The 71,732-nt window shown below is 42.5% G+C and overlaps 3 protein-coding genes and 1 pseudogene across 4 annotated transcripts; 1 reads left to right on the top strand and 3 right to left on the bottom strand.

Moving 5' to 3' along the window:
• Positions 1-28,411: 28,411 nt before the first annotated feature.
• LOC109872082 (ranBP-type and C3HC4-type zinc finger-containing protein 1) lies at positions 28,412-33,226 on the top strand. The gene is made up of 9 exons (XM_020463184.2): positions 28,412-29,155; positions 29,589-29,763; positions 29,898-29,993; positions 30,102-30,243; positions 30,327-30,417; positions 30,521-30,806; positions 30,888-31,006; positions 31,190-31,300; positions 31,404-33,226. The coding sequence occupies exons 1-9, from the start codon at positions 28,898-28,900 to the stop codon at positions 31,446-31,448; spliced, it is 1,323 nt and encodes a 440-aa protein (XP_020318773.1). The 5' UTR covers positions 28,412-28,897; the 3' UTR covers positions 31,449-33,226.
• A 4,139-nt stretch (positions 33,227-37,365) lies between these two features.
• Positions 37,366-40,032, bottom strand: LOC109871527 (glycosylphosphatidylinositol anchor attachment 1 protein-like; annotated as a pseudogene).
• Positions 40,033-40,291: 259 nt separating this feature from the next.
• Positions 40,292-42,051, bottom strand: exosc4 (exosome component 4). Its single transcript, XM_020463470.2, has 3 exons — positions 41,712-42,051; positions 41,046-41,252; positions 40,292-40,792 (listed from the first exon to the last, which is right to left on the bottom strand). Exons 1-3 carry the CDS (start codon positions 41,880-41,882, stop codon positions 40,433-40,435), a joined length of 738 nt encoding a protein of 245 aa, XP_020319059.1. The 5' UTR covers positions 41,883-42,051; the 3' UTR covers positions 40,292-40,432.
• A 2,618-nt stretch (positions 42,052-44,669) lies between these two features.
• Positions 44,670-57,876, bottom strand: LOC109871709 (cAMP-dependent protein kinase catalytic subunit beta-like). 2 transcript variants are annotated; one of them, XM_020462672.2, is made up of 11 exons: positions 57,150-57,476; positions 53,857-53,865; positions 52,973-53,034; positions 52,574-52,702; positions 50,778-50,876; positions 50,438-50,520; positions 49,145-49,271; positions 47,809-47,904; positions 47,528-47,650; positions 47,101-47,265; positions 44,670-46,370 (listed from the first exon to the last, which is right to left on the bottom strand). In XM_020462672.2, exons 1-11 carry the CDS (start codon positions 57,193-57,195, stop codon positions 46,245-46,247), a joined length of 1,065 nt encoding a protein of 354 aa, XP_020318261.1. In that variant the 5' UTR covers positions 57,196-57,476; the 3' UTR covers positions 44,670-46,244. The 2 variants fall into 2 exon arrangements, with proteins under 2 accessions (XP_020318261.1, XP_020318262.1); XM_020462673.2 differs by lacking the exon at positions 53,857-53,865 and having other exon boundaries at positions 57,150-57,876.
• Between the last annotated feature and the right edge of the window lie 13,856 nt (positions 57,877-71,732).

Genomic DNA, 71,732 nt, shown 5'->3' with positions numbered 1-71,732 from the left:
TGTGTGTGTGTGTGTGTGTGTGTGTGTGTGTGTGTGTGTGTGTGTGTGTGTGTGTGTGTGTGTGTGTGTGTGTGTGTGTGTGTGTGTGTGTGTGTGTGTGTGTGTGTGTGTGTGCGTGCGTGCGTGCGCGTGTGTGTGTATAGCGTAGCCTGTTTAAGAGAGACAGCTGTCGACTGCTGTCAGCGGATGTGGGCTCCGTTATAACAGTCTGCTAGATATATGGCAGGGAGTATTCATGGTCAAAGTCGGTGTTAGTGAGTGGTGGAGGTGATTGAGCTCGTAGTGATATTAGTGTTTAAAGATGGTGGTGCTGGTGCAGTAAGGGTGAGAAGCCATGGAGTGAAATGCTCTTTGGTTGTGTACAGATCTCTCTGCTCAGGTGGACCAACCTTCTCTATTGCATCTCATCGTTACATCTTACCCTGTTTAGATATTTGTATTTTTCTGGGAGGGCCGATACGAGGCTCTGTCAAATTTTTCCGCACAATGATATGTTCCAAGGGACATTTTCCACACCGCATCAGCAAAAAGTGGTGTCAGCCCTAGCTGCTATTTCTCATCCCTATCAAATTAAAAAGGGTCTATCATTTGGGACAGCCAGACGAGTTACCTTAGTACATGTTCCTTTTGTACAGTACGTGCCCTCCCTTACTACCCTCCTGACCCCTTCTCATTTGATCGGCCCCCCTTTTCTAAAAGTCATTCATATAATTTAAAGGATGGTAGGAAATGTAATGAGCTGTTAGGATCACAAAGCAACGGAATGCAGTTCAGATGTCAAGTGGATTGAATGTAAACAGTATAGGTTATTTATCTAACCTCATATACATTGAGTGTATAAAAATATTAGGAATGCCTTCCTAAAATTGAGTTGCACCCCCTTTTTCCCTCAGAACAGCCTCAAATCGTCAGGGTATGGACTCTACAAGGTGTTGAAGGCGTTCCACAGGGATGCTGGCCCATGTTGACTCCAACGCTTACCACAGTTGTGTCAAGTTGGCTGGATGTCCTTTGAGTGGTGGACCATTCTTGATACACACGGGAAACTGTTGGATGTTAAAAACCCACACACACTCAAATCAGTGCACCTGGCACCTACTACCATCCCCCATTCAAAGGCACTTGAATCTTTTGTCTTGCCCATTCACCCTCTGAATGGCACACATACAACATCCATGTCTCAATTGTCTCAAGGCTTAATAATCCTTCTTTAACCTGTCTCCTCTCGCTAATCTACACGGATAGAAGTGGATTTAACAAGTGACATCAATAAGGGATCATAGCTTGGATTTACCTGGTCAGTATACCTGGTCATGGAAAGAGCAGGTGTTCCTAATGCTTTGTACACTCAGTGTAGATGGATTGTTTTATTTAGGCGCATAAATCAGAATCAGCATACTGATACCTTAAATTATTTTTAATTAAAAAGAAGAACTGAATACATCAACTTGAAAGATGATTGTACAAGTAGACTCTGATAGATGTCAAAAGAGATAGGTAAGTGAATAAATACTCTGACCCTTCTCTTCAAAAATGATGTGTTTTTCAGATGGGAAGTCCTTGGCATGGTGGGTTAAGTGAGAGTTCATATTAAAGGGGTCGGTATTGGTGACAAGAGAAGTTGACATGTCCTGGCTCACTAGGAGCTGATGGAGTGCGTGTGCATCATTCCCGGGACCAGGAGCCGTTTTCAACACTCCCCGCTCAGTCTCATGGTGTCACCGCCGACTCGACACTGTCCTGTATGTCTGTCGTCTCACCTGACACACAGGCAAGAAGAACCATCAGTTCAAGGCTAACTTCTCTCCAGCTTTTCCAATGACATTGTCACCCAGGCCTGTTAAAGATGCTCCCCTGTATCGATGTCAAGTGGAAATCTGACTCCTGCTGACTCCAAAAAGTTGTTTTTGGTAAGGGGGTTGAAATTGTATTTGTCACCTTAGTGGCCAAGTGGAACAAATCTCTGATGTGTACTTGTGTTGGGAGACCCTATTTATTTGAGATTACAGAGAATACCTTTGGATGACAGAGAAGACCTTAAATCGGTTTGAAATTTGCATAGTTGACTAATTTGCCTTTAAAGGGATACTTTGGGATTTTGGCAACTCATTTTCCCTTTTATCTACTTCTCCAGAGTCAGATGGACTTGTGGATAACATTTCTATGTCTCTGCGTCCAGTATGAAGGAAATTAGAGGTAGTTTCATGAGCCAATACTAACTACCATTAGGGTAATGACTGGAAGTCTATACAGTAAGTATCTCCTAGCATGCTAGCAGTTCCACAAGTTCATCTGACTATGGGGATGTAGATAAAGGGCATCATTGACAAAATCCTTAAGTGCCCCTTTAAAGGTACTGTATCTAGGTCAAATAGGGGAGAGGCCTTGTGCTGTGATGTTGCTTTATCTGTTTTTTTAAACCAGGTCTGCTGTTCATTTGAGCAATATGAGATGGAAGGGAGTTCCATGCAATAATGGCCATATATAATACTGTACCGCTTTCTTGAATTTGTTCTGGATTTGGGGACTATAATTTAATCTGTTACTGTTTTCATGTTCTGTAAACCAAAGGTCTATATTGAGCAGAAGGCTCTGGACATCATAGCCTTCCTGCAGGCTCCAGTTAGCTGCCCAGGTGGATGCGGCCCGTCCTGGCCAATCAGCACCAGGCAGAGACCCTCCTTGGGACATCAGGCCTTAGGAGGAGCATGTGAAGGAGGACCTTCAGAGGTCCGACATCCTCTATGTCTACGCAAAGCAGGTGAGCTAAATGATTCAATAGAAAAAAAAGTATAACTAGTCGCATAGCTATTGTATTATCCAGGTACATAGAAAACAACTGTACACTAAATTGAAATTCCAGCACACTGATGATCTTGATGCTCCACAATGGTTCAACCATAACATTAGAATACATTGTATTCTATTGATTCATCTGCAGTCAGTGGACATGGAAGTTTTATGTTGTACTTCTGCACTGCTCCTGAACTGGAATGACACAGACATATAGATGTCAAATTATGTTGTCATGATGTTGTCAAATGATGTGGTGACATCCTGTCTGGTTGCCTTCAGAGCAGCTGCCCAGAAAGAATGACCCAAGCAGTCTGTCTCTCAGCCCATGGGAATGGATAGCAGAATAAACCTGTGAATAGTTGAGTTGTGTTTCAGAGGTCTATGGTGGTATGGTGAATGTGCTGTTGTGTCCAGAGAAGTAACTTTCTCTTTGCTCTGATTCTAAGAGATGCAGTCAGATCCAGCCAAGTACCACAGTGCGTTCTAGCACGTACAGTATCCTCTTTCAATATGCCATGCATTAGCTGAATCAGGCCAGGCCAAGCGGCTGGCGCTAATTAGGTTCAAGTCCTCACACAGTGACTGTATCAGTGATGTCAATGTGGTGTCAGCCTGCTAGGCGCTATGGTGCCAACTGCGCTTTATTGGTGCTTTGGAAGCATGGGCTGATTGTTGTCACTGTCATCTTCCTGGAATCATTGAATAACCAGAATACCTTTGTCAGACACTTAGGAAATTAGTAGATTCTTTGGAGTGGTCATTAGGGCTGGGAATTGCCAGGGATCTCACAAGACAATATTATTATGATACTTAGGTGCCGATGTGATATGTATTGCGATTCTCACAATTCTATACATGTATTGCGATTCGATACTGCGATTTTATGGCGATTTGATGTTCCAAACATATTGCTCACTATATGTCTGCTGCAGAGAGACGAGAGCGCAAGAGAACATTTGTTTTGATCAGTCATGGAATAAAAGTGCTGAATTTTTTTTTGCTAGCTCACTATTGAAAAAGAAGATGGAGAAAAGGCTATAGGATGAAAATACCAGAGTTTTGGTGCAGATACAGCCGACTAGCGCAAGCTAACACTACCTACCAAAAATATTAATGATATATATATATATATACACACACACACAGTACCAGTCAAAAGTTTGGACACACATACTCATTCAAAGGTTTTTCTTTATTTTTACTATTTTCTAATAATAGTGAAGATGGCAAAACTATGAAATAACACATATGGAATCATGTAGTAACAAAAAAGTTTTTAAAAAATCTAAATATATTTTAATTGTTAAATTCTTCAAAGTAGCGACCCATGTGTACACTCTTTGAATTCTCTCAACCAGCTTCACCTGGAATGCTTTTCCAACAGTCTTGAAGGAGTTCCCACATATGCTGAGCACTTGTTGGCTGCTTTTCCTTCACTCTGCGGTCCAACTCATCCAAAACCATCTCAATTGGTTTGAGGTCGGGTGATTGTGGAGGCCAGGTCATCTGATGCAGCACTCCATCACTCTCCTTCTTGGTCAAATTGCCCTTACACAGCCTGGGGGTGTGTTGGGTCAATGTCCTGTTGAAAAACTGACTATAGTCCCACTAAGCGCAATTCCGATAGGATGGCGAATCGCTGCAGAATGCAGTGGGCCTTGAATTCTAAATAAATCACAGACAGTGTCACCAGCAAAGCACCCCCATGCCATCACACCTCCTCCTCCATGCTTCATGGTGGGAACCACATATGCGGAGATCATCCGTTCACCTACTCTGCATCTCACAAAGACACAGCAGTTGAAACCAAAAATCTCATATTTGGACTCATCAGACCAAAGGACAGATTTCCACCATTCTAATGTCCATTGCTTGAGTTTCTTGGCCTAAAGCAGGTCTCTTCTTATTATTGGTGTCCTTTAATAGTGTTTTCTTTAACTAGGCAAGTCAGTTACGAACAAATTCTTATTTAAAATGACAGCCAAGGAACAACTGCCTTGTTCAGGGGCAGAACAACAGATTTTTACCTTGTCAGCTTGGGGATTCAATCTAGCAACCTTTCGGTTACTGGCCCAGCGCTCTAACCACAATGCTACCTGCCACCCCCACTGTACATGCTAGAACGCACTGTTCCTTGACTGGATCTGACTGCATCTCTTAGAATCAGAGCAAAGGAAAGTTACTTCTGTGGACCCAACAGCACATTCACCATACCACCGGTTTCTTTTCTGCAATTCGACTGATTCACGCAGTCTCCTCTGAACAGTTGATGTTGCGATGTGTCTGTTACTTGAACTCCGTGAAGCATTTATTTGGGATACAATTTCTGAGGCTGGTAACTCTAATGAACTTATCTTCTGCAGCAGAGGTAACTCTGGGTCTTCCTTTCCTGTGGCGGTCCTCATGAGAGGCTGTTGCGAAAGCACTTGAAGAAACTTTCAAAGTTCTTGAAATGTTCCGGATTGACTGAGCTTCATGTCTTCAAATTATGATATACTGTCATTTCTCTTTGCTTATTTGAGCTGTTCTTGCCATAATATGGACTTGGTCTTTTACCAAATCGGGCTATCTTCTATATACCACCCCAACCTTGTCACAACACAACTGATTGGCTCAAAAGCATTAAGAAGGAAATAAATTTGTTAATTGCACACTTGTTAATTGAAATGCATTCCAGGTGACTAACTCATGAAGCTGGTTGAGAGAATGCCAAGAGTGTGCAAAGCTGTCATCAAGGCAAAGGGTGGAGACTTTGAAGAATCTCAAATATAACATGTATTTTGATTTGTTTAACACTTTTTTGGTTGCTACATGATTCAATGTGTTATTTCATCATTTTGATGTCTTCACTATTATTCTACAATGTAGAAAATAGTGAAAATAAAGAAAAACCCTTGAATGACTAGGTGTGTCCAAACTTTTGATTGGTACTGTATATAAAATCATTTTTACAAATTGATACTTGGAATTAAGGTATTGATACAATATCAACCAAAATAATTATCACGGCCGTCGAAGTGACAAAATGCAACGTGGTGAGCGTACATTTTCCTTTTATTTTAAATGTCACCAACAAAACAACAAACAAAGAAACAACCGTGAAGCTCACAGGGCTATTGTGCCACTAACAAAAGTAAACTACCCATACTGAAAGGAGGGAAAAAAGGGCTACCTATGTATGATTCCCAATCAGAGACAACGATAGACAGCTGTCCCTGATTGAAAACCATACCCGGCCAAAACATAGAAATAAAGAAACATAGAAAACAAAACATAGAATGCCCACCCCACATCACACCCTGACCTAACCAAATAGATAAATTAAACGTCTCTCTAAGGTCAGGGCATGACAATAATATTGTGATATGTAACTGGATCGATTTTTCCCCCCATCACTAGTAGTGGTCATAGGCTATAGTATATGGTATCCGCCATTACACTTATATTATATGCATTAGTGTCTGAAAAGGGAACGTGAGGGGACTTGATCCTTTTAAAAGCTCTGGTTCTCAGCTTTACTTTTTCTGTCAACCTCAGTTGAGGATGGATATGGGGTCGGATGACCATTCCGAGTGTCTGTTCTCAATATTCCTAGTATTTTATTTCTCAGTGCATAACACCCTGTCATGATGTCACTTAGTAAGTCAATCCAACACTACAAACAAGGCATACAACAAGAAAGGATCATTGAGTTTTGGAGGGAATCCTGATGACAGAGGGATGCCCCTGGCTGCCATGCAAGTGTTTTCCAGCTGGCATGGGAGTGCCCTATCCAAAAGCCCTATCCAAAATAGCTGTGTCAACACACTAATGCCTTATGATTTGGGCTTGGATATGGAGGGGTGGGGAGGCGGGGGAGTCATCCATCTTGGACAGATGGGAGAGAGGGGCACCCTGAGTGACAAATGAGACCGCGTTGGTCCAGATTAGAGGATGGCTGTCTCATAATGGGATTTTGTCACGGCATGGGGCCGACTGAAGGCAGGGGATAGACCCTCACTTGCCTGCAGGGCTGGGGTCAATTCCAATGACATTCCAGTGAATTCGGGAAGTACAGGTAACTGACAAAGTAAAGGAAACACTGGAGTAAATGAGAGATACAAAGTATTTTGAAAGCAGGTGCTTCCACACAGGTGTGGTTCCTGAGTTAATTAAGCAATTAACATCCCATCATGCTTAGGCTCATGTACAGTATAACAATGCCCAATTGCCCATCAGTTTGTCTACCATGGCCATAAGAAGAGATCTCAGTGTCTTTGAAAGAGAGGTCTCAAAGGCACATAGGGGGTTTTAAAGTGTGTGTGTGTGTGTGTCTCAGTCACCAGATCTCAACCCAATTGAACACTTATGGGAGATTCTGGAGCAGCAATTGATACAGCGTTTTCCACCAGAATCAGCAAAACACCAAATGATGGGATTTCTTGTGGAAGAATGGTTTCGCATCCCTGTACATTGAAATTCCAATTATCTTTAATGCTTCGAAATTGAAGTTGTAATTTGGCTTACTTTCTGAACTGACTGGAATTGAAATGGACCCCAACCCTGCTAGCCTGATCCCAGACCTGTTTTGTGTTGTCTTGCCAACTTATATGGTCATTGTTACACCATAACATGTTGATAAGGCAGGAAAAACAGACCAGGGACTAGGCTAGAACGTCACCACAACGGTGGGTTCATTAGGCTGGGGGTGCTGGGGTACTGACTGAGGTCCTCAAAAGAATCCAGATCTTAAGTTAGCCTATGGAGTTAAAAGAGCTAGACTTTCCTCGGAAGAGGACGGCTAGCTCTTTTTACTCCAGTATTTAAATATCTTAGCTTAACAACAGGAACACAAACGTAGCCTAGACCCAGCTCTGCAGCAGCTCGACTTTTATCTCACAACTTGCAAGACAATGCAGGAAGGACGTTTTTACCATCTATAGCCCTAATGGTAAATGTAGTGTATTTAATGTTTTGTCATGACAGAAACATGGCTGAAATTCATTCGTCATGGCATGTAGACCTACGTAGATCACTATTCTCTTATGTGAACACAATCGGATACTGCTCTATTAAGTGTTGTTAGTGTGAAGGATATTTTAATGAAGCTATTTTTTTAAATATGAAACTAAAAATAAGCGACTTTGGTCAACCAAGCTTTTGTCTGGATTTGTTTCGCCGTTTGGCATTTATTGGGATGACTCATTTGCCGAAGGCAGCTCTGCAGAGTAGTCATTAGCTGACATAGCAACAAAAACATACAATCTGATTTTAAACCTAACCTTAGCCGCAATGCTAACCTTATGCCTAACCCTAACCTTGAATTAAGAAGAAAAAGTGCATTTTTGTTTTCATAGATTTTTCCCGATATTACTCCAATTTTGACTTTGCCGCTGGCAGATCTAGTAGAAATCGCTTTGCCTCCAAGACAAGATTCATCCCAATAAACACTAACCTACATTTGTTTCTAAGCCCTCTACAGTTAGCCAGCAACCTCTGTTTATTGCTCTTTGCCTTGGAAAGCCGCCAGTGAAGCTCTGGACAATTTAGGCCTCATGTCACAATGAGTACAGGCTATCTCTGTGTTTCAGATGGATGAAAAATGGGTGTGGATTGAAGGGGGATGGATGGAAAACAGCAGGGACAGCTTGGCAACACACACCCCTCTCACATGGATCACAAGGGAACAAACCTGGGTTCAAACAGTAATTGTTTTCTCTCAGATACTTTGACAGCCGGTAGAGTTTGTATTTTTAGAACTATTCCATTGGCTTCATTGCGCCAGGAAAACTCCAATAATGCGCTGCTTTCAAAGAAAAGGAATACTATTTCAACCAAGGTCCACTACGCCAGGGAGAAACATAAGACTAAAAGACATTAACATTCCTTCCACTGGCCCTTTAATGAGATTCAGCTGTTGGTCAGTCGGGGGCAGGGCAGAGATTTACTGTCCCCTGCATCTCTATGGGGCTTTCCAGGGGTGATGAAATTTCCCCTCAGCTTGACTAACGAAACGGATATGTGTGTGATGACGTCGGGAATTGGCCTAGGGGGTTTGGTGTCACAAAAAAAATGGTGATGACATGCCACCTTGACAATGATCTGTCCAAGGATATAGAATAATTTTGCTATTTGATTTGGAATTGTAAGACCCCTTGACGTACGTGGATATACAATGAGCTCAAAAGGTATTGGGACATGTGTGGTTGTTGTTTTGGCTCTGTACTCCAGCACTTTGGATTTGAAATGATACAAATGACTATGATGTTGAAGTGCAGACTGTCAGCTTTAATTTGAGGGTATTTTTATCCATATTGGGTGACCATGTAGAAATTACTGCAATTTTTGTACATATTCCCACCGTTTAAAGAGAAAAAAAAGTACATGTATATTAAAGTAGTCAAAAGTTAAGTATTTGGTCCCATTTTTGGTCCCATATTCATACGTAGCATGCAATGATCAAGCTTGTGACTACACGTTTGTTGGATGCATTTGCTGTTTGGTTTGGTTGTTTCAGATTATTTTATGCCCAATAGAAATAAATGGTAAATAATGTATTGTGATTTAGGAGTCACTTTTATTGTAAATAAGAATAGAATATGTTTCTAAACACTTCTACATTAATGTGAATGCTACCATGATTATGGATAGTACTTATTGAATCGTGAATAATGATGAGTGAGAAAGTTACAGAGGCATTAATACTTTGACATAATGCTAACCTCCCCTGTTAATGTAATGGTGTCACGCCCTGACCAAACCAAAATAGAGACATAAAAAGGATCTCCAAGGTCAGGGCGTGAGTTGGGGTTGGCATTCTATGTTTTCTATTTCTGTGTGTTTGGCCGGGTGTGGTTCTCAATCAGAGGCAGCTGTCTATCGTTGTCTCTGATTGAGAACCATACTTAGGTAGCCTTTTCCCACCGGTGTTTTGTGGGTAGTTGTTTTCTGTTTTTGTGGCTGCACCAGACAGAACTGTTTCGTTCGTTCTCTTTATTGTTTCAGTGTTCAGTTTAAATAAAATCATGAACACTTACCATCTTGGTCCTCTCCTTCCAACAGCCGTTATAGAACTACCCACCACCAAAGGACCAAGCAGCATGGAAGAGAGGACTGGACATGGGAGGACATTCTGGACGGCAAGGGATCCTACACATGGGAGGAGATCCTGGCTGGAAGGGATCGCCTCCCATGGGAACAGGTGGAGGCAGCAGGAGAAAGGAACCAGTGGTATGAGGGAAGTCAGGTTGGAGACCTGAGCCCACTCCCCGTGCTTACCGGGGCGAGCATGTCACTTGTCAGGCCCCGTGCTATGGGGTGATGTGCACTGTGTCTCGGCCGAGCATTCACAGGCCGGTGTGCTCGGTGTCAGCATCCCGCATTTGCCGGGTGGAAGCTGGCATCCAGCCAGAACGGGTGGGGCCAGCTCTGCGCTCGAGACCGCCAGTGCGCCTCCATGGCCCAGTGTGTCCGGTGCCTTGCCAAGGCGGAGGCTGCCTGTATGTCTCCCCAACCTGGTGAGTCCTGTCTGGAGCTGCGAGAGTCGCCCTCCTGTCTGGGGCTGCCAGAGTCGCCCTCCTGTTCGGGGTCGGCGGCGAGGGTTCCCGCTCCAGAGGCGCCATCTAAGTGGGCCAAGCTTAAGGTGGAGTGGGGTCCACATCCCGCACCAGAGCCGCCACTGCGGATAGATGCCCACCCAGGCCCTCCGCAATAGGGTTAGGTTTTGCGGCCGGAGTCCACACCTTTGGGGGGGAGTTACTGTCACGCCCTGACCTTAGATCCTTTTTATGTGTCTATTTTGGTTTGGTCAGGGCGTGAGTTGGGGTGGGCATTCTATGTTTTTGTGTTCTGTGTTGTCTATTTCTGTGTGTTTGGCCGGGTGTGGTTCTCAATCAGAGGCAGCTGTCTATCGTTGTCTCTGATTGAGAACCATACTTAGGTAGCCTTTTCCCACCGGTGTTTTGTGGGTAGTTGTTTTCTGTTTTTGTGTCTGCACCAGACAGAACTGTTTCGGTTTCGTTCTTTCTCTTTGTTATTTTTGTTATTTCAGTGTTCAGTTTAAATAAAATCATGAACACGTACCAAGCTGCATCTTGGTCCTCTCCTTCCAACAGCCGTTACAACTGGTGAGAAATAAGCATGTCTTGGGGGTATGATATTTGTGCGTCTAACTTTCTCACTCATCATTATTCACGATTCATTCAGGATTATCCGTAATCATGGTAGCAACCACATTAATGTAAGCGTATAAGATGAGGATGTGCTTTTAAAAAGGCAAGGGGAAATGGAGAACGTCTCACTTTTGCTGACACAAGCCAAGTACTACTGTAGTTATACTTTACCAAATTGACTCAACAAACATGATCTAGCATATTTATATATTTGGTATCATCCCAGGAAACACTTACTTTGGCCTGTGGCAGCTCATACTTTGGCCTGTGGCAGCTCATACTGACTCATAATTTTTGTCATTCTCTGCCACGACCACTCTGCATGTGTGGAAGCTGGATCTGATCAGAGGGAAGAACACGGGTGAAAAATATGCAGCAATACAGGTGAAGTAACCTGGTAGGCCCAGATCTGTTTGTGCTGTATAGCCAGTTCCCAACAGCCTTAGTTCTCTATACAGGCCTGGGGCGACTAGGCTACAGGTGAAAGAGTGTTTGTTTTACTCCACTGACGAGTGCAGCATTTGGTCTTACAGTGCCACATGCTGGCAGGGCAGAAAGAGTATCAGTGTTATGCCCTAGTTTGGGGATGGCTAAGGAGTATGTAAGAGAAAGCTTCTCAGGGAACATTATGGGAGCCGTTTTTGGCAGGGTTTCATAGAGCAGCAGGATAGACTATATATAAAAGGTGTTCAATGTTTCTGTCATACCCCGGCCCTATTTACGTATTGGATGCCTATTATGATACTAGCTATCTTTGATAGAATCATACAGCCAGTTGCATGGCCTATTGTATGCTGGACTCACGTAATGCAGTGTGCAGCCGTCATGACCCAGTTACCAGCGATGAGCGTACCTCTGCAGGTGGGGAAGAACGACTCCAGAGAAACCTAAGAATAAATGCCAAACCCATACATGTGTCTAAACAGTAACATAATTGTGTGCATGTGTGCGTGTGAGTCTATATTAATAAACCAGGAATGTAAAGTATGCATTATGTGCTCTCGTCGGGTAAGTTACAAATCGAAAAACAGGCGGGTCCCTAATCAGCAATTCAGGTCATATAAAGGGACCTGTAGGTCAAAATATGTGGTATAATTAGTTCATAACTGGAGACATTTGTGAAATTATGCTAAAATACTGTGTGTCTACGTATGTCTCCAAAACCATATGTTACAACAATTTGTCTATTTACAGTATGACACTTTTTATTGTAAACTATTTGTATTAACTCATTAACAACGCAATCAATGTAAGCTTACCATTACGCTGTACTCTTATTCATACTGTAATTCCCAGTCTTACCTGCCATGGCCAGCTGTAGAGCTGAGCTTCTTCCCCGGTCACAACCCTGCCACAACCTGAGACTAATGGATACATACAGAGATAATGACTGGCAGTGTAAGTGGTCTCTCAAAAACAGTATCACAAAATAGCGTCCGCTCAGGTTCATTTCGGGTAGTGAGAAAATCCACATATGCCCTATTTTATGAGCTGCAATTCATGTTTTGTAAACCACCTAGGATTCAATCATTTCAGTGACCCTTTTTTTCCACTTTTCTGTCATAGCTTTTAGAATAAACGATTGAAAAGGATCATTCTAATGCACACTCACGTGCTAGCACCAAAACAAATGCCAGTTCCATAATTTCTCAATTCTCCTTCACCCCAAGGTCATATTGTATGAGCTCATAGACCACTATATACCCAGGACAACCTCTTATCACTAGCCCTGCCTGGGATCAGACCACCCACTCTCCACCTGCTGATCAGTTTGTGACAGGTGGCATTGAAAAACGATTGACATCATACTGTAATTTTCTAACTGTTATAATAATTGCATTTAGGCATTTATGGATTTAAAGACAATTGTGATGTATTATTCATTAATCATGAACTATTGTGCACAAGTAGTAGTTATAGAGGTCTTCTGGAGGAACTTGTCTGGTCAAATAAATCCATTTAGTTAATAAATACAAACTGTACTTTAAAAGTACCTATTTTTTTTCATCTAAAAAAGGGCAGGTTAACAGGTTTTTTTTGTCATGGAGACAGCTCTGCAGAATGGTCACTAGCTGGCTCAGCCACAAAATCATAAAATCTGATTTGAAATCTAACCCTAAACTTAACCACACTGCTAATCCTAATGCCCACGCCTAACCTTAAACCTTTTTTTTCCATAATTTTTTACTACATAGACAATTTTGCAGCTGACTTAAGCGGGAGTCAAGACTCATGACAATAAATGTCAACATGCAAAAAAAAAAAATCCCTACAGCATCAATACTTGTGGAGTGGTACCTTATCGCTCCACGGCAGAAGGTGTCAGTGTATACACTGTCATTCATTATTTTGTGTTGTCACTACGGAAGTGCGAGATATGGCACTATTGAAAGGAGTGACTTCTAGGTTAGAGTTAAGTGTGGAGGTGGCGCAATGGAAGTTGAAGATATCTGGTAATGTGACGCCTGCCATTTGGTGTGTCTGCTGTGTCGCAGACCCGGTGGGGAGCGTGGTGAAACAGAGGAGTCACTGTCAGTCCTTTTGACTCAATATCTGACTAAGTCATGTTAAACAGTGCATTCGGAAAGTATTCAGACACCTTTTTCCACATTTTGTCAAGTTACAGCCTTGTTCTAAAATTGAATTTTAAAAAAATCCTCATCCATCTACACACAATACCGCATAAAGACAAAGCAGAAACAGCTTACATTTTTTTTTGCACTGAAATATGACATTTACATGAGTATTCAGACCCTGTACTTTGTTGAAGCACCTTTGGCAACGATTACAGCCTCAAGTCTTCTTGGGTATGAACGCTACCAGCTTGGCACACCTGTATTTGAAGAGTTTTCCCCCAGTTTTGCAGATCCTCTCAAACTCTGTCAGGCTGGATGGGGAGCGTCGCTGCACAGCTATTTTCAGGTCTCTCCAGAGATGTTCAGACTTGTCCTGAAGCCAGTCCTGCTTTGTCTTGGCTGTGTGCTTAGGGTCGTTGTCCTATTGGAAGGTGAACCTTCGCCCCAGTCTGAGGTCCTGACCAAACTGAATCAGGTTTTCATCAAGGATCTTTCTGTACTTTGCTCTGTTCATCTTTCCCTCGATCCTGATTAGTCTCCCAGTCCCTGCCACTGAAAAACATCACCTTTGCCGACGGTTCCGAGCAAGAACTCTCTCTCCAGGTCTGAAGCAATGAAAAGCTAATTAACCTATTGAACGATAAGCATGGCTGGTCAAATGCATTTTCGGCAGGGAACCGATTAACCATCCCTGTATTCTATGCGTTCTTTGTGTGTGTGTGTGTGTGTGTGTGTGCTTGTGTATTTACCCATTCCGGTCTTGTTCCAGGGGAGAGGAGCAGTTCCCCAGTCCGTAAGAACTTTCTTCGGTGCAATTGAGTCCAACGGTAACATGTTCATCAGAGACTCCTCAGCAGCCCACCCCCTCGCCCTATTGCTGCTAATCGACTGTGACATCACAGAGAGGTACAATTCAATTACCACAACAACAGTACAACTTTATGGTTCCTGAGTGGCATTAGAAACTATTGGTACTGTAGAGAAATCACCATTCACCAACTACTGCACATACACTTGCAGTGACACTTAACATATGTCGTTGAGGGCCTCAGTAGCTTTATCAATACCAATGTCAATTGAGAGTGGAATTATACAGTTAAATTCCACATTGGTAAAAAGGGTGCAAGCAGCCAGTCGAATAGCCAGTGTTCAATGTACATAGGGCAGAAGTCTCTAAGGTGCCGCCTCTAAGATAGAGTCGCGGGTTGTAGCGGGCTAGTGTTTTAGGTGCCGGGTACCAGGCGGAGGCCGGCTAGTGATGGCTTTTTAACTATAGATGGAAGCAGGGTGAAAAGCAGGGTGAAAAGGCTGTGGCTCAGGTGGCTGAGGTGGCTGAGGTCCTTGATGATTTCCTTGGCCTTCCTGTGACATAGGGTGCTGTAGATGCCCTGTAGGGCAGGCACCCCCTGACCGCACCCCCCTCTGGAGAGCCCTGTGGTTGCGGGCAGTGCAGTTGCTGTACCAGGAGGTGATACAGCCCGACAGAATGCTCTCTATGGTGCATCTGTAGAAGTTTATGAGGGTCTTAGGGGCCAAACCAATTTTAATCCCGCCTCCAGAGGTTGAATACGTGCTGTTAATTGGTATCTCTGTTAATTGGGGGCGCGGCTCTGTTATATCCTGCAGTGTGTGTGACGTTTGGCATGGCATTCTTTTATGTTTTTAATTTGAACACTTTGTTTGTAAACAATCTACCAACCATGGATTCACAGTGGTGGGGTGTTGGACTGGTCTTGTTGATCATGTACATACCCACTACAAACGGACTAAATTATAAAAACAATTATAATTCAGTTCTTACTACAATGCAACTCAAACACAAACGCGATGGATATCCCAATGGCCCATCCAATCCGTGATTGTCTGCGAGTGGACTACAAACCCAAATGCAAATGTGGGAAACGCGGGGGAATCAGACAAAGACTTAAAAACTGTAAGAACAAACTTCCCTTACCCACCACCTTGCTGATTAATGCCAGGTCACTGAGGGGGAAAGCGGATGAGCTGTCACAAATATCGGGAGGCCTGTTTGCTGGCATTTACTGAGACTCGGCTGGATGACAGAGTCCCGGACTGAGAAGTGGAGCCGGCCGGCTTCACTCTGGTCAGAGCTGACCGTGATCTGACAGTCACAGGGAAACTATACGGTGAGGGCGTGCGTCTGCCTGCTTGTCAGGGACCAGTGGTGTAAATGTATCCTGATAAGAGAGAGACTCTGTACCCCCGACATTGAACTGCTTTCTGTGTCACTGCGACCCTACTATCTGCCCCGTGAGTTCCCCCAATTGTTTGTTACTGTTGTGTACATTCAACCTTAAGCTAATATAACAAAGGCATCAGAGATTGTTTATAATCTGCCACAGAAACTGGAATCCATCTCCCCTGACGCACCCACATTTATTTTAGGGGATTTTAACAACTGTACCTTGCACAAAGTCCTGTGCACATACCACCAGTATGTGAAATGTCACACTAGGAAAGATAGGACTCTTGACTTGTGCTCTGGGACAATACCAAATGTGTTTCTGCCACCACCAGACCTCCCCTGGGGACAACAGACCACAATGTGGTCTACCTCAGGCCAACCTACTGTCGGCTCCTGGAGAGGGAGAAACCCACATTTTAAAACTGTTCAGATCTGGAAGGACCACAGTATCACTTGTCTCCTGGGGTGTTTTAACTACTGTGGGAGGTATTTGGTCTCCAGGGGTGTGTTGACTGTATTGTGGGAGATATTTGGTCTCCAGGGGTGTGTTGACTGTACTGTGTGGGAGGTATCTGGTCTCCAGGGGTGTGTTGACTGTACTGTGTGGGAGGTATTTTGTCTCCGGGGCTGTTTTGACGGTACTATGTGGGAGGTATTTGAGGAAAGCAGCTCTGATCTTGATGAACTCACAGATGTTGTTTCAGACTATATAAACTGTGTTGAGTCTGTGTTGAGTCAGTTGTGCCTATTAAAACCTGTCAAATCTTCCCTAAAAATGGGTATCAAAACATCTAAAATCACTACTTGATAGGAAGAAGGCAGTTTATGCTGAGGGTGATAGACAGGCTTTAAGAGATGTACAACGTGAGATCAAAAGATAGATACTGGTGGACAAGGAGGCATACAAGCAAAGGGTGGAGAGGACCGTCTCCTCAGGAAACGCAAGGGTGACCTGGCAAGGGATTAAATCCATGGCTAGCGCCCCCCACATAGGCAAGGGGGAAAACAGTGCTGACCTTGGGAGATATGAGGGCCAGAACATGGCTAATGAACTGAATGTTTTCTTCTCAAGATTTGAATCAGACAACTTTCTGTCTGAGGTAAAACAACTGGAAGCATCATTACAAATGTTTGAGAGAGTTGTTGTCCAACAGTCTGATGTTTAAAAGTTGTTCAGCGGATGTAACTCATACAAAAGCCCAGGACCAGACAAAATAAGTGGACATGTGTTAAAGCACTGTGCTGAACAATTGGCTGGTGTTTTTACAGTCGTTTGCCAATCATCACTCAACCAGCAACACATGCCAGTATTGTGGAAAAACTCAATAATTATACCAATTCCTAAAGCATCTAATCCCTCTGTGCTGAATGACTACCGCCCTGTCGCCTTGACATCCTTAGTAATGAAATGCCTTGAGAAACTTGTGAAAAGTCACATTCTCAGCGTCAAAGCTGGGACCGAGAGACTGAAAAACAGCTTCTATCTCAAGGCCATCAGACTGTTAAAAAGCCATCACTAACACAGAGAGGCTGCTGTCAACATAGACTCAAATCTCTGGCCACTTAAATAAATGGACTTAATAAAGGTATCATAAGTCACTTTAAATATCACCACTATAATAATGTTTACATAGAGGTATCACTAATAACAGCACTTTAAAATAATGTTTACGTATCCTACATTACTCATATGTATATGCTGTATTCTACACAATCTACTGCAACTTGCCTATGCCGCACGCCATCGCTCATCCATATATTTATATGTACATATTCTTATTGTCACGGTCGTCGTATGAATGAGACCAAGGCGCAGCGTGAATAGAGTTCCACATATTTTTAATGAACTGAAACTCAACAAAAGAACCAATCAACCAAACGAAACGTGAAGCTACTAGTGTGCACACAGGCACCTGACTGTAGACAAGATCCCACAACAGAAAGTGGGGAAAAAGGGCTGCCTAAATATGATCCCCAATCGAAGACAACGATAAACAGCTGTCTCTGATTGGGAACCATATCAGGCCAACATAGATGTACAAAACCCCTAGACATACAAAAACTTAGAGTACCCACCCTAGTCACACCCTGACCTAAACCAAAATATATAGAAAAATAGAAAACAGAGATTTCTAAGGTCAGGGCGTGACACTTATTCATCCCTTTACATTTGTGTGTATACGGTTGTTGTTTTGAATTTGTTAGATTACTTGTTAGATATTACTGCATAGTCAGAACTAGAAGCACAAGCATTTCGCTACACTTGGATTAACATCTGCTAGCCATGTGTATGTGACAAATAAAATTGGATTTGATTTGGTTACAGCTATCATTGAAAGTAAGTATATATTTGACAAAACTGGGAGTTAAGTAACTGGCTTCTGTTCAAGGTTTTAACTTGTGTTTGAGCTTTATCAAGCCAGGTATTGGGGTATTCTCTCAAGCAGAAACGCTCAAGGAGAGATTTTCATTGTCTATCATATTCTTCCTCTGTGTCACAGATGTAACCTAATCTATGAAGTTGGCTGACTAGTAAATCAATTTTTAGGGGGAGAGGTTGATAAAAATACTAAACTGACACCTGATAGTTATCTGTGGGTTTTCTGTCAACTGTAGTACTTAGAGATTGTCCCTTCTTTGTAACAAGCACATTTTAGAAATGTATAGAGTTAATGTTCTTTTCCGTAGTGAAGGAAATTGAAATTGATGTGTTTAATTTAATTTCGGAAAACAATTGCAATTGCAAAAGCAATTGTCTATATAGTGGGTCCAATATTTAACATAATCTTTATAAGGATTATTTTCATAAATAAAATTCTAATTTCCCCATGACGAGATTTGCATAGTTCGGAGCTAATGGGTATGCCATTGCTTTTCTAAAGGTCTTGTAAATTTAAAATGCTAACCTGCCGCCTCATTCTCACTCACTCTCATTTCACCTTTGTTCATTTTTCCTGCTACCTGTCATCACAAACATCATCAATCTTTATTCACACTATCTTCTTTCCAGACACAAATAAATAATACAAAAAAGGCTTTTAAAATCCATGGGAATTAAGCAAGAAAGCAATATTGCAGTAGTGAATGGAGACCAACACAACCATTTCAGGTCTATAAATAAGTAAAACAGTATAAGGTCAGTTACTGCAGGAAATTTGAGACAGTGACATCCTGCCCTAAGGGCACAGTCTGGTGGAAAAGTCTAGGTTTATGTATTTTTGTTTCTTTCTTTGCTGGATCTGTAGTGAAGTCATAGCCCAAAGGGCGCCAGATGGCAATAGAGATTGCATCATCTGTGGATCTGTTTGGGCAGTATGCAAATTAGAGTGGGTCTTGCGTTTCTGGGATAATGGTGTTGATGTGAACCATTACCAGTCTTTCGAAGCACTTCATGGCTACGGATGTGAGTGCTACGGGTCTGTAGTCATCTAGGCAGGTTGCCTTCGTGTTTTTGGGCACAGGGACTATGGTGGTCTACTTGAAACATGTTGGTATTAGTCTCAATCAGGGACATGAAATGTCAGTGAAAACACCTGCCAGTTGGTCAGCACATACCCGGAGCACACGTCCTGGTAATCCATCTGGCCCCGTGGCCTTGTGAATGTTGACCTGTTTAAAGGTCTTACTCACGTCAGCTACGGAGAGCGTGATCACACAGTCGTCCTGAACTGCTGATGCTCTCATGCATGTCTCAGTGTTGCTTGCCTCGAAGCGAGCATAGCTTGTCTGGTTGGCTCGTGTCACTGGGCAGCTCGCGTCTGTGCTTCCCTTTGTAGTCTGTAATAGTTTGAAAGCCATGCCACATAAGACGAGCGTCGGAGCCAGTGTAATACGATTCAATCTTAGCCCTGTATTGATGCTTTGCCTGTTTGATGGTTTGTCGAAGGGCATAGCAGGATTTCTTATAAGTTTCCAGGTTAGAGTCCCGCACCTTGAAGGCGGCAGCTCTACCCTTTAGCTCAGTGCGAATGTTGCCTGTAATCCATGGCTTCTGGTTGGTGTATGTATGTACAGTCACTGTGGAGATGACGTCCTCGATGCACTCATTGATAAAGCCAGTGACTGATGTGGTGTACTCCTCAATTCCATCGGAAGAATCCCGGAACATGTTCCAGTCTCTGATAGCAAAAAAGTCCTATAGTTTAGCATCTGCTTCATCTGACCACTTTTTTATAGAGTGGGTCACTGGTGCTTCCTGCTTTAATTTGTGCTTGTAAGCAGGAATCAGGAGGATAGAATTGTGGTCAGATATCCGAAATGGAGGGCGAGGTGATCTCAATGAACAGGAATGATGAAGTACGCATCATTCCGGTTGAGCATGGTGAACCATTGGCCGCTTGAGATTGCTTGCAACACCCATGTTGGCGAGAGCATCTTCAACTTGACCTCCTTTAAACATTTGTTGAGGCCTCACAGGTCCAGGATCGGCCAGAAGCTGCAGTCCTTTTTCGGAACTATGAAATACGTAGAGTAGAACCTACTTAGCCATTCTAGCATTCTACCTTCCTGATTATGTCCTTATTCAGCCAGAGCACCTCCTTCCTCACCTCATCTGCCACGAGGTGACCCAGATGCCCAATTAGGGTGGTGGTCAGCATCGGAACTGGAATTTGTATCCCTCCAGGAGTGTGTCCAGTACCCAGGGAGAATCCACCTGCCTCTGCCAGTTTGTACTTTGGGCCTGGGAGAGATGGCCAAAAATGACCGCCAGCATCGCAGGAGGACATCCTTCTAAGCCCCGTGCTGCTGCTTGTAAGGGTGGTCACGATGCCTGTACTTGGGCTGTCAAGTGTAAAATGCTGGTTCCCATTTCCCTTCCCCTTCTGTCTTGGCAGGGGAGGAGGGGCACCAATATGTTGCTGGAGCGCCCTCGAGACATTCTGCCCATTCTGCCCGGCGGTAAGGCGCAAAGTTGCTGAGAACTCCTGCAAAGTCTCCCTGTCTTTGCGCAGTTTTGTAGTCTGCTGTATGATGTTGTCAACCCCTGGCCAAAAGGTGGAATCTGGTGTGAAGGGGAGCACCAAGAATATTTTCTGAACCGGAGGTGGCAGTTTAGACTGTGTCAGCCAGAGATGGTGGCATGAAGTCCCCACTGAAGCCTGAAGTCTGGAGCATAGTGAGCAGCCTTGAAACCTCTGTAGCCTCTTTAAGAAGCTTTCCACCAGCCCCTGGGAGGCAAGTGATCAGCAGGGCCGAGTCAGGATTGCAGCATTAAAGCCGCATTTACGAGGTTCACCATAATGGGGAGGGTCACCAAAGTACTTTGCAGCCATTTATCGCTTACTCTTTCAGGTCCTGGTTTGAGTCGAGGCACCTTGCAAACGATCTTCTTGTCAGGGAGGATAATGGCAGCCACCATGTCATCCATTACTGGATAGTGATCTAGCCCCAAGGTATCCATTAGGAGAGTCCATGGCCTGGTCTGGTTGTCGCAACAGAAGCACACTTCAATCTTGCTACACTATTCACCTAATGGATGCAGATACCTTGGGGCTCCACTATGTAATATTACTATGCGTCTATAGTATACACTGTGCAATACTGTAATAGTTCAAATACTACCGACCGACAGTACCAGCCTTAGTCTCATACAATATCTGAAGGAAAGGAGACATGAATGGGGTGTGAACTGCCTGACCATGGGGGAGGGGCAGAGGACACAAACTCACACACGTTTACCACAATTCTAGCTTATACGTGTGGGTCGGCTGTAACTCACGCCACGTTTGTAGCTTATTCTACTATACGTGGGGGTGTTGGCAGGATGTAAGGAGTGTGCTTAGTCCTGCAGTGGTCTACTCTCGTTAAACGAGTTACTGCATAGCTCGTTCACCGTGGAACACGCAAGAGTCTAAGTAAGATGGCTGCGTCCTGTGTGAGATAAGAGTGGCACGCCTAACGACATGTGAATCACTCTCCGGGGAGAGCTGCAAGCCCACCAGAGCAAAACATACACAGACTCCCGATCTTGCAAAGGTAGGCGCCCTCCCTGAACCCAAAGGCTAATTGGGAGGGTTCTGGTAGATAAACAAGACATAGACAACTAGGACAAACCCTCAGTGCCGCAATACTGGTCTACCAAACCAAGTATCGCCCAGGTTGGAATACGAGATGGCACAAGCCAAACCAAGTGGGGCGACAGCAGAGCAGCCAGATGGAGAGGCTCGCTAGCTGCTCCAGGCTATTGAATAGCTGTGCTTATAAACTCTAACATAGAGCTCTTACCAAGCGAATCCTCTCTGGAATGAACCAAGAAAAATAAGAGGTGGGAGTGGTACGGCGGCAGCTTTTTAACGGAGGTTAGCCGCAGCACTACCTGGTACACGAGACGAATCTGAAATTCTTACTCGGAACGTATCCTGCCGAGTGGAAGGATACCATATTGGAGTTATCCAATATAGTGCAACATAACCCTGATCACACTTGTAGGCGATGTCATGGCTATGCTGGCAAGCTAAGCTCATTGGGTCTAACAGTCGTCTCGCTTAGAACTGTGCATGTGCAGGCCATCAAATCAAAGGCGCTACTTCCAAATAAAGGCCCCGCAGGAGGCCTTTTGCCTTTTCATAAGCCATTGTTGTAAATAGGATAGGCAACTGAGTTGCCTAGTTAAATAAAGGTTAAGTAAAATAAATACAGTTGAAGTCAGAAGTTTACATACAGTTAGGTTGGAGTCATTAAAACTCGTTTTTCAACCAGTCCACAAATGTCTTGATAACAAACTATAGTTTTGGCAAGTCTGTTAGGACATCTACTTTGTGCATGACACAAGTCATTTTTACAACAATTGTTTACAGACAGATTATTTCACTCATAGTTCCCTGTATCACAATTCCAGTGGGTCAGAAGTGTACATACACTAAGTTTACTGTGCCTTTAAACAGCTTGGAAAATTCCAGAAATGATGTCATGGCTTTAAAAGCTTCTGATAGGATAATTGACATTATTTTAGTCAATTGGAAGTGTACATGTGGATATATTTCAAGGACTACCTTCAAACTCAGTGACGCTTTGCTTGAAATCATGGTAAAATGAAAAGAAATCAGCCAAGACCTCAGAAAAAAATTGTAGACCTCCACAAGTCTGGTTCATCCTTGGAAGCAATTTCCAAACGCCTGAAGGAACCACGTTCATCTGTACAAACAATGGGGCTCAAGTATAAACACCATGGGACCACGCAGCTGCCATACCGCTCAGGAAGGCGACGCGTTCTGTCTCCTAGAAATGAACACACTTTGGTGTGAAAAGTGCAAATCAAACCCAGAACAACAGCAATGGACCTTGTGAAGACGCTGGAGGAAACAGGTACAAAAGTATATCCACGCTAAAATGAGCCCTATATCGACATAACATGAAAGGTCGCTCAGCAAGGAAGGAAGCCACTGCTCAAAAAACGCCATAAAAAAGACCGACTACGGTTTGCAACTGCACATTTGGGTCAAAGATCATACTTTTTGGAGAAATGTCCTCTGGTCTGATGAAACAAAAATAGATCTGTTTGTCCATAATGACCATCATTATGTTTGGAGGAAAAAGGGGGAGGCTTGCAAGCCGAAGAACACCATCCCAACCGTGAAGCACGGGGGTGGCAGCATCATGTTGTGGGGGTGCTTTGCTGCAGGAGGGACTGGTGCACTTCACAAAATAAATGACATGAGCAAGGAAAAGTATGTGGATATATTGAAGCAACATCTCAAGACATCAGTCAGGAATTTAAAGCTTGGTCGCAATTAGGTCTTCCAAATGGACAATGACCCCAAGCATACTTCCAAAGTTGTGGCAAAATGGCTTAATAAGGACAACAAAGTCAAGGTATTGGAGTGGCCATCACAAAGCCCTGACCTCAATCCTATAGAAAAGTTGTGGGCAGAACTGATAAAGCATGTGCGAGCAAGGTGGCCTACAAGCCTGACCCAATCACATCAGCTCTGTCAGGAGGAATTGGCCAAAATTCACCCAACTTATTGTGGGAAGCTTTTGGAAGGCTACCTGAAACATTTGACCCAAGTTAAACAATTGAAAGACAATGCTACCAAATACTAATTGAGTGTATGTAAACTTGTGACCCACTGGGATTGTGATGAAAGAAATAAAAGATGAAAGAAATAATTCTCTCTACTATTATTCTGACATTTCACATTCTTAAAATAAAGTGGTGATCCTAACTGACCTAAGAATGGGTATTTTTACTATGATTAAATGTTGGTAATTATGAAAAACTGAGTTTAAATGTATTTGGCTATGGTGTATGTTAACTTCCGACTTCAACTATATATATATATATATATATTTAGGAATGTAGTGAAGTAAAAAATAAATAATAAAACAAATACATTTGCTTTATTATTTATTTCACTACATTCATAAAAAAAAATGTACTTCTTACTCCACACACTTTCCTTGACACCCAAAAGTACTCGTTACATTTTGAATGCTTAGCAGGACAGGAAATGGTCCAATTTATGCACCTATCAAGAAAACATCCCAGGTCTACCCTATTGCCTCTGATCTGATGGACACACTAAACACAAATGCTTCATTTGTAAGTTATGTCTGCGTGTTGGAGTGTGCCCATGGCTATCTATAAAGAAATACAAAATAAGAACTGTGCCATCTGGTTTGCTTAATATAAGACATTTTAAATTATTTATACTTTTACTTTTATACTTAAGTATATTTAAAATCAAATACTTTCAGACTTTTACTCAAGTAGTAGTTACCTGGTTGAATTTCTGGTCTTTTTCTATCAAGGTATCTTTACTTTTACTCAAGTATGACAATTGGGTACTTTTTCCACCACTGCCAAACATATTAAATAACACATATTGTATATCTAGTAAGCTAGATTTACTAGCAAACAGTGAGGATTAACAATAATACAACAATTTACCATTTTAAATCTCTAAAACTGAAGTTTGTTTTACTATCAAAAATATTTGCCTTAGCGTGCCTGATAGACACCTAGGCAGACATGTTCTGGTCACTGTGCAAAAGTTGAAGGTTATGCCATATTTATTTCTATTAAGGCGAAATATTGTTGTAAATGTAGTCTCTATGACTTTTGATGTTATGTTGGCACAGTTCAACTGTTGTTCAAACTACAATAGAGTCATTTATTTAATTTGTTTGTCTTAGACAATACCGTGGTGCCTGGCTTCTTCCTGGGGTGGATTCTAGACACAAACAGAATGACTTTGCCTGTGTCTCATTGCAGCAGAACCGTAACCCGTGAACTGAATCCCACTCGAGGGATGAGACTTTATGCTGGACTTCAAGCAGATGACTCATGAGGAGCTGAATGGCAGTTTGATCATAACAACACTCCTCCCACAGCTTTACACGTATTCCCTGATCATACTGTATGTTTCTTTGTGAATAGTAATTTCGTTCATGACCACCAGCTCTCTTAGCTACAGATTGTTACACCAGAGAATGTGATTTAACCAAAAATGTTGGTATCCCATTCCTCAAAATTACAGGATAAATACTGTTTGCTGTAGCACAGAGAATTTTCTATCAACCTTAGCGATGCCATCTTCGTCCTCGATTCGGGGAAACAGGAGTCTCGTAAAATGTCCGTGTCCAGTTGCAGGGGGTCAGTTTCAATTTGGAAAATGCTCCATTACTCTTTTTGCTCCACTTAATAAAAAAAAATTGAAAGGTTTTATTTAACTGCTCCATTTAAGTAATCCAACAATGTGTACAATGCCATCTTGTTATTTCAAGTCTTCTCTCATTGTTCGAGACAGGTATGTCATCAGTGGCGCAGCAGTCTGAGGCACTGCATCTCAGCGCTAGGAGGTGCCATTACAGACCCCAGTTCGATTCCAGGCTGTATCACAACCAGCTGTGAGTGGGAGTCCCATAGGGCGGCACAAAATTGGCCCAGTGTTGTCTGGGGTAGGCCGTCATTGTAAATAAGAATTTGTTCTTAACTGACTTGCCTAGAAATAAAATTTAAATCATGACACAGCACTTTGGGGTGGACACCCACCAGTCTTGATCAATGAGAGAAGACTTGAAATAGACAAGATATTGGTAAATGACATTATCTGTTGTAACAATCTGTAGCTACAGTTCTCTGCACTTGTGTGTCTCTATACATGAGACACAGTGAAGTGTATTACACTGTTCATACAACAAATGTATGTTTCATTTACCATATAACATTGTTGTTAAATACCCAGTTCTCTAGAGTTAGCATTAAATAGTGTACACTCCCCTGTATTTTAGATTTGGACAAATAAACATTCTTCAGATATCATAATGTCTAACATTTGTTTGATACTCTAGAGCCCTGTACAGGTTAAAGAAATATATTCTGTGAATCCATAAAGACAGACAAATTTCGAAGATTGATAGAAAAGGTCCATATTTATTTGATGGTGGTTCTACACGGTCTTATGCTGAGCAATACTGGCTTTGTTTACACAGGCAGCCCAATTCTGATCTTTTTCCCACTAATTGGTCTTAATCACATCAGATATTTTTTCAGAACCGATCTAATTGGTCAAAATACCAATTAGTCAAAAAAAAAAACAGAATTTGGCTGCTTGTGTAAACTCAGCGATAGTCCTTTATCCGGCTTCGGTACACTGGCAATGATGTTTGGCATGGTGGGCTGGGGAAGCTGAGACTCTTTGTGCTTATGTCGAATGGTCTTGTCCTGTCTGCGGTGAACGGCCAGCTGGATAAGACTCTACCGAATGCGGTGTAGGTCTTCTTAACCACCAACTTTTTGGACCTCTTGCAGAAGATTTGCTGGTACTGCATGTCTCCTGGAAAGAAATGGTTGTGGTGTTAGTATTTTACACATTTTGTGGAAGGGACGTAGGGCAACACATCTTTGTTGGTAAAGCTGTCAACCAAATGGGACTAGCTAGCGTATTGTTTAGGGACAAGGACAATGGGAGTGGCTTTTGAGAGGAAAGATCAGTCAACAAAGTGAATGGGCTGGGTGGCTGAAGGTGTGAAAAGTCTTAGGAGTGCAGTTCTTACACAGGCACCACAGTAATTGTCGTGTATGTTAGATTGAGGATAAATGGCACCTCAATCGCTCTCATATACAACAACACATTTACTGTCTAAGCCAACATTTACTAACCCAGCGTTTCTCAAACTCAGTCCTGGGGACCCCAAGGGGTCCACATTTTGGTTTTATGTCCTAGCTGATTCAAATAATCAAAGCTTGATGAAGAGTTCATTATTTGAATCAGCTGTGTAGTGCTAGGGCAAAAACCAAAACGTGCACCCCTTGGGGTACCCAAGTTTGGGAAATGCTGGTCTAAGCACAATCCCAAAAAACTTGCCTCAGTTAAAAGTACTGTCTTTAAACCTCCCCCAGCCCATTGACTTAGAACTTAGACAGATCATTCTTGTCAATAGTAGCCCTTTGCAGGGGCTTTTTGTAGACATGTCTTTTTATTGTGTTTTGAGAATCTGCAGAGAGAAGAATGAGGTGGTACTGTCATTACTGTTGGAGTCTTGATTTTATACCTTTCGGTGTCCCCTGCTGGTTTCTATCCCACAATCTTGTGCTCCATATTCGCAATGTGTGCCCGCTCCCTCATGCTTTTGTACCCAAAATGCTGCCGCTTTGGGGTATTTTTCAGCAGGTTGTGTGGAATGACTCCAGATAACCTGAGTATTAAATTGATACATTGTCTGAAAGGTGCTCTGTGGTCCTACAGAAGTTCTGAGATTGCTGGATGTTGTTCGTTTGAAGTACACAATGCCATCGTCCAAGTTTGTGAGCATGCCCCATCTACCTTAGTGGGCAGTATCTGCATTTGCTATTAATGCCGGACTTTGTGGTTCATTATGAGCAGACGAATATACAGGAAGTCAAAACTTCATGATTCTACCAGTGAAATGAAAATGTGCTAGTTCTAGCTTGCGGTTTGGATAATGTTTAAGATAAAAATTTAATGTTTTTAATATAGTAATGACTATATGCCGTGGCAGAGCAAGGGTGAAATTCCCCTTTAAGCTTGAAAAGCTGGTGAATGGCAAGTTGAATGGTTGCTTCCTGGGCTTAAGGAGAATCGCCATATTCCATGTGTCCTGTAAAGCCATATTCTGGTTCAGATCGTAGTCAGATATGACTGTATTGCGCAGCAGAGCATGAGCAAATGGCTCAGCTTCAAAATGTTAGTGATCAATTTAGTGATACCCGAGCCCTGCCCGTACCTTAGTCATGGATTAAAAACAGGCCTTACCCACCCCTAACATGAAGTTTAATGTCGGGTAGCAGAACTCTACTTTGCAGCATGAATGGAGATTATTTTATGTACAAACCAGTCCATGGGGGATATGAGCACAGATAGAACAATGAGACAGCTATTTCACCAGATGTATAAATGTGAAGCATCCACTTGGCGTTTCCCCTCACTACCAAATATGGTTGTGAGAGGAAGCCCACTGGCCAGCAGTGGGAGAAGATAGAACGAGATGGATTTTGGCCGACATTCACCCAAAATTTGTCATCGATGAAACATTTGATCTCAATACAGTTTTCTGTTCTCAAAACTAGAATATGTTATGAACAGAGTGGACTAAGTTTTGTAGACTTTACCCTTTGCAAAACCTTTTTTAAATGCCATTGTTTGTTCTGCCCACTATGACTAATTTGTTCCCGTTGGAAACGGCAGGCTGTGGTCCATCTTGTGTATAGCCAGTTGCATAGATACCATTTGGACGGTAAGATGAAACGACTCAATATCGCTAGTGAACGCGTTATTATTGTATTAGACTCACTTTAAGTATAATTGATAGTTTTCCTCCTCATTATCAATAATATACTTATTTGTCATTGAATATATTATTATAATACCGAATACAGCATTCTTTAACGTTGCATTAATTAACACGGTGTGCAAAAGCTGTTGTTTCTTTCCATCTCGATCTCGGACCATGTTTATTAAGACCAGTTTCCATCGGAGGTAAATAAAGAACGAACCAAGCTACTTCCTGTTTTGATTTTTTTTTTTTGGAGGGGCTGTTTCGTTTCGCTATAGTAGCTAGGAGAGATACAAGCCAGATATCTGCAATGAAACGCTATCACTTTACTAACATGTAGGCTGTTAAAAAACAAGACTGATACAACTAGTGATACCGACATAACTACCGTTGTGCTTTGGAGGTTCCAACTGTTTTTGTGCTTGTGGGATATGGCACTGAGTTCTGGCGGTTGGGGTAAACCGCCTGTGCCAGCCCCGTCCCAGTCTGTACATGGCGGGCCCGCGCTGGCTAACTGCAATACCGTTTTGATGTCGGTACGGGTGTCGGTTTGCCATTCGGGTATTCGACCGCTTTGCCTCCCTGGAGCTGGCGATGAGGCTCTCCGTCTCCAACTTAGCATGGACCCCAGCAAAGCTGGAGAGTTTCGGCTAGCACTGAGGGACATTAGCGGAAGCGGCCGTAGTGTGGTAAGATACAGTAGATCTAGACGTTACAGAGCAGTGTATCTCGACCCCTGATATAATGCCATGCAATACATTTCATGCGTTAACATGAGAAATTGCACGCGTTTGTTTGTTTGAGCAATATTTGTTTACAGAAAATACAGTAGTCACTGAATTGGAATCTTGTTTAATCAAATACTACAGTAATCCCATTGGTGGGAACCGATGTCTTGTGGTGATTACAGTTTACTTATCTGTCCTTGTGTTTGTCTGTACAAGGGAAGACAACATTTTCTTTATGGAAGATTATTCCAGCATGTAAACAACTAAACATCAAAGTTAGCACATTGCCACTGGGGTTACAGTTTGTCCCTCTAAGGTGAAGTAGGTCCATATCCACGAAGTCCACAAAGATTAGAGATCTAAGCAAATTATTCTCTTTATTTCTTTCTCCCAGTTCATTGCGGAGTTTGACCTGCGCTCTGTGCAGTATGAGGTCAAGTCCCCATGCCTTCACGAGATGCGCTTGGCCACGCCCCCTCATGACTGTATCCGCTTCAACTTCCGCTGTGACCTGGAGGCTGAGCAGTGGGCCACTGTGGTGATGTCATCACTAAGAGAGGCACACAGAGGTCAGAGGGCATGGCAGTCTTTTTCCTCTTGTCTGCTTGCTTAGATGCATTCATGTCATTGTGTATTAGAAGAGTGTCTTCCTAGTATACCATACTATGGCTAGCACAATTGACCACTCTCTCCCTCACTGTAGTTGCTGTAAATAGTTCCCCACATCCTATGGATGACCGACAGCAGCACGCAGCAGCAGCTCTAGAACAGCGCAGCACAGCCTCCTTACCACTCACTGGTGAGTACCCTCACCACACGATTCCCCCACTCTCTCTATCTACCACATTTGCAAGACTACACAGGGTACATTTTTCTGTGTGCGAGTGAACATGTTCTCTCTCTGAAGAGGAGCTGTGCTTGGAGCTTGCCCGGGCGATCGAGGCAGGTGACAGCCAGGGTGCTGCTCAGCACGCGTCTGCTCTAGCTCGTCAGAAGGCAGTGCTCACTATCCAACTGTCTGAGAAGAGTTACGCCGAAGGAGAGATAAGGTGAGAAATAACAGGCAGTAGCTTGGGAGTAGTCCGAAAGAACATGGATAATTTGTGCTAATGAAGTTTCATGTCTCTTGCAGTTTGTCTGTGGCAGTGGAAGACATCTCCTCTTCCTGTTGCGTCACAGTGAAAGTCTTTCCCCACATGACTGTCGCAGCACTCAAGCAGCAGGTCAGATACATTTCTGTCTCTGTTTGCAAGAATACTTGGGCTACATTCGGCAAATGAAACTGTCCACAAATCTTTCTCTCCCTCTGTCATTGCTCTCTTTCAGGTGTTTTTGGAGTATGGCTTTCACCCTCGTGTGCAGCGCTGGGTGATTGGACAATGCCTGTGCACAGAGCCTAGGTCCCTGGCCTCGTATGGGGTCCAGAGGGATGGGGATACGGCCTACCTGTACTTGGTCTCAGCCCGCCATGCCCGCCTCACCCGCCAGCTATTCCAGCAGGACCAGGAGGGTGCCCACCTCACCCCACCTCCGCCTACCAGCAACGGGCCTCTTTCCCAGGACTGGAGGGGCTACAGCACCCTGCCCTCCAGGCTTAGCCACAACACCCAAGGTAAGTTTACCTCTTGGCATGCACTTGCGCACATGCTCACGCATGACTGAACTCCTTTTTCATTGTTGTGCTTGGCTGTAGGGAGCACCGGAAGTGGGGCCGAGAGGTTGGGTACAAGCGAGATCCGAGACGCCCTCAACCTGGAGACGCTGCATCTTAAAGATAAACCTGATAAGCCCAGCAAAGCCAGTAAAACACAGGTCATCCCCGATGTTTAAATTTGTGATTGACAGTTTTTACGCAAGATGATCGAGTTGAGCGCCTACTCTTCCTTTACTTGATAGTTCCATGTAGCTGGTATACCGCTGAACATCACTGGTTGTGATACACTAATAGAAAGTTCCTACTCTCACACACATCCTATCTGTCCTTCTGATCTGCAGACCGAATGGGCGTGTCCCTCCTGCACCTTCATCAACAAGCCTACCCGACCAGGCTGTGAGATCTGCAGTACAGCCAGACCTGACTCACGCAAGCACAGCCGCATACAACAGGTACTGTATCTATGGCATGCCTACAGACAGATGGCACACATCACCGTTTATTCTCCCTTTAGTAAACTACAGTATTTTCTTTATTCTCATCTGTGTGATAAAGGAGAAAGGAAGAAGAGAGGAGCAGATCAGTGCATTGAGCAGTTAACTGCCTCAACCGTAACCTATACAATAATCTGGAAGACTGATCACTCACACACCAACTTAGAGCTACAAACCCACCACCACTACTGACATACTATGATGACAAACCTCTGGACGCTGCAGCACAGACATGGAACTCCACTTGCTGAGGCTCACAAAAGGAACTACCTGTATAGTCAATGAGCTGGCTTTTGACTCTGTGGACATGAGTCAGCATCCTTTGCCTTGTGGCAGACTTTACCATTTATTTATTTTACATAAGGGATGGGGGGGGGGGTGGACTAGTCCAATATTTATTTTAGAGGGGTGGGTGGTGCTTCTCTCATCCCTCTACCTGATATATCTCAGAAGAGATAATATTATATATATTTGAAGTTGGCCAACTGTGAAAGTTGATACTTTAAAAGCTGAAAAAAGCTGTTTTTAAATCCAGGGCCTGTATTCAAACAGTCTCAGAGTAGGAGTGCTGGCTGACCCAACCCCCCAAAAAATATTGGTCGACCGAAAGTAGTCTGTTCTTTCGACCAATCGATTGGTAAAAAAAATAAAAAATCCATATATAGACACACCCTATGTGTTTTAATAAAATCAACTATTTTCACTGAGCTTGTCTGCTGCTTTTAATGGCGCTGCCAGGTAGCCTTGGTCGACTTCTATGCGTAATCAGGTGCATGTCTTTACTCAATATTGAGTGCTCCAAACAAAAAGACTGAATAAATTGACAACTAAAAAATGGAATGAAATAAACCTGAACTAGTTTCTCACAAGTGGTTGTGCGCTCTGCAAACAGTGTCCACTTTGACAACGAGAACAGTAAAAGACTAATAATAATGAATGCATTCACAGAAACTACCGTAAATAAATTAACGGTAAATGTACTACTGGTGATATGGGTGTGCCATCCTCGCGGCCTCCAATGGATCTGTACATTGAGACAGGCGTGAATCAGACAGGTCTTGTGTGCCATAAAAAATACATTTGACTGCTCGACTAAAATCCTGGTCGCCCAAACAATCGACCAGTTGACTAAATGGGGTGAGCCCTATTAGGATCAGATTAGATCATAATTAAATCAACATGGGGGACCTGATCCTAGATCAGCACTCCTACTCTGAGACAATGAGGGGATTTAATAAATGCCCCCGGTGAACCGGGTAAGAGTTGATTGCGTTCGTGTTGGAACCGAGCGTGAGCCAGGTGCCCTGCTTTTGACGGTGAAGTCAGCTCAAAGCAACCATGATGTAGGTTAAGCAGGTGGGGTAATGAGTAGGCTTCTGTGTTTTCACATGCAAACATGATTGCGTGGATAAAAAACACTGACAATGAAAACTAGTTCAATTCGAACTGGTATTTTATGTAAAAGATATTTCTGAACGATGCCTTGTTGACAACATGAACGAGCGGTGCAGATTGCTGTTTGATTTGAGATTGGCGCTTCTCACCGCTTTTGCCTGTTCATGGTTCAGCTTAATCAGGCACCCTCAGTGTGAATACAGGCCCAGGTCTTGTCTGTCATTGGTTGGTGCCATATTATTTTATAGGAGAGGAATTGCTTGCTAGGAGGCTGTGGAAGTGACAGGGTTTTAAAGTGCTTTTATTTTTATAACATTGTATTTAGTGTTTAACAGAATGTTTGGCAATGTTAATGTTGACGTGTAATGCGTTTCACCTACTTTCCAATAAGTTTCTGTCTGGACTGTGATAGTGAATGTTTTGTTTTGTCAGAAACATGACTGTATAAAATGGTGTTAACTGAATAAACGTAAGTTAATCAAGTTTGAATTAAGTTTTTATTTGAGCATTTATAAATGAGTTAAAATACTTTTTTTTCTAAACATTTGAAAGTAAAGACAATTCTTAGTTCATACAGTAGATTATGAACTAATTATGAACAATTATGGATGTTTTCTGGAGGGCTTTATTTACCATGAGGTTGGCAGTAGGATGGTGCTGCCTCCTCAACATAATTTTTTGTCCCTTCCAATGTCAGTGGTACTGTTGTTCAGTTTGATCAACTAGCAGAATATTCACTAACATAACCAAGAAACATCCAAAACAGTTGCAGGTATGTATTTGGGTATGATAAACCAAAACAATCCCATGCACACAAGCCTGAACCCAATACAACCTTATAGTTGTAATTCTGCCACACAAGCCCAACCTAATGCACTTAACCACTCCCGGGCATGTCAATCCTTGGTGAAAGGTCAGACCTGAGCACACCTCAGTTCATTCCATAAATGCAGGTCTAGAACCCATTTCATACTTCAGGATAGGTGGTTCCCATAAAGACAGGTCTGGGACCAGTTACCTGTTACTTCCAGAAGAGGATGTTCCAGAGCAAGAGCCAGCAGGGGTAGATCGGCAGAGCCAGGAGCGGATAGACCAATGAGTCGTAGAGGGCGTGGTCCAGAATGCCCTATGAGATGACGGACAGAAAGAGCATCCAACCGTCTTGCAGGGAGACGCAGTAGAGCAGAGTACAGCCGGGCTCAGCAGCACCATGATGGCTGTAGACGGAGAGAGGGTAAAGACAATACTACAGAACTCTGGTAGGGAAGCTTAACAGTGGAGCACCATGACTGTAGACAGCACTCCGTCAGTGAAGGGGGGAGTGAAACATTACATGTACACAATATCCTCGCACTCAAGGAACAGTGGAACTAACACTGCATTGTTCCCTTAGGGCTCGATTCAATCCGTAGCACAGAAGACCTGCACTACAGCGCAATATAAATGTAAAGGCAATGTTCGCAGAGACTGAGTTCACGGTAAACACTGCATATGTCGGCCCAATCGGAAAATAACCTTTCAATTTCAATAGCGCTACAACGCTGATCTACAGAGCTACGGATTGAATCAAGCCCTTAGACATTAAACTAGAGTGCAACATCAATGAGAAGACACATACTGAGAAGTACTACTTCTATAAGAAGCACAGGGAGAAACTTGTGGGTGAGAGTATTACTTGGGTGTGTGTGGTGTGATGAAAATTGTGATGGGCACCAGAGACAGCCACGATGAAGCCCAGGGAGAAGTTGATTAGGGCAGTGCAGCCCAGTAAAACGGCCAGGTATAGTAGAGCTACCAGCTTCAGCATCCTCCAGCTCTGCTCTGTGACCTGTCCTTGCCTAGAGGGAGAGAGTAGACAAAAGCCCTGTTTATACTTGGTGCTAACATTATCAATAAAGTGTAATCCGATCTGGATGGTCAAACCATTGAAATAATCATTATACCGGCCACTAAAATCATTGACAGGTAGCACAATACTGACTTATGGCATCAGTAACTGTCTTAAGATAAAGAAATTCATTTTTATTTTTAAACAATATATGTCAAATGTGCATACAGGGAGGCACCAGCTAATCTGATGAAAATGCAGACACAATGGAGGGATATGGGATCCATTTTAATACCATGTGTAGAAGAGTGAAATGAAAATGTAAGTGTTATCGTCGAACCACAACGCAATTTGGAACATATTTCACCCATTTTTCATGCGGCTGACACGTGGTAATGTTAAATAACGGTATTGTTTTTTTTGGCATTGTGTTAATTAGTAATACGTTCAACTTTTACTGGTACGGCGTACCCCCACTATTTATTTTGCTGGATCGGTTTAGGCAGAGATTAGTGGCCGATAACGAGACGTGACCAGACAGCAGTGGACGCATAAATTCAGACTACATGTGATTAGGTTACACATCTAGTTGTTTAGTAACCGCTGCGCCACTGAGAATGCCCTTCTATATTTCATTCTATGATTACACCTAGGCTATTAAAAATTGCGTGCACACAGGGAGTCCCGTACCAGTAAGAAATTAAATCTACTTTCACCCCTGGACGCAACAAACCTTGATCAGATAGTGATTAGATCATATCACAATACTCATGTTAGAGCAAGGTGTCACTGAGGCTGGAGTTACAAAAAGGGACATGGTGAAAGGAAATAATTTACAGCAGCCACAGTATCTTCAAGGTGTGTGTGATAATTGGGGAAAACCTGGCATAGATGCATATTTTTAGTGTGTGAGATAAGATAGCTATGCAGGTTGTGCAGTTTTTTTTCAACAAGCACATTGAGTAGCCAGACATAGAAAGAGTAGCCAGCCACACAGCGAAATTATTGAATACTTTGAGTATACCTTCCAGATTGGAAAAAATTGAAAATGTTCAGTGTATTGTTTGTTTTTGGGGATATTGTCTGGGCCTATATGATTAGGAGTATTTTCTAAGTAAGAGAACATTAAACATTTTTTTTACATTTAACCTGTCTTCACTTGAGATGAAAGTATATTTCTGCAAGATATGTTGCCACAATGTTTGTTCTTCAAATTAAAACAGAAATGGAAGTAAATAGCCCAAATAGTTTTTTTATTTTATTAAAGGTTACATTTAAAATCAAACAAATTGTGTGATGAGCACTTTTACAAATGGAAAAATTGGTCTCTCAAATAAATAGAATAGATGCACAATTAAGATCTGGGTCCATACATGTTAAGAGAAGAGAAAACGACAAATTTGTGTTAAATTCGTGTTTGCAACTCTGTGAATTGCAGTATGTCATTTATTCAAACAAACAAAAAATACTTTAACATCTGACCCACAGATTAATTTAAGAATCTTGTAAGAGTCTGCTGACTTCAACAGGCTTCAAGCTTCCTTTTAAAGAGGCCTTTTCTTAGCTATCTGCACTGCAGGTATGATTGAAGAATGAAGGAAGTATTAATCATGGGCTTTGATACACAGAAAGCAGCAGTTGACTACTCCATTGTCAACACGTTGATTAAATCAGTAGACCTGTATCAATATCTTTGAAAATACCATAGAAGTATCATTTAGCTTTTTCAATCTGTTTTCTTGTATCATATTTTGGACCAGTGTGAGAGTGTCGCTCCACTAGCCTACCTATTGTTCCTGCAGATAATAGCCAAAAAGTCTACCAGTGTGCAACTGATGAGTCAATCACTTTAACATCACTGTCTGGCAAGTCCTGATGGACTTCATATCAAAAATACAAATGAGAACTTTAGTTTACTTGTCCCAATGTGATATCATAGACATAACTACATTGTATGATTTGTGAATGTAAAGGATATGAGATCGCCTTTATTCAGTCAGTTCCAAACCATTTATAAACCAGTCAAGCTTGCTGTTCCTCAATCAAATCAGAGTAAGCCTATGCGCCAGCACATCGTGGCTGTATACGAATTGCAACGGAAAATAAATGAATGTGCCAGAAAACAATAGGCTGTGTAGATGACAATAGCAGTGAGGACCACAGTTTCAGTCTCGGACACAGGAAAGTGTTGCACAGCCATCTGCTGAGAGAGGATGGGGAGGGTGTACAGAGCTACCCCTGTCATATGACTGATCACTACTGGAGTCAGTATAGTGTCGTGGAAATTTCCTGTATTTACCAAATCATGAGAGCAAACCACACACAAGTCAGAGTTATCATAAAGTCCATCTTTAATTATATGAGCTCCAATCACAACCCTGTGACTCTCAGATCAATTCAGTGTCTATAAATTACTTCTCTGAGATTCCTTACACATTGCAACTGAGATCCTTTATAGCAAAGACACACATAGCCAGACAGCATTGGCTATAAATTATCGTTCAGCTTTGTCTCCTAAACTATGTTCTCATCTCGCTCTCAGGACCATAAAACAAATCCTCATGAACAGGCATATATCAAATACACCCCTCCTGGACAAGATCACAGAGACACAGTGACTGGCACACAGACATTGTGGAGCCAAGAGATAATTGGTTTAAAAGATATGTTTACATATGAAGACAAGCTTGACCCCTCCCCTCTCTGCGGCCCAAGTAACTGACCCCATGACAGAGAACAGATAACTGCAACCGGCCAACAGTATTATCCAAAAATAGACATACCTGATGAGAAGTAACTCACAAGCATATAATGAATATAAAACATCTTATCTATGTTACCCAACTAATTCTGATTATTCCCCAACAATAGACAGGATCCCTGAGCTGGAGGACAGAGAAAGTATTCCAACCCATCCTCCCCTCTTAGCCAATTCCAACCATCCTCCCCTCTTGTCCAGGTCTCCCTTTGGAAAAAGGTAATCTGACATCAATTGGACTACCTGGTTAAATAATGGTTCAATAAAACTAGAATCCTCAAGGTCCCAGAGGTCGATAGACACATGCAGCAGCATGATGACAGCCAGGTGGCCGAAGGCGGGCATGTAATAACCACTGGAGGCAAAGCGAAAGAGTGAGGGCATGAGAAGAAGGACTGGTGCAGATGTTCCAGGAGGTTGTTCAGCTTCCGGTATATCCCCTCCAGGAGCCTGAGGATGAGGGAGACACACAGGTTTATTTGCATGGAATTTTAAGAGTGAAAATGTCACCATAGAAAATACAAAAATGTTAACTGTTTTCTGATCATCTGAATTGAAGCTTGGACATCAGTAGCTGACCTGCCGATGGTGGTGGTGTCGGTCTTGTACTGTCTGAAGGTGTTGATGCCCCTGACGGTAGCAGTCTCTATATGGTATCTAAGGAATGGGCCGTGGTTCCCCCAGGGCCGCCCGCTGGCCTGCTTCAACACCGTCATGGTCTGGGCCGCATGGATGTAGCCCAACGTACTGTCCCAGTCATTCCTCTGTAGCTGGGCAGTCGGATAATTAAACGTGTTACTACTGGCTCGTCCTTACCTGACACAAATACAGAGGAAGGGACAAGCTGAAATGTTTGTGGTGTGCTATTATTAGACTTTAAAAAAAAATCAAAGTACCTCTGCAAGTATATCAAATAAATTACTCACTGAAGTATGCTGGCATTTGGATTTCCTCCTTACCTTGCCCTGGATGGTACACAGGTACACTATCTTCTGGCAGAAGGCTTAGAAGAGGTTGGCCAGGTCCAGGTTTGGCAGCTGGCCATTGAGCCCCTCCAGAACCAGGTGCAGACTGGTGATGATGTCAATGCACTGCTCCAGAGACAGTGCTGCCTGGATGGAGCCACCTCTCCCCTGAAGCAGAGACCAGTCACCACCTGGGGGACCCAGAGTGAGGCACGGTGGCAGGTTTGGGGTTGATGGTACAGAGACATTTAGAATACATACAGAGTCCATAATGGTGTCTCTACGACTGGTGCATTACAGGGTTACATCATTACAGAGATGCAGGTACTGACCATTGGTGTTGGTGTGGTGGTATCCCTCGAGCCAGGCCTGCATGCCGATCAGGTCATGTTCATTCATCAGAAAGGTATCCTTAGCCCAGTGGATCTGACCTGAGAAGAGACCGAATCATTGACTGATTAATTAAAGGAGGTAGGAGTGTATGCTTGTGTGGTGCTTCTCCAATGGTCTGTGTAAGTAGTATGCTTACTCCTGAAGTACTGGGCAAGGCCCAGCCTGGTTGTCGTTGTTTCCCTCACCACAGGGGGCGCCCAGCACCAGGGCGTCAGTATGAGGGGCTCTGGGGGCCCGCAGGATCCCATAAATGTTAGTGCCATGCACCATCTGACCGAGACTGACAGACAAAGAGAGAAAAGGATGAGTGAGAGAAAGAGAAGAAAATAAAGCCTGAGAGGAAAGAATGCGTCTGTGTGAAAGTGTGCGTGCACTGGGATCAAATTAAATGCATGTTTAGACATCTTTGTCTTAGCACACACTCGCATATCTCTCTTTGTTTTCATCAGGGAAGGGAAGTTTGCAGGTGAAGCTCTGAGTAAACACTTCCAGCCCTTGAGACTGCATAGTATACACCAGCCAATCCACTGGCATCCCACTACAGAGAAGAGAGGAGAGAAATGCAAGAAGGAATATTATGGGAGAGGACAGGGGGATTATATCATTCTTACAGCTGGAATTGTGATAGGTAAATTAAGCACTGAATGTTAAAATTGGGGTTAGTGATAGGAAGGGCAGATCATTTTTCCTGACACTAGTGATATGCTATAGGAAGAAGGCTTATCAGGCTGACTCACCCTACTTTTATAGGGGAACAATTTAAATGATACCCTACAAAGTGGATTGGGTACATCAAGAGGATGCCCAGTTCCATTCCATTCCCCAACGGATCCTCCCTCGGGATTCTACAAGGATTCACCAAATTGGTGCATTGAAACAGGTGAGGTCGGTCAGGGCTCACTTTTGGTTTGGGTCAGTAAGCAGTCCCATATTGTTGCCTTGTACCACTCACACTGGCTCAGCTGGACCCTAGGAAAATAAGACTCACACAATAATATTCAATAATGTTGCGTTAGCTTTAGCGCTCAACATCGTTAACCTAGCTAGCTAACGTACCTGCTAACCCAATATTGATTGGGAAGGTGTGTTAGCTAGCGTCATAGAACCAGCTACGTTGAACGCGCAAATACCTAAACGGTGTTTATTTTCAACCAAACAATGCGTCTTAATACCTTTACAAATGTGTAGTTGTAAGCCACAGCCTACCTCTCGGGCACAGTAAGGGTAACACCCAAGATGACAAGTGCAGATAGGCCATAATGCGCAACATGTTTTTCCTAGTTTCTTACCGGACTATTGTGTGACGGACCAACTCAACTCTCGCTTTAGCAAAAAACACACATTACGTTTATATTTTGTTCAGTATACATAAAATATAGATCACAGTATTGCCATTTATGACTGGCTCTCCCTGATGTTTTGGAAGATGACCGTAACAAAGTTTCACAGAAATCTATTTCAAAAACACACGGTTCAGGTGATGCTACAAATCATTAGTTTTATTTTTGCTGATTGATTTACCTGATGTAGACCCTTATCTATGGCTCTCTGTCAACCAATCATCTCAGTCAAGTTTATGGATCATTCAAAACACAGACAGAACACATCAATGGGTTTAGATTTCATTTTTTAATAAAGCATTTCATACAAAAGCATAACACGATTGTACAATTAAAAAAAGTTTACTCCATCTGCTCCTCTACCTCCCCTGCCTTTCACGCAGACCAATCTACCCCAAAGTCCAAGCTACATCACTCTCCAGTCAGCGCAGACACCTCCTGTAGATGCTGCCTCACCACCTCGTCCAACACTTTGCTGACGCCCTTACAGGCCGTCATTGCCGCCTCCATCAGTGTCTCTAGGTGGTCCTGGTGGAGTCGGGCGTCCATCTGTAGCAGGGCAATGTGCCCGCCACGAGGCAACAATGCCAGGGCCAGTGATGTGCCCCCTCCACTCTCTTCAGCATGGCACAGGTCTGCCAATGGGGTCTCATCCACAAAGCCTGCAGTGCAGGCACACACATAGTCACGCATGGGGATGCCCGCATCAACTACTGCCAGAGTAGCGGCGTTCACACACGCGCTGTAGTTCCCTCCATCTGACTGCAAGATCTGAGAGGGAAGAGGGAGTGTGAAATGTTTCAAATCAAGTTGGGTTGTTTTTTTAAACCCCATGTTTCAGGGTTCAAATTGATGAAGAAATCTCTATACCCGAGAACATGAAACTAACCAAACAAAACTTATAATTGGTTCCAAATCCCAAAGACAGGATATACAGCCACTTTAATGTCACCATTTTATGAATAGCATCATACTCCACCACAACCCATTTTATAGTTCATTCATATCTGAAATAGTGTGGTACCTTGACATAAATGTCTATTTGAGAGCGTGGGTACAGATTAGTCAACACTGCTGCCTCGAAAGTCTGCTTGAGGTGAAGGCTCATCTCTGTGGACTTGCGGTCCCCGTGGGGTCTTCTCTTCCGCTCAGCTGTACTGAAGGTAGCCATGCTGTATTGGCAATTGATGACAGCACGGTCATGGAGGGTCTTGCTGCGGGAGCCTCGCACCTGGAGAACAGAGTACATTTGATTTTAAATGCGCTCCTCTCGAACCCCCTAACTGCAGTCTCACTGATTCTTCAGGTATTGCGCCAACTGTTCCTTCTCAATCACTGCATTGGTGGCAGCAGTAATACACCCTCACGTTACCTTAGGCCATAGGTGGGAAAGTGTAGTCTCCCTGTGTATACTACCACATCTACTAAGAGGTCTGGACCCGAGGCACAGGTGGAAGTGTGCAGGGTGGCTAGTTTAGCTCTCTAGACTAGAACCAGGGGGCTGAACACATTAACGTTAGCTATCTTGGAAAAATTACAAGTTGGATAAACAAACTGATCTGAAATGCTAGCCGAGCTGAAGCAATTTCCATAGCTAATTAATCTCAGTTGTATGTTAGCTAGCGTGTTATCTATGTAACGTTAGCTAACAAGGTATCTTGCTAACACGCTATTTTAGCAAGAAACTTACTTCATGAGGACCATACACAACTGCCAGCGCTTTGGTATTTCCCTGTTCTATGTACGCGGACCCGTCAGCTTGGGCAAATACACCCATACGAGCTTGTACTTTCCGCAGTTCAGCAGCTTTTCTTCCATCAAGACGATATCCTTGATCTGACAATAACTCCAGGCCTGCCATATTTCAACGTTTGAACTGGCGATTTTTTTTTTTAACTACGCACGTGTGTTATACACTACATTACCCACACGCCCACTGGAGTAGATACGGTGGCTTTAGGCAACCGAAATAGTGATGTACAGTTCGCGAACGAATCTTTTCACTGACTCGATTTTTCGTTTTTCTGAGTGACTCATTCATTTCAGTCGTTCGTTTGACCTACTAGTGCTGGTTGTAATGAGACAAACAGCAGGATTAATAGACGCTCCTACGGCTCTGCGGCCCCAGAGATATGCTCCAACCACTAAATGTCTGTCATATGAGCGCAGTAAAATAGATCATGAAATAAGCATAGAGAAGAGCAATACATGTTTAGAACGGATAATTATTCACATGATGCAAGAATGAGTGCAATTAATTGATTATTGAATGTTATGGACACAGCTTTGTACAACCAAAACATGCACAGCCTCTGCTCAAATTACTCGAACTCGAGAACGATTCGTTTGGGACTGTGCTTATCACCCTCACAACAAGCATTGCATTCCGCCAAGAGTTGTTCACAATATAGTTTTGTTGCGCCACAACTAGACCTCGTTTCAAATGTATCAATAAATAACATTATGTGTATGCCTAGGAATAAACACATGTACATTGTTTAAAGCACACGTTTACAAGTCTTGTCACAAATGATAGCTCCAATATACCCCCTATGGTCATCGACTCGAGTTTTCAGTTCATCTTTCGCTGATAGGGGGGTCCTGCATGCTCTGAGTATTACTGAATCAAATGAACGAAATGAGTCGAAAGATTCGTTCTTCTGACTGAACGAGTCGAACAGATCCAAGTCAGTAATAAGAGCCGAACTTCCCATCACTAACCTATAACTAAACCAAATACCGTGTGGCGACCTATCCAAATACATTTAAAGTAGTGATTAACTTTTTATTAACCAAATCTCTGTTTGATGTAAATTGCATGGAAATATAACAATTTTCCATTCACTCTTTTACGAGCATACGCGTGCTTTCTCATTTGTCGTATCACCACAAGCTCGTACTCATAAGTATCGCTTGAGTCCAACAAAATGGAATAAGGTTGTGGATAAAGTAATACACCATTTCATGTGTACAACCTCTATAGACCTGCATCACTGTACAGAGAGAATTTCTATTTTCATTTTTTTGTGTTTATCCATGGCCCTCTAGCCGAATATGTACTTGTAGCCCTTTCCTGCAGTCAAAATACCCAGTGTCCTCATGGGTGTAATGTCATTATTTTTCATAATTAATAAACATCATGTACAATTTTTTTTTAACAGAAAATTGTGTTTGTTATAATTCGTATGTGCTGTATATAAAGTATCATATTTGGATGCAAACTCAAATTGGAATACGTTTGAACTCTGTATCTGATATGGCACAAGTCTCCTTTTTTAAGCCCATAGCCATGTGTGTGACGTATATAGTTTTGTTTCAAAGTAGATTTGTTTAAGACCAAGAAACACTGTGATCCTGATTTAGCCCGCCGCAGTAAAAGCTTTTAAGGAGCCTAAAGTTACCGTACGTTAATACTTAAGGTTCAAGGACCTTATTTTCAGAGGTAGACTGGCTATGGCTGCCAAAACAGCCAAATACTCATACAAACGTGAGTAGATCCTCAATTGCAATGCGGTTCTAGAAACGTAAAACCTTTTACTTTCATATCACATAAAAACAATTTTACAAACTCTAAATATACACTAACTGTACAGTTTTACCCTGCTTTATCACAGTTGCAGCAGTGTTTTTCCTGTGACAATACGTTTCTGGCGGCCTTCCTAGGTAGCTGATTAGCACAGGTGGTCCCTCTGTCATCCGTAAACACGCGCTGTAACGTGGATGTGTATCAATTATTTTTTCCCCCCTCGCTGATATGAAAGATAAGTATTATGCTAACAAAAAATGTACCGCAAGCGATGCGTGTTAATGTTCAGACTGAGCGTTAATTAAACTCCCCCGTACAGAAGACGCCTTTGTTCAATAAATGCACTAATGTAATATAACTGAGTCATGGTGGAGGGCTAGTGGCTCCCATACTGAAGCAGAAGGGGCATTGAGGAAGTCAATTGCTGGTGCGGTAAGTTTCACAAAAGCAAGTGAAATCTAAAGGAAAAAAAATGTCTGGACACTTACAACATTACATTGACATAAAAACATAGATTTGGTACAAAATAAAAGTGAACCACCCATTTAAGACTTTTGACATAATGATTTTGGAATGACAGTCACAGGGAAGAGGGTTTAAGGTCCGTTCAGGGTAACTCCTAATTAAACTACATTGGTGTCAGGAGTAGGATATCACATCCCTGACGAGTTTTAGGCACATTTCATTTTGGAGGTAAACTGCCATTTTTTTTTCATATATAGCAGTCTACTAGTAAATCAGACCTATTCTTACTATATTGAACCACTTCAGCTTCTTAAGAGCTTGGATTCCACATTTAACACATCTCCCACTGCCATAGAAATATTTTAAGACAGCTAAGAAAAACACATTTTCTTCAGGAAATGTAATCATTTGTAAATCGTAAACAGTCAAATATTGATGGAATTTCCTGAATGACTTCATTTATAGCCAAACTCATTGAAATGATTGCTGTTGTAATGCCAAAGCCATCTCATTTGACTGGGAAATTATGAAATGATTTAACTGAGAGAAGTGGACATGCCAAACAAAACCCATGACATGTGTGAAAATTATCCTTTTTTTTTTTTAAACAATTACATGAATATTTCAGTCATGATGTGTGATGAAGCCTGGTCTCTCTCTCAGATGTTATCCTGCTTTATATAGTTTGACAAATATAAGGCCCACACATGAACACTCCTAGAGCAGTATGCCGTTATTTACAAGATTACAAAAAACTTTCCAAACGTTGACACTTTAAAAAATAAAATGTATTAGCATCTCTAATGTGTATAAATAAAAACATATGAAACAATGCATATACTTATAATGTAATGAGCTGAACAATGACTGGATTATATGTGATACAAAGGTCAAGGAGCAGTCTTGTTTGTTTTTTTGCCAGTGTATGTCTGTGAGAAAAACACTAATGTACCTTAATCAAGCATTTCAAACTATGCATACCTATAAGTTGCAACACTACATTCTGTCATAAGAATGAAACAAACAAGGAAAGGAGGGAAGTCAAGAACAGCAATAGGGAAAAACATGGGGGGAAAAAATAGTGTTTTGCAATCCCTTTTGAGGAGTTTGCAAGACTGCTTAGCATCAATATATTGTTATGAAGTGTGTACTGGTTTTACTAACAATGTTGAGGCAAAAGCCACAACACAATACACACTGATCAATTTAAAGAGCGCACCTCAAAAGGACTTGATTTCACTTTAACGCATCAGGAGCTCCGCAGCTCCACAAATTCATTTAAAAGTGTCCTTTCTTTATTAGCGGACCTGAAATCTTAGGGAACAAAAAACCTTCAGTTTTAATCCATGTATTAAAATGTTAAATAAAAAGGAGAATACAAATTCAACATATTCTAGAATTTCTCTGACCACGGTTTTGTTATTTTCTGTTTGTAGTTGGGTTCACCATTCCCTGCAATGACTTCCCCGTTACTGGGCTAGAATACCAATGGGCCAGAGAATGGACGCTTTGTGGGGCCGTTGGAATTGGTCTAAAGGGTTCTACAGACAGGCAAAGAAAGGGACTACTCTTCCTCTGTCACCCAATTAGTTGTATTTTGGTCATGCTCTTAGCACGCAATGGTGTTTAATCTTTAAGCGTCTTAGTGACAAAATATACAAAAAGGACAAATACTATTTCTGAAAGCTGGCCAAAACATTGTCCTAGTAGAAGGTGAGAATAATTTTCTATTGAAAAACATCAGATTTGTAACAGACCATAAAATCGAAACTGTTGACGACTGGAGGCACTGCCCTACAAAACCACACAACCATGTGTGATACTGCCACAGACAAGTCGGTTTGAAGTTACACTGTGTGGACTTATATGAAATTGGCCTCTCTCGTATAGTTACCCTCTCTGGTTTTCCTCCTAAATCGAAAAATATCACATCTGTAAAGGGGAGCACAACATCCAAGACAACAACTGCTTCAAAGTTCAAAAACAGAGTGGGTAGAGGGGATAAAAAAAAGGTGTTGTGTCTGCTTTAATACGCAGGTATGTGTGACAGTAAAGGTGTTATCATTGGCACCCAAGGATCATGGCGACCTCATTCAGCCTTGTGGAATGAAGGAACTACGTAGTAATAGTTGAACAATGGTCTCTGCTCCAACCCCAAGTCTTTAGAAGAGTGCAAAGATCCCCTTATTTTTCATGTGTGTTTTAGCCCTGATATATCCACGTGTGCACGTCCTAAAACTCGGAAAACTCCTTTGCGCATTTTTCCGTTACGGAAACACGGATCTCCTCCTCCTCGTAGTCGTCGAAGTTGCTCGTGTCGCCAGCGCCTCGACACTTTGGTATGAACGGGGCTTCCACCTGACAACACAGAGAGCAGGATAACCAGGAGCGGAGTTAGAGTGTGCCTTAAGAGGAGACCAAGCTAGTACTTCAATGAGATTCTAATAAGGCAAGAATTTCCAGATGCCTAGGTAATACGTCCTGTCAGCAAAATGCATTATGAAATCATTCTAGTAAGTCAAATAGAAAACGTTATGACACCATATAAAGACTGTTGTTGTAAGATGATAATACTCCGGAAAAGCACTACTGGACACTAATAAAATACAGAGGCCTTGTCTGAATACCTGTACTTGTGTTAGGATTTTTGGCGATGCAAAAATATAAAGTTATATAGAATGTGACATTTTAAAAATGTAGTATACTTTAAATCCCAGGATGTCATACTCATTTCGGCGTTTCATTTAGAATTCACTGCACACTATTGAGGAAGAGAGTAAGTCTTTTCAGACCCACGTCTGTTTGACAACAGCTAATAATCAGAATAGGGGACATGCTCTGCAGAAATGTACGAATGGCGTGGAACAAGAGAGATTGTGCATGTAGATTACGCCTTCTCAGTATGGCTGAGTAGTAATGTTGATATTTGTTGCTGAAATAGTATGTAGTATGATTAATACACAGTATGTTGTGTTAGTAATTAGTAGGTAAGAATTTGGCCAATGTGTTTCATAAAAGTTAGGTGCTATAAAGAGCAATTCAACTTCGCACTGATTGTCCTCATCCTCCGACACAGCCTTGTATGTACCTTCCTCTCGTAGATGGCAATCCAGTCCGTTGTAGCGAACCACTTGTGTCCTTTGATGTCGTTGACGCCATTCTTCAGGTTGCCATAGCGTTTGGTCAGGTCCACCTGCAGCAGGTTTCTCAGCAGGTCCTTCAGGTCAGAGCTGAAGTGGGATGGGAAGCGGACCTACAGGGGGGGACACACAGAGATTTGTCTAAATGGTCATGTATTGAGAAATGTTCATTTGCTCCTAGTTGGAACTGTATAGTAAGTGATTAAAGACAGAGGCTAAGCCAAAAGCAAGTCAAGCATTCATTGGGCAGTTAAAACCTACTGAGTTAAACTTACTCCATGAGAACATGACAGGTGTTAAAAATGTGTTAAAACTGGAGGTTAAATAGGTAGGCCATTTCAGACATGCTTAATGTAAAAATGGACTTGTCCATACCTTTCCAGACACAATCTTCTCATAGATCTGAATAGGCTGGTCAGCGAAGAAGGGAGGGTATCCAGCAGCCATCTCATATATAAGGACCCCCAGGGCCCACCAGTCCACTGCTTTGTTGTAGCCCTACACACAGCACAATGACAAATGTAGTTCACATACACATATGTAATCTAAATTCATGGCAACAAACTAATGTTCCATGTCTTCAAATGTAGTAATTTAATGCACTGTGTGTGTGTGTGTGTGTGTGTGTGTGTGAGAGAGACAAACAGGACTCTCACCTTGCTGAGGATGATCTCGGGTGCCAGGTACTCTGGAGTTCCACACAACGTCCAGGTTCTGCCTTTTACCCTCTTGGCAAATCCAAAGTCTGTCACCTGACCACCAAGAACACGTACAGTCGGTAAAGCAACATAGCAGAGAAAACATAACCCATAATATCTGCACAGCACTTTGAGATATCAGCTGATGTAAGAAGGGCTTTAGAAATACATTTGATTTGACATTGCAGTATATGCCATAGGCAGTGATGTGTCACGCACAGTGCTCCAGTTGGGCCGGTGCTCACCGGTACACAGTACTGGCACCTCAAATGTTCTACTGCTTGAGAACAAGGATGCAAATTGGCGAGGGCCCAAAATGGTAACACAAAAATTCACTTGGATACATGAAAAATCTGTGTGAGGAGCAAGAAAATTGGCTTATTTTCAGATAATAACAAGTAATAAATACACATTTGAATAATCGCAACACTCCTAACTTTACAAACCACAATAGACAGAGAAAATTATGTCCTGGGGTAGGGGGGGAAGTTGGGCTCTTTGGTCTGGTTTAAGGTTGATCATGACAGGTAATGATAATCTGCCTCCCCAGATAGCTATCTAAAATCTATTTTACTTGCCAAATTCTGCTCTTGGTTTAGCTTTTCCAGGTTTCAGAATTCTCTCTCAAAATCACCCTTTTATTGATAGAAAACCAATCAAATGTAAGTCCACAACAATGCTTAAAAACACAGCAGGAGACCACATTTGAGGTAAAAAAATGTATTAATCTATGTGGGAGAGTGTAGTTGCCCTTTAATTTAATTGTGCACCAGCAAGAGCCTATTGTGTTTGGCTAGTAGCAGTGTTTCTGTAGCGGTGTTTCATGTGAACCTGATTGGTACAAAGTTATCATATCATTCTGCCAGCCAGGTTAGCCTACTTTGCAGACAACATTTAATTGGGAAGTTTTTTGGGGGGAAAACCTTTAGAAATGTTTCAGCATAATAACTGGCTACACAACACACACAGAAGTTTTACCACTTCAGGACGTTGCAGGAAATACATATCACTGATGCATTATTTTCAGGAATTATGAGTTCAATACCATTAACTTCCTGTGCTCAGTCAATGATTTCAATGAGACACAGACCCCTTCCCCTTTTTCTCTTCGGATCTACACGATTCACTTGGATGGCCTATTTTGAGATCAAAACGGTGATAATCGCCGAAAAGAGACAGGTTTGCATCCCTGTCAGTAGGCCTACCGGCATCCCTTATGCAACATTGGCTCTAAAATAAGAACCCTGGTGCTGTAGAATGAAAATGATCCACTTGAAGCACTGGTCACGCATACCTGGATGTAGCCATGCTGATCGATTAGAAGGTTCTCAGGCTTCAGATCTCTGTAGATAAGGTCTAGTGAATGGAGGTACTCAAATGTCAGCACTATCTGGGCCGCGTAAAACCGTGCGTGGGGTTCACTGTGAAGGAAAAGTAGGAGAATCTGTTTAACTGATCACGTAGTAAGCACAAAAATGTAAATGGAGTTAATTAACTACCAGCTATATGAGCACTGAATTTAAAATAAACACACAGACCTCCCTCTGTATTTATTTGGACAGTGAAGCGAAAACATTTAATGCACTGTATCTAGTCCCCTCCATTTGAAGACGTCATAAGGATTTGGATTTCTGTTGTAGTGTATTCTGTTGGTACAAAAGTTACAAAAAAAGGTATGAAAGTTGACTATTTGGTCCCATATTCCCAGCATGCAATGACTACGTCAAGGTTGTGACTCTACAAACTTGTTGGATGCATTTGCAGGAATGTGTCGTGTGGTAGCCTGGTGGGTAGGAGCGTTGGGCCGGTAACCAAAAGATTGCTGGATCGAAGCTACCGGCACCTCTCTGACTCAGAGGAGTTGGGTTAAATGCGGAAGACACATTTATGTTGAATACATTCTGTTGTACAACTGGTATCCCCTTTCCCTTTCTCAATAGAAATGAATGAGAAATAACGTATTGTGTCATTTTAATTGTAAATAAGAATAGAATATGTTTCTGAACACTTCTACAATACTGTGGATGCTACCATGATTACGGATAATCATTGCGTTACAGCCTTATTTAAAATAAACGTAACTCCAAAATAACACGTTATTTATAATTCATTTCTGTTGGGCACAAAAGAATCTGAAACACAACCAAAACAAACTGAAAACGCATCCAACAACATTGTTGATTCACGTGATGTAGTCATTGCGTGCTGGGAATATGGGACCAAATAACTAAACTTTTAAACCTGAATTTTCTAAATACTTCCAACAACCTTCAAAATGGAGAGACTAGATACATAAAGTGCATTCAAGTCTAAATTGGGAAAACACATGTATGAAAATACCCTCAAATAAAAAGGGGACATTCTGTACTGTCACCTCAGAACTTTTGATCTGAAATCTAATTCTGGAGAACAAAGCCAAATTAAAATGTTGTAAATTCACTGTCCAAAAAAAAATACATAGATGAATGTAGGTATATAAAAAAAAGTTTCCCAAAACAATTTTCAATCAACAAATGGAAAATCTATAAACAACTTACAATCAACCCGATATTGTATTGACGAGCAGAACGTTCAGACAGACACTCACCTGAACCTTCCGATTCGTCTTAGATGTGAAAACATCTCTCCTCCTGGAACATACTCCATCACCATGTACAAATTGGAGTTGTCCTGTGGACGGACACAGACCGACATAAACAAATCCAGTCAGATACGGAGGAAACTGAATAATAAAAAGGCCATATGTATGAAGCGTCTCATAGTGCTGGGATCAGCCCCCCCACCCCCATTTAAATCAAATTCATTATGATCAAAAGGACAAACGAGCCCTAAATCAGCACTCCTAGTTTGAGACGCTTGATTCATAGCCTCTGATCTCAATGGCCAGATTAAAAACACTGTATGCAGAAGAAAAAAATGAACTGTACCTTGAAGGCATAATCAAGTCTGACGAGGAAGGGAAAAGACACAGCCTGCAATATTCTCTTCTCATTTAACGTGTGTTCTATTTGCTTGAGTTTCACCACCTACCAGACAAAGAAGTGATCATCAGACAACAGTCTTGACCGACAGTTCAATTACAGTTTAATGATGGCATGACAAAGTTGTAGAGGGATTTTTTTATGGGGGGGGGGGGGGGGGGGGCAGGACAGCTTTAGTCTCGTAATTACCACCAGACTGAGGTAGCAGACCATTTATGTTAGCTCGCGAGATCAGGATGCTTGTGTGGCTAGGACAGCTTTTAGATTGCATTCCAGTAATCACATTTTTGTCACTCGCGCCAAATACAACAGCTGTAGAAATGCTTACTTAAATATGTTACAATAACGAGGCTATATACAGGGGGTACCGGTAGCGAGTCAATGTGTGGGGGTACAGGTTAGTCGAGGTAATTTGTACATAGTCACTTTACCCCTATGCATAACAGCGAGCAGCAGCAGTGTAAAAACAAAGGGGAGGGGGGCCTGACAATTTTTTGTCCCTTCCTCTGACACCGCCTAGTATATAGGTCCTGGGTGGCAGGAAGCTTGGCCCTAGCGATGTACTGGGCCATACGCAATACCCTCTAACGCCTTGCGGTCAGATGCCAACCAGTTGCCATACCAGGCGGTGATGCAACTGGTCAGGATGCCCTCGATGGTGCAGCCGTAGAACTTTGATGATCTGGGGACCCATGCCAAATCTTTTCAGTCTCCTGAGGGGGAAAAGGTGTTGTCATGCCCTCTTCACGACTGTCTTGGTATGTTTGGACCAGGATAGTTTGTGGGTGATGTGGACACCAAGGAGCTTGAAACTCTCGCCCCCGCTCCACTACAGCCCCGTCAATGTTCAGCCCTCATTTAGTCCACGATCAGCTCCTTTGTCTTGCTCACATTGAGGGAGAGGGTGGAAAGAGACTATGGTATTATAATCCAGACACTAACAGGTCCGATCATATCCGTGCATGTGATGGGAGGAACCACTGGCAGACATTACTGCCGGCCGGCCGGTACTAACATTACACAATCGTACTTATGTTATGCCACCAGATAACATCTACAGCAGTGGTATTCAAAGTTGGAGTCGCAACCTTGCAGTGGCGTTGCACAATAAAAAAATTACAAATATTTGAGTACATGTTATTGTATGGAACAAGTCACAGCATACATTTGAGAAAGATAATTAAAATAAATACATTTACTCAATAAAAATTGTATTTGTTTTCTTTTAGTTTTGATAAGAGATAAATGTAATGAATTAAAAAGGTATTTGTTGATGTACCGATTTTCAAGGTCGTGTCATTAGATTTGGGTTGGGGTCGCGAGAACTTCTGGGGGGGGAATGGGTTCCCCAGAACTTCTGGCGGAAAAAAATGGGTCCCGCTGGAAAAGTTGAATACGACTGATCTACAGTGTTATTTCATTCTTGCCCCATTTTTTGTTAGATATTATTTTATTGGAGAGTGGAATTGCACATGATCCTTACTGTATTTTTTATGCTTTATTTAGACGGGTACAAACAGCTGGGATGAGAGTAAGGAGGTAGACAGGGTTGAACCCAGGTCTTCGGTGGGGAGGCATGCATGTGCTTGCTGCCTGGAGCGATACCCACTCGACCAAGGCTTTGCACTTGTTGCCCCGTTTGATGCCCTAAAATAGCCTCTCTTCATCCTCTTCCCATAGCAAGGCGATACATTGCCTTGTCAGCTCATACATGGGTTACCCGTCCTTGAAAAGGCACCAACCTTTTGCTTGTCCAGTATTTTCATGGCGAAGAACTGCTCTGTTCCTTTATGTTTGACCAGCATGACTCTTCCAAACGAGCCTGTACCCAGGGTCTTTAGCCTGTCAAAGTCATCTAGGCCCGTCGTGCTCTAGAATGGGGTCACACAAAACACAGGGTGTGGATTACCTAATGGATATACCACAGCAGCAGTCCCAGGTTTTACTCAGTTCAACTTAGATATTCCCCACATCCACGTCTCCTTTTCTATACACATTGGTGAAGGACTTTGGACCTTCTCCCCAATTCGGTTGGGAAGAAGGCAAAGAGATAGGATGTGATTCCTCACAGAAAGAATAAATGAGAGTCCCCAAACCCTGTATTTCTAGCTCCAACCTTAAGAGCATTGAAAACATCTCACCTGTGGTGGACATTCCCATTTCCGTAAGAAGTCTTCTTTGGCTTTGGCTAGGAACTCTTTCACTGTATGGAAGAAAGATATACACAGGCACAATTAGCTAACAGGAAGGAATTGTCTGTCAACGCATGATGCATTCCTATTTATTGACCTGGGATTTGATTTGCATGGAGTGGGCAACAAAGTACAAAGGAAATCTGATGTGGAAATTCTTGAACAGTACCGGGTATCAATTGTAACAAAATCAGTATGAAATGAAATTCAATTGAGACAAAGACTGGTAAAGTCTATCTCTATTTTACATCCACAAAATGCATGTACGGAGAAGGGGGGGGGGGGGGGGGGGGGGGGGGGGGGCGGCGACGACGACAACATCAAAACGTTTTTTCTAGTGATACAAAAAAAAAAAAAAACACACCAACCAAGACGAGCAGTCTAAGTAAGAAGTGATGCCAAGAGCTCCCTTTGTATTTTTATAAATAGATAGGGGGGTGTACGAATTCACTAAGACAGGTGAAGAGGCTGGGCTCTCTCGAAGCATGCAGAACTCTTGTGCATCACTTTCTTTCTGCACCGACTGTGCATTAGGGCCCAATACTGTTCACGGGAAGGCTTTAACACTCAGATTATTATATACAGAATTGTTTTTGACGAACAAGGACAAACCAAAACACATGGAAGAACACAGCAGACAGGAGATATCCAGAATGACAGAATGCAGATGACAAAAACACAGAGGTTTAGGTAATGGTTTTGGCAGAACCTAGATGGAAGCATATACTGAACCACTACTACAAGCCAAGCTTGGGTTCATTTACAATCGAATCAACACGTGCAAGGTTTCGGACTTCTGTCATTTTGGGAATCTAGTGGAAGAATGGGCATACCAAATGTCTCTATAGATCACCCAAGGATTTGCAGGAACAATGTGGAAGGGATGATGTGGAAGAAAGAGAGAGAGAGAGAGAGAGCATAAATCTAACAAGTATACCAGATCAACAAACATGGACCACATGCAGTGAAGAACAATAGAAGATGACAACGAAGGAAAGAAAAAGACAGTATTAGAGACAGAGAGAAAGAGTTGTCATTCTTCTTCTGGAATTCAGTTTGGCAAAGAAAAACACAAGATGACTAATTACAATGTTTGTTAATGACCCCTGTGGGTAAGAAAGTTTAAAACAGACATGACTAGGATGGCAAATTATGTACAAATACAAAGATGTAGCAAACAGAAAAAGGCTTCAATAATCGTGCCGTTCTTTTTATATAGGCTACAGTGTGTTGAACCACTAAAAATCCCATATTACCCTGGCCTGACAAGTAGACTATGCTGTATATGATAAAATATATATTTTAAAAAATTAACACATTTACATAAGTATTCAGACCCTTTACTCAGTACATTGTTGAAGCACCTTTGGCAACTGTTACAGCCTCGAGTCTTCTTGGCACACCTGTACCCGGGGAGTTTCCCCCCCCATTCTTCTCTGCAGTTCCTCTCAAGCTCCGTCAGATTGGATGGGGAGCGTTGCTGCACAGCTATTTTCAGGTCTCTCCAGAGACTTGTCTCAAAGCCACTCCTGAGTTGTCTTGGCTGTGTGCTTAGGGTCTTTGTCCTGTTGGAAGGTGAACCTTTGCCACTCCAGTCGGAGGTCCTGAGCTCTCTGGAGCAGGTTTTCATCAAGGACCTCTCTGTACATCATTCCCTTGATCCTGACTTGTCTCCCAGTCACTTCCGCTGAAAAACTTTTGGTACCCTTCCCCAGACCTGTGGCTCGACATAATCCTGTCTCTGAGCTCTACGGACAATTCCTTCGACCTCATGGCTTGGTTTTTGCTCTGACATTTTGCACTGTCTATATAGGGTTCCACAGTTGACAGGTGTGCACTTTTCCAAATAATGTCCAATCAATTGAATTTTCCACAGGTGGACTCCAATCAAGTTGTAGAAACATCTCAAGGATGACCAATGGAAACTGGATGCACCTGAGTTCAATTTCAAGTCTCATAGCAATGGGTCTGAATACTTGTAAAAAAAATTCTAAAAAAATTCTACAAAACCCGTTTTCACTTTGTCATTATGAGGTGTGTTTGTATTGAGGATTTTTTATTTGTTTAATACATTTTAGAATTAGGCTGTAACGTAACAAAATGTGGAAAAAGTCAAGGGGTCTCAATACTTTCCGAATGCACTGTATGACCACCTAGCTAATGTAAATGTTTACATAATTAGAGCTGTACTGAATGTGATCACTTTTAAAGACATAAGCTAGGTGTCCATTGTACAGTACAACAATGTTCACCTCAGTACAGTTTTTAGAGATGAGCACCACTAAGTTCCTATTTTTAGAACATGGTTAGCTAATGCAAGATTTTCCTTTTTAAATTTTTTTTTTTTTTAAATGTGCCTAACATGTTTAACAACATGGAAGGTTGATATGGAACAGTGAAAAGGCTCAGAATTCAGTGTCAGAATTAGCCTACCTCCCTACCTCCTTCCCTCCCTGTCAAACTGAGAGCCAAACAAAGAGCTATTATCAGGAACCAGGTTGCCAGACCTGTAAACAGCAACAGGGCAGACAAATCTGTAGCAGCAGCAGTTGAGGGCACTGTGGCTTAGACAGGTTTAACACCAGAAGGTTGAGAGACTGGGGCTCATGTTATGTCAAAACAGACAGGAAAACAGACAGCACAGCACAGGCTTTTGGTTGCACTGATCAGATCAAAGAAAACCGCTTGCTTCCTGAAACTGGAAAGATACCTGTGGCTGACCAGGTTCCTGTGCCTCTGCCTGGTCTCTTCCAACACTTCAGTAAATGTCATATGAACAGATTAACAGCATTGTAAAGTGACAAAGCTTTTAAATGACCTAGATACATTACTACCTACCATAAATGTTCAAATTTGTCCGTACATTGTATCAAAAGTGAAGTAGATGGAACAGCATATATGCACACTCACAATCCAGTGGCATTTCCCAGACTAACTTGCGTAAGATTAGTTTGCAAGCAGTTCACACACATTCAGATCTGGACACAAACCAATGCATCAATATTCCTGACTGTATAGGACTTCATGGGGAAACATTTCAAAATGTATCAAGTCATGCAGTGCATTGATTATCAGCATACATATGTCAAAGTGTACCACTGCAAATTAATACAGTCCCAGGGCTAGTTGCGTCAAAGCTTGTAATTCCCCTTATCCTCTTACGAAGGTCTGGTGACAAGCTGTCCCAGTCAATGACAAACTGTGCTGTATGTGTGTGCATGTAGAACTGCACATCACTAAGATTAAACAGACTCTAAACCAAAATGACATGTGAGATAAATCACTTGGGAAGGTTGCATTACGGGCCGGGTTTTATGAATGGCAAGTGGGCATTTGTCATTTCTTCACCATATTTGGTCACTGTTTAGAGGAGCGCTAGAGTACTGTAGAGGGAAAGCTGTATATATGTGGAGGCAGTCTGATAATTGAAACCCCATACTTATTAAACGACTTATCCTTAGGTGTGATTAATCTAACATGACAATTGTAAATAGTTTAGGAGTGGAGTGAACTTCAGGTTGCTAACGATCTATCACACTTGTAAGATTACAAATTAGCTAGCTAAAACAACTCGAATCTACAAACGCAATGTCAAAACAACAGGCCTCATAGGCTATGAGACCAACACACGTCAGATAGCATAGCAAAGTCTAGACTACAGTACCGTAGCTGGCATTGAACATTACTCTGGCTTGGTGATGTCTCACGGGCCTGGCGGTGGCTCACTAACGCTGATATACAGCTAGCTCTCACTGACGTTAGCTAGGTAGACAACATCATAGCGAAAGTGCTAAAACAACCCGCTAGCTAGCTAATGTTAATGGCTAGCTAGGCCTCTGGACCAGGTTGTAACTATTTAGTTACACATCCCTTGTACTGGTGATCTAGCTGGGATTAATTCACAAACCAATTACTATAAATGACCGTCGATAGCAAAATATAGGGGCGAGGGTGTAATTCATGTAAATGTTTACAACATCAGGGATACATTTGCGTGTGCGTCCTCCCGATGTTGTCCATTTTTTTAAAAATTAAAAAGTAAAACGTGACAATGTTCGCAATACTAACTGGGTAGTTAGCTAACTTTAGCTAGTATAGATAATGCTACACGACCGCCCCAACTCACCGCTCTCCAGCTCGTTGCCTTTCTTGGCGGTAGCAGCGTTTCCCATCTTATGGAAGACACGGCGATCGCTCAGACTGCGGGAGATGGCGGTAGCTAGCTACAGCTGTTGTTGAGTGGCGTTCCCCTTGTAGGCAAAATAGTTAATTTGGAACAATATAGAGAAATTCAATTGATAACGTTACAGCCAAATATGAAAGAAGGAGCCCAAATCCCTGTTCACCACCCCCCTTCTTTAGATACTCCCCTTCCTGGCTCTTCTATATGTCGCTGACATGCAGCTAGCGGTCACTGCTCTCACACTTCTCCCCCCCCCCCCTCCCCAAGCGTTCACTGTTGATTGCTTGGTCAAAGACTTTCTATACGTGAAGAGATGGGATATCGCACTCAATCTGTTTCCGCCTTTACTAAAAGGCTTAAATTAGAGGCTTGTGAGTTGGTCCAGGGGAGAACGACTGCCCCCTCTCACTGAAGCCACAGAAATTCAAGGCCGACGCGGTACTACAGGCATCGTTTGCAGGAAACAGGATCCCCCATTATAGTGAATGTAAAAATGGCATTCTCAATCTTCTTGGTCAATCTTCGTGTAAATACAAAAATACACCAGATGTATGTCCGTGAACTGATTATAAAAGAAATCTCACACAGAAGACGTTATAACGATAATTAAGTTGCTAATGGCAGCCTGCAGTACCCTGGTCTGACTTCAACATCACCTTCAACATTGTTCTAATAATAAGGGTTCAACCACCCACTTGGTGGGAATTGTAACTTTTCTAAATTATTAAATTATCTTTGGTTACGTGGCTCATATAGCAAGGAACGCCACAGTATCAAATACAGCTAACCCTTTAGCTAAATAGTTGTGGTAACTACAATACATGGGCAAAAGTATGTGGACACCTACTAGTCGAACATCTCATTCCAAAATCATGGGCAATATTATGGAATTGGTCCCCCCTTTGTTGCTATAACAGCCTCCACTCTTCTGGGAAGGCTTGCCCCTAGATGTTGGAACATTGCTGCGAGGACTTGCTTCCATTCATTCACTACAGTCCCTGGTTCGAATCCAGGCCGTAACAAATCCGGCCGTGATTTGGAGTCCAATAGGGCGGCGCACAATTGGCCCAGCGTCGTCCAGGTTTGGCAAGGATAGGCCGTCATTGTAAATAAGAATTTGTTTTTATATGACTTGTCTAGTTAAATAAAGGTTTTAAAAAATGCCTTAGTGAGGTCGCCCACTGATGTTGGGCAATTAGGCCTGGCTCACAGTCAGCATTCCAATTCATCCCAAAGGTGTTCGGTGGGGTTGAGGTCAGGGCTCTGTGCAGGCCAGCCAAATTCTTCCATGCCAATCTCAACAAACCATTTCTGTATGGACCTTGCTTGGTGCACAGGGGCATTGTCATGCTAAAACAGGAAAGGGCCTTCCCCAAACTGTTGCCACAAAGTTGGAAGCACAGCATTGCCTAAAATGTCATTGTATGCTATAGCGTTAAGATATCCCTTCACTGGAACTAAAGGGCCTAGCCCGAACCATGAAAAACAGCCCCAGACCATTATTCCTCATCCACCAAACTTTACAGTTGGCACTATGCATTGGGGCAGGTAGCGATCTCTTGGCATCTACCAAACCCAGATCCGTCTGTCGGATTGCCAGATGGTGAAGCGTGATTCATCACTCCAGAGAATGCATTTTCACTGCTACAGATTCCAATGGAGACAAGCTTTACATCACTTCAGCCAATGCTTGACATTGCACATTGTGATTTTAGGCTTGTGTGCGGCTGCTCGGGCCATGGAAACCCATTTCATGAAGCTCCCAATGAACAGTTCTTGAGCTGACGTTGCTTCCAGAGGCAGCTTAGAACTCGGTAGTGAGTGTTGCAACCGAGGACAGACACATTCTTTTGGGGCGGTCCCGTTCTGTGTGCTTGTGTGGCCTGCCATTTTGCGGGTGAGCCGTTGTGGCTCCTACTTATTGTCACTTCAAAATAACAGCACTTACAGTTGACGGGGCAGCTCTAACAGGGCAGAAATTTGACGAACTGACCAGGTGGAAAGGTGGCATCCGATGACGGTGCCACTTTGAAAGTCACTGAGCTCTTCAGTAAGGTCATTTTTGCATATATTGAAAATATTCACTGTATTGGCAAGACATTCTATATAACAAAAAGTATTAAGATCTGAACATGATAAAGATCTGAGAAAGAGTAAAAATGTTGCAAAATAACTCACTCTTCAGTCTCCATTGACTTGCAATGGATTTGATTATACTGCATATACTCTATGGGAGTGTGTGAGAGAGAGTGTGTGGATTTCTTTAGATATTGTCTATATATAAATTGGTCTGCATACCAACAAATATTAAGATCTGATCATTTGAACATGTATTCAAATGTGTAAATGCATCCAAAGACTAAATATAGTACCATACAGAAAGGGATGTATTTCACAAACAACATTGAGTTGATCATATAGGTAACAATACTATACATTTTAAACAGTTTAATTCTGGAGAGAGAAAAAAGAAACCTGCACACCGCTCTTGATAGTATCACTGCTCTTTAATAAGCTTTATTTCAAAATAGATATGGTACCAGTCAAAGGTTTGTACACACATACTCATTCAAGGGTTTTTCTTTATTTGAACTGTTTTTCTACATTTTAGAATAATAGTGAATATATTAGACCAGTGGAAATCTGTCCTTTGGTCTGATGAGTCCAAATTTGAGATTTTTGGTCTTTGTGAGACGCAGAGTAGGTGAACGGATAATCTCTGCATGTGTAGTTCCCACCGTGAAGCATGGAGGAGGAGGTGTAATGGTGTGGGGGTGCTTTTCTGGTGACACTGTTGGTAATTTATTTAGAATTCAAGGCACACTTAACCAGCAGGGCTACCACAGCATTCTGCAGCGATACGCCATACCATCTTGTTTGCGCTTAGTGGGACTATCATTTGTTTTTCAACAGGACAATGACCCAGCACAGTTCCAGGCTTTGTAAGGCTTATTTGACCAAGAAGGAGAGTGATGGAGTGCTGCATCAGATGACCTAGCCTCCACAATCACCTGACCTCAACTCAATTGAGATGTTTTGGGATGAGTTGGACCGCAGAGTGAAGGAAATTCAGCCAACAAGTGCTCAGCATATGTGAAGCATTCCAGGTGAAGCTGGTTGAGAGAATGCCAAGAGTGTGTCATCAAGGCAAAGGGTGGCTATATTTTGATTTGTTTAACACTTTTTGGGTTACTAGATATGATTCCATATGTGTTATATCATAGTTTTGATGTCTTCACTATTATTCTACAATGTAGAAAATAGTAAATAATAATAAAAAAAACTTGAATGAATAGGTCTGTCCAAACTTTTGACTGGTACTGGATGGTGAAGTCATTTTAATGATTCTTTCAAATGTTCTCAAAATCCCAACTTTGATTGACACTGTAAGTATGATAGATCATTGCAATCTTAATATTTCAATTTGTCCTGTTTAGACACTTGAACGATGTTGACACCAAATTTTATGCATTTACACAAAACAGAATTTGTGCTGTGGCGCATTTTGATATTGTACTATACATACAGCGAGGCAAAAAAGTATTTAGTCAGCCACCAATTGTGCAAGTTCTCTTACTTAAAAAGATGAGAGAGGCCTGTAATTTTCATCATAGGTACACTTCAACTATGACAGACAAAATGAGAAAAAAATCCAGAAAATCACATTGTAGGATTTTTTATGAATTTATTTGCAATGGTGGAAAATAAGTATTTGGTCAATAACAAAAGTTTATCTCTATACTTATATACCCTTTGTTGGCAATGACAGAGGTCAAACGTTTTCTGTAAGTCTTCACAAGGTTTTCACACACTGTTGCTGGTATTTTGGCCCCTTCCTCCATGCAGATCTCCTCTAGAGCAGTGATGTTTTGGGGCTGTTGCTGGGCAACATGGACTTTCAACTCCCTCCAAAGATTTTCTATGGGGTTGAGTTCTGGAGACTGGCTAGGCCACTGCTTCTTACGAAGCCACTCCTTCGTTTCCCGGGCGTTGTGTTTGGGATCATTGTCATGCTGAAAGACCCAGCCACGTTTCATCTTCAATGCCCTTGCTGATGGAAGGAGGTTTTCACTCAGAATCTCACGATACATGGCCCCATTCATTCTTTCCTTTACACGGATCAGTCGTCCTGGTCCCTTTGCAGAAAAACAGCCCCAAAGCATGATGTTTCCACCCCCATGCTTCAAAGTAGGTATGGTGTTCTTTGGATGCAACTCAGCATTCTTTGTCCTCCAAACACGACGAGTTGAGTTTTTACCAAAAAGTTATATTTTGGTTTCATCTGACCATATGACATTCTCCCAATCTTCTTCTGGATCATCCAAATGCTCTCTAGCAAACTTCAGATGGGCCTGGACATGTACTGGCTTTAGCAGGGGGACACGTCTGGCACTGCAGGATTTGAGTCCCTGGCGGCGTAGTGTGTTACTGATGGTAGGCTTTGCTACTTTGGTCCCAGCTCTCTGCAGGTCATTCACTAGGTCCCCCCCCCCCCCCGTGTGGTTCTGGGATTTTTGCTCACCGTTCTTGTGATCATTTTGACCCCACGGGGTGAGATCTTGCGTGGAGCCCCAGATCGAGGGAGATTATCAGTGGTCTTGTATGTCGTCCATTTCCTAATAATTGCTCCCACAGTTGATTTCTTCAAACCAAGCTGCTTACCTATTGCAGATTCAGTCTTCCCAGCCTGGTGCAGGTCTACAATTTGGTTTGTGGTGTCCTTTGACAGCTCTTTGGTCTTGGCCATAGTGGAGTTTGGAGTGTGACTGTTTGAGGTTGTGGACAGGCGTCTTTTATACTGATAACAAGTTCAAACAGGTGCCATTAATACAGGTAACGAGTGGAGGAGAGATGAGCCTCTTAAAGAAGAAGTTACAGGTCTGTGAGAGCCAGAAATCTTGCTTGTTTGTAGGTGACAAAATACTTATTTTCCACCATCATTTGCAAATAAATTCGGACAGAATAACAGACAGAACACAGAGCATAAAGTGATCCATTTGAACATTCTAGAGCAGTCAAATGTGTAACGTCATAATGGGCCATGTTTTCAAATGAGGAAGTCCTTGAATTCAAGTTGTTATTTGTCACTCATATATCACTTTTTGTGATCCGCTGTCACCTCATATTTCAATATTCCAAGCTCCTTCCACAATTTGATTTGAACATAAACATTGAAAAAGCTGAAGTTATGAGCAATTCATCAGCCCATCTCTGACTGTCATTGAGTGATTCTTTCCCTTTGGTCATAAATGTAGTAGTAGCAATAGTAGTAATAGCTGTAGTAGGTTTTATTGGCTTCTCGCAGTTATAGACTGAATTGTACACCAATTTACAGTTATGACATAAATCACATATAATTATCAAATGGTAAAATCCTAAACCAATAGAACACTTAATATAATGTTAAAACATGCAATATATAGAAAACAACATTATTACAATGACAAGGTTTGTGTGGCAGCTTTAGAAAATACATCTTTAGAGTCCTTGGGGAGGCATTTCTAAGGCTTCTGGGCTATATGGAGCGAGCATTGATCAGTTTAGTGTGGAATGGGATGGGAGAGTTCTGATAACAGCCTGTGCGTGTCATGGGAGTGTTACGTTTTTGGCTGTTGCAGGATGCCCGTCCTGCTCTCCAAGGACATGATTACGAGGGTTTCGAGGGTTTCCTGGTAGCAGGTGTATAACCTGTCCAGAATGATTTTGCAGGCTCTCTTCTGGACACGTTCCAGCTGAGCAGTCAGGGTTTGAGGCCAGGCAGGGACAGCACACTCCGGAACTGGTCTTATGTAGCCCACGTAGATGAACAGTAGGCCTGCTGTGGCTACAGAGAAACGTTTAATGTGCTTGAGGAGGAACAGCTTCCTGCTCTTCAAATATATGTATATATATTTAAGTAAGACTAGGCCTCCATCTAGTGGAAATGTGTGACATGCTGTAGATTTAATTCACTGCAATAGTTTCAAATACAATAGCCATATAGCTCCTTCAACAAATGCATTGATATTTATTTTGTATATAATGTTCATATCTGATTCCTTACACATATTTTTTTATTAATTCTAACAGTCAAACTTCATGTGATGAAATTAAGAAATAAATCATTAATTTCCCATTCTGTGATAATGTAAACATTGACTATATCTCACTGTTTATAAGTCCAAAGTATTTGAGGTTGGTTAAAGGGTCTTCAAAGTACAGACACCCTGATCTTTTCCTATTGAGATAACATGGATTTTTCCCCCTAGATTTTCTCAAGCACATACCATATATGGTTTCAAATTGACCTAACAGTACATACAACATCCAGCAGGGGGAAGCATTACTCTGTGAAGTAAATTGTTGATTCAAATTCGGAAAATGAAGCCTTATATAGTATACTAACTTGTAAGCATTGAGCCTTTGCTTGACGACCACTTTTAGCAGCCTCAAATTTGCAGGAAACGATAAGTGAGTTTGACTAGCTTGTTCTAGTAAGAAGTAGATTGTCATTCTTGCACCAAATGCATGTACAGCTAGATCATTCTAATCCAAAGGGAATGCATTTTAAAGTCAGACTGTGTGCAATAAGGTGAAAACAACATGGATATTCCTCTCACCAACAAACAGCATGTCATGTTCATCCCAAAGAACCAGCTGCACTCCATATTGCCTTTCTTGCTTTCTGTTTTCTGTTCTTTGCAAAGCAGGGTCAAAGGGAATGCAGATTGATGTTCTCAAATGATTGAATGAGAGGCCACATATTTTCCCATCACTGTTATGACTAATGTACAGTAACCCTGTCACATAGTTTTAGTTTTGCATTATTTATCTTGTACATGTTCACTGACCTCCAAAAAGGAATTGAATTGGAGAGACTCCCCTTGCATGGGATGTCCATTCCCTACATGCCTTTCATTTCATTGTGGTGGTGGTACGCCGGCAGGTCATGTACTGTAGTCTATGGCCAAACACCTGTGTTTGTGCTTTGCCAATGTGTAGTGAGTGGGGTCACCACATGTTGAACATAACATCCTCCTGTGTTTTTATCATGGGAAAGTTATCACTGTTCTGTGAGGTGGTTAGAGTGAGACTAATTTAGAAGTTATGAGACGGTTATAGGGATAGGAGAAGAGAGAGGGAGGACTGAGGACACACAGAGAGGGAGAGAGAGACTGAGAGAGATGATCTGGCAATCTCTTTATTATCAATCACTAGCTCCTATTAGGATGTTGCATGTGGTTCCAGGACATTACCCATTTCCTCCCCTGTATATCAGAGCCTGTACCCCCCCCCCCCCCCCCATCCTAATTCACTCCAGATGAGCACAAGGGGACATTTGATTTAGTGTGCAAAGACACATGTATACAGCTGTGTCTGCCTGTCTCAAACAGCTGGTGCCGGGCCCGAAATACAACAGCAGGCAAGCCCCAATCACACATTTGTTTATGTAATTAAAACAGAGAAAATCTGAGCCAAAGAAAGATGTTTTTCTCTTTCTGTTCTCATCAGCTGAGGACTGATCTGGTATTTCATTGGGATATAGTTCTTGGCTTTGTTTGCCACTCATGTAGTGAGTGCTGAAAAGTACAGTTCATGGTCTAATGATGTGCAGGTGATATAAGCCATGTGCTGCCGTCAGAAGACATTCCAATAGCATGTCAACAGTGTAGTCTTGAGCACTGACCCCTTCGTTCCACTGGCGATGTACTTTTGGCACTGACAAGCTCAAACAACGTGTTGTATACGTGGAGCGAGTGTATTATGTACAGTGTCTTGCTGATGATTTGCATTTATTTTATCCATTTTAGAGTAAGGCAAAATGTGGGGGTCTGGATTCTTTCCGAAGGCAGTGTATGTTTTTGATACAGTCTATTGCAAAGATGCAGCCTTCTTGCAGACCTTTGATGCAGCCATCTCTCTTCCAAGAGCAGAGCATTAATTATTTTGTTAGAAAATGTATTATACACCAAAGCAAATACTTCCTGACTCCTTGAGTCATCGAGTTCTGAGCTCAACACAACATAGATTGGCTATACAGTAGAGGCAACTGACAAGCAGCCTTCATGTCTTAGTTATACCAGGTTTTTTCCAGCTCTACCAGGTTTTCCCCAGCTCTACCAGGTTTTCCCCAGCTCTACCAGGTTTTCCCCAGCTCTACCAGGTTTTTTACATTTCTACCAGTTAAAAAAAAAATTATACCAGGTTTTCCCCAGCTCTACCAGTTATTTTCCAGCTCTACCAGGTTTTCCCCAGCTCTACCAGGTTTTCCCCAGCTCTACCAGTTTTCTTCCAGCTCTGCCAGTTTTTTCCAGCTCTACCAGTTTTTTTCCAGCTCTACCAGTTTTTTTCCAGCTCTACCAGTTTTTCTCCAGCTCTACCAGGTTTTCCCCAGCTCTACCAGGTTTTCCCCAGCTCTACCAGTTTTTTTCCCAGCTCTGCCAGTTTTTTTCCAGCTCTACCAGTTTTTTTCCAGCTCTACCAGTTTTATTCCAGCTCTACCAGGTTTTTTCCAGCTCTACCAGGTTTTTTCCAGCTCTACCAGGTTTTCCCCAGCTCTACCAGGTTTTCCCCAGCTCTACCAGGTTTTTCCAGCTCTACCAGGTTTTCCCCAGCTCTACCAGGTTTTCCCCAGCTCTACCAGTTATTTTCCAGCTCTACCAGGTTTTCCCCAGCTCTACCAGGTTTTCCCCAGCTCTACCAGGTTTTCCCCAGCTCTACCAGGTTTTCCCCAGCTCTACCAGTTTTTTCCAGCTCTACCAGGTTTTTTCCAGCTCTACCAGTTTTTCTCCAGCTCTACCAGGTTTTCCCCAGCTCTACCAGTTTTTTTCCAGCTCTACCAGTGTTTTTCCAGCTCTACCAGGTTTTTTCCAGCTCTCCCAGGTTTTTTCCCAGCTCTACTAGGTTTTCCCCAGCTCTACCAGGTTTTTCCAGCTCTACCAGGTTTTCCCCAGCTCTACCAGGTTTTCCCCAGCTCTACCAGGTTTTCCCCAGTTCTACCAGGTTTTCCCCAGCTCTACCAGGTTTTTTCCAGCTCTACCAGGTTTTTTCCAGCTCTACCAGGTTTTCCCCAGCTCTACCAGGGTTTCCCCAGCTCTACTAGGTTTTCCCCAGCTCTACCAGGTTTTCCCTAGCTCTACCAGGTCTTCCCCAGCTCTACCAGTTTTTTTCTCCCAGCGCCACACAGTTGTACCTTTGTAACTCACTCCTCTCTTGAGTGTCAAGGATTTGATCCAGGAGATTTACCGTTTAGTGCCCCCTCTGCCACCTCTCGACTGGTCGGGACTGGGCACTCTGTCCCAGAACAGCGGGGTGCCCTTAGTCTGTATTTGTCTGGGAATGTTGATTTGAAAACCATAAGGTGTAGTAGGGTTCGTGTCTATTTTGTTTCACTCACTGTACCAGATCTCTTTGTCCCATTGTGGGTTATGGCTGTCTGGCTGCAGAGAGAAAGCTTGTGCTGCTGTTTTATGCTTCTATACAAGGAACCCTGCATGGCTGGACTGTCTAGTGTCTGCAACATAAATGGTTGTAATTTCCCCTACACAGACTATTATGAGAGAGATAGAGCTAATTTACTTTTCAGAACAGAGGATGGCTCCAGAGTGCTCAGACAGTTGAACAAGCAACTAATTTGAGATAGATGGCCAATCTGTCTTTGAAGTGCTGCTTCAGAGTTATACAGCTCAGAATCTTCCCTGGTACTTACAGAACATGAAAAGGATACTACAGACCTTTTTTTGTGACACCACTGACTGTCCTCAAGTCACCCAAGCATTACATTTGTGTTGGTATGTGCAGTGTTGTTAAGTAGCCTAATGAATGAAAGAAGGAAAAGATGATGATACTTGTGATGTTGTTTCAAATCAAATCCACATTTTATTGGTCATATTACACATGTTTCGCAGATGTTATTGCGGGTGTAGCGAAATGCTTGCTTTCTCTGGTGCGTTTTGTTTATTTTACCCAGAGAGGAGAATATATCTTTCAATTGGTAAGAAATGAAATCATATTCTCCTCTGAACAACCAACTCCAAATAGTTACAGTTTTACAGGAGGACATTTAAGCTTGACATTAGCGGCAATGCAAAGATGCAGAGAGACCCAGTCTCAGCTACGCAGTCTTACTGCCACATTTTGGAGACGGAGCAAAGATTATGGGAGGATAGCACTGCATACAACATGGCCGTCTGAGCCAGATCAAAGCAGAGACAATGAAAGCCAGAGTGAGTGCTCCAGCCCCAGTAAGCTCCTTTTTAAATGTCTGCCTCCAATACCCCACCCACACTGACTGTTACATCACTCTCTTCAACTGTTTCCATACCCAAATGATCAACTTCTCGGAGAGAGGCTCACATACTCTTGGAGGCCCCTTTTGCATGAAGACTGGACATTGCACAGTAAGTGGCTCAGACATAAATCCTTCAAAAGGAATGCAAACACCCCGGTAAATGCTCCGCTGAACGGCAATGTCGTGAAGCCTATGTAATGCTAATATAGATATGACATGACACAGGTCCTAACCATTTATGATGGGATATATGTGATGACAAATGGCTTGTCATTACTCATGCAGGGGGTTGAGATAGAAACTAAGCAAGATGTTGTCTCACAGGGCGGCTCTGACAGGAAGTTCAGCTGGAGAAGTGTTACCCTGCCTGACAACTCCACGTGGAATCTCAACAGAATTTCAATAGCCTATCGGGAGCTGTCAAATGACTCTCCTCCTGTTGTCCATTGAGTCATCCACAATTCTATTCTTGAGTTCCATATTGCCTCTGTTATTAGGTAAAGGGTTGTCAATCTCATTTTGCTGAAGGGGCCATCTGAATCCAAGTGAAGGCAAATCTCTTAGACACCTGTGTAGATACATGCTCATAGTGTAGCAATTGATTTCCCTAAACAGCATTAACTTTACATGATCTGTTATGTGAATCATTTCCCTCCAATCATTTTCTTTCCTACTAATCTGAGGCTAGTGTTGGGATGTCTTGTGTGGGGGAGATTGGATCAGATTGTGGGCCTGAGGCCATTATGACTAACAGGCCACATGTTCGACACCCCTGTCTCAGGCCTTTGATTTCACCTCATTGACCATAGTGAGAAGGTACAGTGGTATAACTAGTCTCTAGGTGTGGTCACCACTTCCTCCTCCTTCCTGAGAGGACCAGATAAAAACAGACACAGCGCTGCCTTCACTGCCTGGACGGTCATACTGCGGCAGAACAAACCTGTGTGATAATGATTGAGATCAACCCCCCTGTGACCCGACAACGCTTGTCACTTCCTACAGACAGCAGCTCTCCGAGCACTTATGATGTCTGTGGAGATAGTGAGGATGAACCTCCTCAGGGGACGAATCCTCACTTTGATGATGCTACATTTCATCAAGCCTTTTGAAGCTTTTCTCCCCCCCCCCCCCCCTTTCTCTTTCGCAGTGGGCTAGTGCTTGGTTTGTATGAGTCATAGCAGTTACATTATGTCCTCAGTAGTCCCTTTGAACAATTATACACATGAATATAGAACAGCACCTCGTTATGAAAAATATGTATTGTCCTCTCTATCTATGCTGTTGGATTAGAAGGTGTTTGGTTTGCTGCTGGTTTTAGAATAGTGCAAGAATGTGTGAAGCTGGTATGGATACGGTGGTATTCATAAATGCCACATACAGTAAACGTTTCACAAAGTACAAGTCATACTTATACTACTGTACTAAGGCAAGTGGAAATGGCAGATAGGATACGCTGTCCTTGAGCAACGTAGGCTTACCTTTCTTTAACCACTGTTGATGTTAATTGGTTGGAATACTTCTGATGACTTTTTAGAACTGTTTCATATGCACACAAAGGTACAGGGTTTTCTATTGAAAAAAAAAACCCACCACACTTGAGTTAATAGATCCATTCAGTCCTGTCTTTCTCTTTTCTCTCTTTTCTCTCTTCTCTCTCTCTCTCTCTCTCTCTCTCTCCCTCTCCCTCTCCCTCTCTCTCTCTCTCTCTCTCTCTCTCTCTCTCTCTCTCTCTCTCTCTCTCTCTCTCTCTCTCTCTCTCTCTCCCTCTCTCTCCCTCTCTCTCCCTCTCCCTCTCTCTCTCTCTCTCTCTCTCTCTCTCTCTCTCTCTCTCTCCCTCTCCCTCTCCCTCTCTCTCTCTCTCTCTCTCTCTCTCTCTCTCTCTCTGAGTTATTGCTTCCTTCTTTCTGTCAATGTCATTTGTCCAATCATGGTAACCTAATGTCACCTGTAGTTAGCTATTTCATACACGTAAAAACAAGTTATCCTTAGCTCTTAAGGTTCCTTGGAGAACTTTTGCCCAATAAAAAACCTTTGAGTTAAGTTAAGAGTTCTTGACGTAGCATCTACGGTTCTTTTAGAATTCTTAATGGTTCTTGAAACATATGGAAGCCTGCAGACATGTCTCTTTCATAGCAAATGGCAAAATGGCAGTGTTAACTAGTGTTTAATTTCAGTGTAACATTTCTAGTGGTGATTCAGGAGTTAAATGAGCACTAATTGTTGTAAAAATAAAAAATAAAGTGTTGATGTTAATATCCAGAGTTGAACCAAAACCAAGCCCATCATTATCATATTTTCAAGTATGCTCTATTGCAGGTAGATTTAAAAAAAAAATGGTTATTTTCTATGTTTTTGCTTAAAACATGAATTTATTAAGTTATCTTATGCTGCTCAAATATAAATACAAATTTTCTTAACTATTCCAATCTGTTATTTGAAATTATTGCACCTATTAATGAAATGGTTGTTCCAGTTTAGATGTTTTAGTCTCCTACAGTGTCCTACAGTGTCTCCTGACCCCTCCTGTCTCAGCCTCCAGTATTTATGCTGCAGTAGTTTATGTGTCGGGGGGCTGGGGTCAGTTTGTTATATCTGGAGTACTTCTCCCGTCCTAGTCGGTGTCCTGTGTGAATCTAAGTGTGCGTTCTCTAATTCTCTCCTTCTCTCTTTCTTTCTCTCTCTCGGAGGACCTGAGCCCTAGGACCATGCCCCAGGACTACCTGACATGATGACTCCTTGCTGTCCCCAGTCCACCTGGCCATGCTGCTGTTCCAGTTTCAACTGACCTGAGCCCTAGGACCATGCCCCAGGACTACCTGACATGATGACTCCTTGCTGTCCCCAGTCCACCTGGCCATGCTGCTGCTCCAGTTTCAACTTCCACCTGACTGTGCTGCTGCTCCAGTTTCAACTGTTCTGCCTTATTATTATTCGACCATGCTGGTCATTTATGAACATTTGAACATCTTGGCCATGTTCTGTTATAATCTCCACCTGGCACAGCCAGAAGAGGACTGGCCACATAGCCTGGTTCCTCTCTAGGTTTCTTCCTAGGTTTTGGCCTTTCTAGGGAGTTTTTCCTAGCCACCGTGCTTCTACACCTGCATTGCTTGCTGTTTGGGGTTTTAGGCTGGGTTTCTGTACAGCACTTTGAGATATCAGCTGATGTACGAAGGGCTATATAAATACATTTGATTTGATTTGATTTGATTACACTATACGGTGCCTTCGGAAAGGATTCAGACCCCTTGACTTTTTCCACAATTTGTTAGTTTACAGCCTTATTCTAAATTGTATAAAATCGTTTTCCCCCTCATGAATCTACACACAATACCCTAAAATGACAAAGCAAAAACAGGTTTATAGAAATGTTTGCTAATCTAAAAATAAAAAAATAAAATGTCCCATTAACGTAAGTATTCAGACCTTTTACACAGCACATTGTCAAAGCAACTTTGGCAGCAATTACAGCATTGAATCTTCTTGGGTATGACGCTACAAGCTTGGCACACATGTACTTGGGGAGTTTCTCCCATTCTTCTCTACAGATCCTCTCAAGCTCTGTCAGGTTGGATGGGGAGCGTTGCTGCACAACTATTTTCAGGTCTCTCCAGAGATGTTCGATCGGGTTTAAGTCCGGACTCTGGCTGGGCCACTCAAGGACATTCAGAGACTTGTCCCGATGCCACTCTTGCGTTGTCTTGGCAGTGTGCTTAAGGTTGTTGTCCTGTTGGAAGGTGAACCGTCGCCCCAGTCTGAGGTCCTGAGTGCTCTGGAGCAGGTTTTCATGAAGGTTCTCTCTACTCTGCTCCATTCATCTTTCCCTCAATCCTGACTAGTGTCCCAGTCCCTGCCGCTGAAAAACATCCTCACAGCATGATGCTGCCACCACCATGCTTTACCGTAGAAAATGTTTCCAGGTTTCCTCCAGATGTGACGCTTGGCATTCAGGCCAAAGAGTTGAATCTTGGTTTCATCAGACCAGAGGATCTTGTTTCTCACGGTCTGAGAGTTTTTAGTTGCCTTTTGGCAAACTCCAAGTGGGCTGTCATGTGCCTTTTACTGAGGAGTGGCTTCCGTCTGGCCGCTCTACCATAAAGGCCTGATTGGTGGAGTGCTGCAGAGATGGTTTTCCTTCTGGAAGATTTTTCCATCTCCACAGAACTCTAGGGCCATGCAATTTCCATAGACAAGCATTGGCAGTAGAATGGTCATACTGAAGATCGCATTGACTTTCAGTGTTGCACCTTCATAGA

Source organism: Oncorhynchus kisutch, linkage group LG27 (genome assembly GCF_002021735.2).
Source record: "Oncorhynchus kisutch isolate 150728-3 linkage group LG27, Okis_V2, whole genome shotgun sequence".
Taxonomy (NCBI): domain Eukaryota; kingdom Metazoa; phylum Chordata; class Actinopteri; order Salmoniformes; family Salmonidae; genus Oncorhynchus; species Oncorhynchus kisutch.
This window is presented reverse-complemented; position numbering and strand designations above follow the sequence as displayed.

What these genes read in the sequence shown, in the direction of transcription:
- LOC109872082 (XM_020463184.2), top strand. Translation starts at nt 28,898, where the DNA reads ATGGCACTGAGTTCTGGCGGTTGGGGTAAACCGCCTGTGCCAGCCCCG. An exon ending in TCGCAGCACTCAAGCAGCAG is followed by an intron (nt 30,418 to 30,520) that starts GTCAGATACATT and finishes GCTCTCTTTCAG; the next exon opens with GTGTTTTTGGAGTATGGCTT. An exon ending in AGCACAGCCGCATACAACAG is followed by an intron (nt 31,301 to 31,403) that starts GTACTGTATCTA and finishes TGTGTGATAAAG; the next exon opens with GAGAAAGGAAGAAGAGAGGA.
- exosc4 (XM_020463470.2), bottom strand. Translation starts at nt 41,882, where the DNA reads ATGGCAGGCCTGGAGTTATTGTCAGATCAAGGATATCGTCTTGATGGA. An exon ending in TTGTGTATGGTCCTCATGAA is followed by an intron (nt 41,253 to 41,711) that starts GTAAGTTTCTTG and finishes TCTGTTCTCCAG; the next exon opens with GTGCGAGGCTCCCGCAGCAA. An exon ending in AAATAGACATTTATGTCAAG is followed by an intron (nt 40,793 to 41,045) that starts GTACCACACTAT and finishes CTTCCCTCTCAG; the next exon opens with ATCTTGCAGTCAGATGGAGG.
- LOC109871709 (XM_020462672.2), bottom strand. Translation starts at nt 57,195, where the DNA reads ATGGGAAACGCTGCTACCGCCAAGAAAGGCAACGAGCTGGAGAGCG. An exon ending in AATGGGAATGTCCACCACAG is followed by an intron (nt 52,703 to 52,972) that starts GTGAGATGTTTT and finishes ACCCCATTCTAG; the next exon opens with AGCACGACGGGCCTAGATGA. An exon ending in AGAAGATTGTGTCTGGAAAG is followed by an intron (nt 47,266 to 47,527) that starts GTATGGACAAGT and finishes CCCCCCCTGTAG; the next exon opens with GTCCGCTTCCCATCCCACTT.